This window comes from Balearica regulorum, chromosome 4 (assembly GCF_011004875.1).
Source record: "Balearica regulorum gibbericeps isolate bBalReg1 chromosome 4, bBalReg1.pri, whole genome shotgun sequence".
Lineage (NCBI taxonomy): Eukaryota > Metazoa > Chordata > Aves > Gruiformes > Gruidae > Balearica > Balearica regulorum.
This window is the reverse complement of record NC_046187.1, coordinates 17,722,785-17,793,244: the sequence shown is the minus strand read 5'-3', so window position 1 is coordinate 17,793,244 and position 70,460 is coordinate 17,722,785. Positions and strand designations below refer to the sequence as shown.

The 70,460-nt window shown below is 46.7% G+C and overlaps 2 protein-coding genes across 3 annotated transcripts; one reads left to right on the top strand and one right to left on the bottom strand.

Annotated features, from left to right (window-relative positions):
- Positions 1 to 12,133: 12,133 nt before the first annotated feature.
- NKX6-1 (NK6 homeobox 1) lies at positions 12,134 to 16,432 on the bottom strand. 2 transcript variants are annotated; one of them, XM_075750714.1, is made up of 3 exons: positions 15,240 to 16,432; positions 14,425 to 14,597; positions 12,134 to 13,319 (listed from the first exon to the last, which is right to left on the bottom strand). In XM_075750714.1, exons 1-3 carry the CDS (start codon positions 15,850 to 15,852, stop codon positions 13,068 to 13,070), a joined length of 1,038 nt encoding a protein of 345 aa, XP_075606829.1. In that variant the 5' UTR covers positions 15,853 to 16,432; the 3' UTR covers positions 12,134 to 13,067. The 2 variants fall into 2 exon arrangements, with proteins under 2 accessions (XP_075606829.1, XP_075606830.1); XM_075750715.1 differs by having other exon boundaries at positions 14,425 to 14,526.
- Positions 16,433 to 31,363: 14,931 nt separating this feature from the next.
- CDS1 (CDP-diacylglycerol synthase 1) lies at positions 31,364 to 70,015 on the top strand. Its single transcript, XM_075751290.1, has 13 exons — positions 31,364 to 31,766; positions 40,476 to 40,603; positions 44,263 to 44,359; positions 48,812 to 48,909; positions 52,377 to 52,516; positions 54,057 to 54,115; positions 56,167 to 56,249; positions 57,728 to 57,815; positions 58,821 to 58,889; positions 59,694 to 59,846; positions 66,171 to 66,290; positions 68,295 to 68,398; positions 69,588 to 70,015. Exons 1-13 carry the CDS (start codon positions 31,632 to 31,634, stop codon positions 69,715 to 69,717), a joined length of 1,404 nt encoding a protein of 467 aa, XP_075607405.1. The 5' UTR covers positions 31,364 to 31,631; the 3' UTR covers positions 69,718 to 70,015.
- Positions 70,016 to 70,460: the final 445 nt, after the last annotated feature.

The window sequence follows — 70,460 nt, the reverse complement described above, 5'->3', positions numbered from 1 at the left end:
GACCCATACCTCAAGCTCTTTTGCAGTTTGCAAAGACAAATGGTCCCATGAGCTGTGACCTGCAGGTGTCCCCCGTGTCAGACACGTTCCTGGGGGGGGCAGTGAAGACCTTGCAGGAGCATGTCCCAGCTGCTGAGCACTGGTAGCCCCAGCTGGTGCCAGGCTTTTGGGATGGGCCAGTCACAGGTGTGTGGTGTTGAGGGCAGAAGAGTGTGCAACACCCAGTTCTCAAACTCTCATTCCAGTCTGGATCTCCTGTGTCATTAACATCATGTTGCATACAGGATGACACAATCATCCTCCCCTGATGCAACTTCTCCGTATGCTCTTCTTGCAATGTGTTCTTTTTCATTGCTGTTTTATACAACCCTAGAGTGAAGTACAATAACGTTTCCCATAGCTTCAGGTAACTTTCATTTCAGATCACGTCCCCCACATGGCATCCTAAACCACTTGTTTAATGGAAAAATGGAACTGCCTATGCCCGTTGCATGTAATCCTTTTTGCAAGTAACATGGTTATCACTGCTATTGGTGAGGAAATGGAGCTGTGGTGGTAAAGTGGGTTGGCCAGGATGGCAGAGCAACCCTGCGGCCGCTCTTTCCACTTTTAACAGAGCGCACACACACAAATGCCAGGCAAGGGGAAAAACTCCGCTGAAAACCAGAGAGGTACATTAACAAAGTTCAGTGGTCGGGTCCCAAAGTCACCCAAGCACACTTGCCTTGCTAATCCGCAATTTGTGATTCTGAAGAAAAAGATGACAACGACGGCGGCGAAGAAGGGGGAGTTCACAATTCACAAACCAATTTGTGTTGTTTCTGCAACACTGCAAAAGTGCGACTCATGAATATGCTAATGAAATTGCAATGAGAGTTTTGGCACCGTTTCATCACCTCAACTAGATTAGGGAGCAATCACACTATGGGTTTACATGTCTTTGGGAACTGCTAGGGGTGGGGGGAGGGAAAAACAGATCTGCAATATTTATAATTCAACAAAAATTGCACTGCCTCTACCATAAAATAACAATAATGACTGTGAATTTATAAGAAATGGCTTCTGGGTTAGCCAAAAGGCTCACTGTTAAGACTACTTTCCATGCCACTACATTGGTACCAAGGTCTCCTCCCACAGAGGAGAAGTCTGTGCTCAGAGGTGATGCTGCTGTACTCCCGTGTTGAGTCCCATCCTAGAGCAAGTGAGCAAGAAGCACACACGCAGGAGTGCAGAGGGAGCAGGACCACGGGATGGTCCGGCTCTGCTCATCTTTCTCTTGGATAAGGGAGCAGAAAAACAGCAACTGAGGGAAGGTTTGTATCCCCTTCAGCTGGGGCAGGAGAGAAGCAGCCAGGGAGGGGTGGGGGATAAAATCCAGTGGAGTGGTTTGGATGTTACCTCCTCAAGAAGTTTTTAGGTTAGACTTCTACTGCCCCTGATTTGTGTAGGGTGGTACAAGATCTCTGGATTGTGAGAGATCTGGGAACTTGGCCACTGTGCTTGTTTCAAGAAACAAAATATACCAATAAACAAAAATAACTAATCTCACAGTCTGTGACATGTCCCAAAAGAGAAGCACACACACTTTTAAAGTCTTTTAAGGAGATGTAAGCTATGAGTTTTAGGAAAATAGTCATCTCTCAATAGATGGTCTACATGGAAGAGTACAACTTCTGCCCTGTTATTACTCAGCCTCTTTCAGATCCTGTATGATGCATTCATGTAAAAAAAAAAAACAAACCATAGATAAAGATTAGGCTTCAATATTTGTATTTGGGTTCCACAATTAAATCCAGAAATAATCCCTGCAGATATTGTAATATAGCTCTGACACATCACACGGACATGTAATGTCTGATTAGCAAGCAAAGTAATTATAATCCCATGATTGACCTTGGTAGGAGAAAGAGGAGTCTCAGAAGGAAGCATGGGTATAAAAATAAGCCCTCAGATCAGATCCTCCTCATTTATTCCCATGAATAGTCCCTCCATAAGGAAGTTTTTCCTTGTGCCATTTTGGGTGAAATGGGAAACGCAAAAGTCGCATTTCCACAGCAACCTTCTGGAGTTTTATGCTAGCCTCTACTTAGCCCCTCTTCTTGCTTTTTTTTTATGGAAAGTCATAAATTCTCAATGGAGATGATCCCATAATTAGCTTAACTTTTATTTCTGTGCCATGCATGAGCCAGGTAAAAAAGACTTGGACTTTGGACCACCTTTTTTAAATCTTAGTGCCTGCAGCTGTTGCTGTCATTAGAGAATGTGTAAAATGGGATGGCCCTGTTTTATACCAAATGAGGATTTTGCCCCAGAAATTTCTGCAGTGACATTTTCAGAAGTGAGGGCTAGTTTGAAAGAAACTTCAGAAATGGGGAGGCACAGAACCTGTGGCCACTCATGTAAATTTGCTTTCAGTTTTTAAGGCTATCTATGCGTTGATTTGTTCAGGGTTTTACACATACAGCCTAGTGCTATAATAACAAATGGCATTGCATCAAACGCTGATGTCAGACGGGAAGAGGGGAAAGAAATTCCTCAAAACTGATCTAGAAGAAGATATCAATGGGTGCAAAGGGGTGTAAGGTAACATAATTCATTCTGAGAGTCATTTACCTGTTTGATACCTGGTGGGTACCTGGGACATCTAATAGTATCACCCTTGCTGGTTTATTTACTAACCATCATAGTTATTCTTTTCATTACCTCCACAGTGTAATGGTTATTTTATGAAGGCTCATTAAATTTAATGAGACACCACCAGATTTTATTGCCTTCTAATAAAATGGGTAGGGGGAGCTGTTTTCTTTCTGATTCATGCAGCTCCAGAGTACCTTAAATAGTCAGGTATTCGGCTGGGTTATGAGCAGGGCCCCTGACATTCTTTCTGGTGGCCTCCTTGGGGAATGTCAGCGATTAACAGCTATTCAAATAAAGATGCGTACAGGGATATGCCTAGATAGGTAAAGGTTTATTTTACCTACACGTATATTTTATACACACACACACACATATATATTTATATATTTTGTGTATATATATATATATTATATATATATAAAGACTTGGGTAATTTTCTTCCAATAGAAGATGCAGTTTTGCCGGAATTAGAAAGATACTGTGAGAGTATCTGGTCAGGATCTTGTCAGCCCCAGAGAGAAGACACTTGCCAAGGTCCTCAGCAGATGACCTGACAGAGCAAGGGTAGTTTCTCCTAGCAGAGAATCAGGTTCATGACTGCTCAGCTTATTTATTTATTGCACAATTGTCCATTAAAACTTTATCTTTTTCTTTTTTTTTTTTTTTAAATATGGGAGTTAGTAAGATTTTGGAAAACTTTGTACTGTGAAGAAAATTCTTAAAACCAAGAGAGAAACCAAGTCTTCTATAAGTATCTCCTCAGGAAGTGAGCAAGAAGATGGTCCATACAGTTCCTCTTTCAGCAGGCCATTGCCTAGGAACATCATATCACTAAAAAAATAAATATTGAACTGAGCTTCTTGATAAGCTAAGGCAACTGGGGAGGGAAAGTCCAGCAAAGGTGCGATCTGTGGCTTGAGTCTGAATCACCTGCACTACAGGGAAAGTAGAAAGTGGGGCAAGTGCTTGTTGGAATTAATCCTGATGGAAGTATTGAGGAAGAAGGTGGCTGGCCCAGCAAGGAGCTAACCCTGCTCTACAAAGGGTCTGCACACAGACAGTTGCAGGCTGTGCGGGCAGGCTCGGGGTGAGATCCAATGGGTGGCTGTGGGAGGAGATGGCAAGGAAACAGTGCTGTAGCATGCAGTGGTCGCAGGAGGCCAGCAGCCTATACCGAGAATAATGCTGCTTTAATAAAGCAATACAGGGCAAAACCCAAAAATGTTACAAGACCAATTCTCTCTCTTATTGATGTTCTATGCTGTGGTCTGGAAGCTGTGAGTGTCTGAAATCACAGTATCAAGACACAAAAAAAGAGACAAATAGCTTTGAATTTGGTGATTGTGCTGTAACTTCAGTAGCAGAACACTTAGGAAGTGAAGGCGCTCTGAAAAATGTGTGGTGATGCAGCCTCACTGACTCCCAAGTGAACAGCCCAAGCAAAGGAAACTCTCTCATATAAAATTGGTTGAATTATTCATTATAAATAAATTATCCAATAAATGTAGCCCTTTTGCTGATCATAAATAGCCAACAACCTGATCCTGATTTCAGTAGACATCTTTGGTACCCAGAAGTATGTGAAGAAGAGGCTGTGTTCAGGCTGTTCCTTTTCTGGGTACCTCATTAGGTATTACTGTGTCATTCACACTCCCTGCTGCTAAGCCGAATATAGCTTTAGTGACTGGGTAGTCTGAACTGGGAAGTCACGTTTTCCATTGTTCTGTCCAGCACATCAGCTCTCCAGCTCCCTCTTCTTCACTTTTTTCCCTCCAGTAACTTGTCTAGCACACCGACACCTTCCTGTGTGTCTCTATCAGCCCAGGGATGGCTCACCTGTCCCAGTGACTCCAGTCACGCTCCTATGGCAAGTCAGAGTGGGACATTTAGAGGATGCCCAACACTGGTGGTCTTGGGCAATTGTTCTGGGGGACTGGTAGTATTGGAAATGTAAGTCAGACGATTATCCCTGCCTGTCAGTGATTCATCCAATAACCGTAGTCTAATAATCAATACAAACCCTTATTTCTAGCCTGATGTTATGGCACAATTTTAAATATGGATGTTGAACTGATATGCGTTTTCCTTACAAAACAGATTTTTGCTGGGAAAAATATCTATCTGTCAAACCACATCTTTCCCCTAGAAACCATAATTTGGATTAAATTCTCACCTAGAAAGTTTCTCCAAAGGAGATTGGAATTACACATCTAATTCAGGAAGAGATGAGGGATAAGAGTCAGGTTTAGCTAGAGGCCCAGCATTGAGGGTATTTACCCAAAAAGAAGGGACGTCTGGCCTCTCTGCTCTGCTCTGATGTGGTTACTGACTCAAAGCTGAACAGCTCCATCCAGAGAGAAGTCCACACCAGAGCAACCTACAGCCCACTGGCAAGGGCTTTGCTTGGGAGGAAGAAGGCATAGATAGAGGTCCTTGCTTTTCCTCAGAATGAGTAATCAGGCTTGAACCAGAGTCTCTTATTTCCATGATCTCCTCTATCTGGATTTTTTTTTTTTAAATAAACTCTTCCAAAAAATTTGGATTTGCCCTGGTGCAGCGTGCAAAGTGTTATGAAAGCTCAGTAACACTTGCCAGATCGGAAACCTTTCCATTTGATTCAGTGCTCGTAAGTACAATATTGTGATATTTTTCAAATGAGTCTAGTTGGCTCTGTCAGTTGGTATCTGAATATCATTTCCAGAGAAGCACCTCTCCATCCACAAGTTCTGGTGGCTCCAACAATCATGCCTCTGCCATGCACGTTTGGGCGTCGAGACTGGTGTTCCTCAAAGCGGAGCAGAGCAACCCCAGGCTCTCTGTGGCAGGGACAGGGAAAAGAGTAATGGGAGACCTGAATGCCCAACCTCACAAATGAAAAAAGAATTAAAATGGCCCAAGCACTGCATTTATGCCTTACCGGTGTAAAGCCAGAGGAGCTCCTGTAACTCAATTTGTGGAACTGACAGGAAGATTTCTTCCCTGATATATACGCTATATCCTTATCATAAAGGGAGCAGTTAAGAGGTATATAAAAAAACCTGTCCGTCCTCATTAGAGTAAAGTTGAGTATAGGCTATTCTTGCTTTAATGCAGTGATCTAATTAACCTTTAGCCAGAATTAAAATGACCTTGAATTGGCCTTATGACCTCCAATGCTTAATGTTGTTAACTTTAAACAAGCTTTTTGGGGTGGTCGGGAGCAGCATCTGTTAAAATGGGCAAAAGGTCGAATCCATTTACTTAAATACACCTACTGCATGCATTGCTGGTGGATGTGCTGCCTCCGTTTTTAAAGGGTTTTAGAAGATGTAGCTTTGAAGATAAAGGGCAGGCTATCTGTGAGAAACCGCGTGAGGAGGATGAAAAACTGCTCTGGAGATGTGTTTTCACCCTCTCGTTATACTCTCTCAGCAGTAAGCCTCTCCGGGTTTTCTTTTTAAGTTCCGCTGTGCGCAAAAAGCCACAGTGTGCAAAATAATGCCGCTCGGTGGGCTCTGTACCTGGTGGTACCGGTTTTAGAGGAGGGCGTGCGGCCGGTCGCTGCTCTCACGGCCTCTCACCCAGGGGCGGGAGGTGCCCGTTGTAGCAGCAGTGTCACGTCTTGGGCTGAGCTTTACGTTCCACCGGCGTCCGGAAAATACGTGCTTGTGTGTAAAAACAAGTAGATGCCCAGCTGAATTCCTGGATCACAAGGTCACTGATGGAAACTACTTCAAAAATACACTGTCAGGGCAAAGAATTTCAGAGGCAACTTTAGCTGAAAACAATCTGTTCAGACGCCTCCTCTGATTGATATTAAGGCGCTGGGATGTTCTGTACAGAAGTCGGTTTTGCTCTTAACGTCCGCACGCCGGGCTGCTGCCCTGCGCGGGGGTGTGCGGATGCCCAGCCCGCAGCAGCGGTGCTGCCGCTCCCCCGGCCCCTCGCACGGCGGAGGCTCGGCTCTCCGCGCTGCCCGCAGCCGAGCCGCGCTCCTTCACCAACCCGCAGACCGCAGCGGTTCTGGCTGGGCGCCGCCTCGGCGAGCCCGCCCGTGGGTGCCCCGCCGCGCCCGTGGGTGCCCCGCCGCCTCCGGACACGGGGCTTGCGGCCGTGGCGGGGGGACGTTGTTATCATCACCACTAGCGATATTACTGTGGTTAACCTTGTCTGTGTTGCTGTCGTCGTCGCGGTTCCCGAAGCGTTTTTCGGGGATGCTCCTTCCTCCTGCGCAAAGTCGGACCTTAAATGCCGGCTATTTGTAGTACATTAACATAGTACATTAACATTTGTAATGTGGCGATTATTTTACATAATCGATACCATCAAGTTCCTTTTCTTGGGGACCTTTGTGTTTATTTACATTTATTCCGCACACGTCAGTTTCCATCAGGAGCAAAACCGATTTTCTTGTCCTACATCTGCTCTCGGGATAACCTTAATTCACCGTAAATCTATTTGCGCTCCCGCCGTAGTGAGCCCGGTCTGATGATGCCGCCGTGGTGGGGGAGCGCCCCGGCTCCTCCGTTGCAAAACCGGCCTTGAGCGCAGCGGGGTGGGAGAAAACAGGGCGGCTATGATATTAATTGTTGTTATTAGTATTTATTATTATTTATTTTGCGGCAGTTTCTGTTTATGGCGTGATGCATTTGAGCCCAAACACATTAGGTGCATTATTCATTGGGTACATTTGTCAGAACATGCATGTGTATAAAGAACTAATGATCCATATTAAATTAATGACGCTATAAAAAAGAAAAATACCCCATACATGCAGTTTATGACGGCAACTCCCGACTTTGATAAACCATAGAAAAGACCTAATCAGATGAAGCATTGGACTGTTCCGTCTCCAAAATTACATTTCTCGAAATGTGCTTGTACACAATGTTGGTTTTATTAAAACAAATTAATTCAGTCATTAAGGAATCATACGGCAAGTGTCTCATAAGTCAGGACCTCCAGTGTAACAAATTGATTAAATGACTGTGTAATAGTCTCTTTAAACAAATCTAGTGTAACAAGTTAATAGATCTGCTCAATTACCATGCTGGGGTGATGAGGATGTGGGCAACTCTCTCATTAAATCCGGGATAGCGGGGGGGGGGGGAGGGGGTGTGCGGCGCGGAGGTGCGTGTCGGTGGGGCAGGGCTGCGCTCCCGCGGGGAAGGGGCCGGGGCCGGGGCCGGGCGGGGATGGCTCCGGGCTCCGGGCAGGGCCACCCGCGATCGCGCCGGCGGGCTCCTCCTGACACCCCAGCACCGGGGGCGCGGGAAGAAAATCTATTACCCCGCTGCCATTTTGTTAAGTGTTTGCTCCCCGTTGTGACCCTGCCACTTTATCTGTTGATTTTTATTTTCTGAGTGCATGTTGCCCATATGTTACTCTAATAGTTGCTATAATTCTTGAGCAATAGGACTCGTATTTTACTGAGCTGAATTAAAAAGAATGCACTTTAATAAAAAACCCGAGCAATACACTAATGGCTTGACATTGATGTATTTGCATAAAGATGAATTATATGGGCTCGCTTGACACGACTTTTAATAAATGATCGAGGACGTTATTACAGGGATGCACTTGGGTGTGCGGCAGCGGGTTACTGCCGCAGGGCCAGCGCCCGGCGCTCCGCGCAGCCCGCCGGCCGCGGAAGGCAGCGCGGGCACCGGCCGGCCCCGCGGCGCTGCCTCCGCCGAGCGCCTCCCGCAGCCCGGGGCCGCCGGGCAGGGGTCAAACCCCCGAGGGATGAGGAGCGGTGCGGTGCTGCCTGCCCGCGTCGTTGTGGTATAAATAACTTTGTTCTCATAAATCATGTTTGCCGGAGCGCGGAGCCGCTGCCGGGCGCCCGGCGGGTGCAGATGCGGGTGCGGTGCGGGGTGCCCGCCGCTCCCTCCGGCAGCGCCGCCGCCCGCCTCCCGCTCCCCAGCAGATGTTTGCGTCCCTCCCGGAGACTTGTAACCGCTGTTCGAGACAGCTGGTAAACGCTGCCAGAAACATGTATCTGGAAAATACCTATCGGTGCAGAAGGTAAACGCGGAGCTGCAATTAGGAGGGAGCAGTTCATCTTACTTTTTAATTAGCGTGCAGCGACGCCGGCTCTGAACGCGGGATCACTCTGCAGGCGCCTGTCTCTCTCTCCCAGCGGCCTCGATACGGGAAGGGAACTCGGGGGGGGGGGGGGGGCCGGGTGTGAAAGCCCACCACCCGCATTTAAAACCCCGGGTTCCTCTAGGTTGCGGGACGACTCGTGTCCCGAAGGAAAGGGTGCTGAAGGCGACTGGCACGGATATAACGAATGTCTTGCACAAAACTACATCACGGCGGCAAACAGCGGGAGAGCGGGGGGCGAAAACGGCGTGTGCTTGATATGAGAAGCGTTACAAATTAATATCACTGAGAAGTGATGAACGATAATGGGATTTCAGGAGCTCATAGAATGCGAACACGCGTGAGGGGAAGGATGGGAGAGGTCAGCGCACGCTGAAATGGTCGGGCTGTCCCGACGTGGCTGTCTGTCCGGGCATCCCTCTGGCTGGGGTACAGGCATTGCCTCGCCTGCTGTCTACGCCGGGGGCTCAGTGTGAGAGTTGCTGCCGGGATGAAAGAGCCCGAAGGCCTCGGGGTTATGACAGCGCTGGTGTAGGGGCCTGTCCGGGGCTGGGTGACAGTGGCGTACGGACTAGGACACCCCCACACGCACATGCCCCGTGGCGAGCGGCCACTTCGTTACCCCGCCGGGGGAGAGCTCTTCCTTCCTCCCCCGCGGCCGCTCCTGCCCGCCGGCCGGCCGCGGGCTTCCCCTTGAAACATGCGTCCCCCGGGGCGAAGCCCGGGCTGCCGGCCTCGGGGCTCTGTGGCACGGCGGTGTGAATCCTGCCCGCGTCCATATGTCCCGCATCCATATGCATGTCTTCCACGGGCAGCAGCTGCGGGCCAGGATCAGGGTACGGGCAGTGGGGCTGGCCCCCGGCCCCCTTTTCCCTTCCCGTGCTTCCCCTCTCTCCCTCCCTCCCTCCCTCCCTGCCCGAGGTCCCCCGGTGCCGACGGCTGTGTCAGGGCGCGGAGCGGAGACCTGCGCCTAGTGCGTTTCTCTGGGCAAAAAAAGTTTCCTCCGCCCGCGGTGATGCTCGTTGGGGCTGGAGAGCGACCGCAGCGGATTCCTGTTGCGCAGTAGCTCGGCAAAGCAGCGGCGTTGGAAAAGCAGGGAGGATGCTTTCGGCACCACGGGATTTCATAGCCAGGAATTTGTCCCGCGGTATCTCCTGTGCCCTAGAGAAGGCACATGGCAGGGACTGAGGCAGGGTAAACCCAGCAACAGACGCCTTTAGTTCCCCTGAGCCGGGAAATCCCGTACACGCACACGGAAGGGAGCGGGATTTAAGCTCAAGGGCTCTATCACAGACAGGAAAACCAAAAGCTGTTTGCGAAGGGAGCTGTCGTGACCAGCCGCGGGGATCTCTCACCCCTTAGCCAAGGACCGCCCGCCTCGCTACGCGGCCACGCAGCCAGCACCCGCCGCTCCCCACGCGTGTGCGCGGCCGCTTACTCCCCGGCTGAGATTTCGGCCCGGGCACGAGTGCAGGGCGGCTGCCGGGGAAGGGCTCTGCTGGCCCGCTTGTCTCTATAGATATGGTTGTGCAGTACTTTTTTAATGTCGTTATCCGTGAGTTTATACCGTCACGCAACAAACTCCTGCGTGTTTGAAGGATTGAACTGAAACTGTGGCTGATCTCGGCCGGGCCCCACGCACGGGGGGAGCTTCATGCCTCGTGAAGCCCACTGACATTTTGTCTCCTAATTGTTCGCCGCGATGTCCATGGCAGCGATCCCGAGGTTAGTTATTGGATCTCCTCCTAAAAAGTCCTCTCCCGGAGGAGAGGGAGGCTGCGCGTCTCCCCCGAGCCGGGTTTGGTTTCCAAAACCTGCCCCGAAAAGGGGGGTGGGGGGGAGCAGTGAGCTCATGTGAATAACCTGCTCTTTTCTCCAGCGCCCCAGACAAAACCAGCCTAACCAAGCGATCAGAGCTGGGCTTTTTTCCCTGCGATTCCACTTTGACGGTGCCAACTTCAACTGGTGGCCAGCTGGGTCTCTGTGCAGAAGTAAATTAACTGGAAAGCCTCAGTCGGTGCTGCATTGAACTGGAAAAGGGGACGGGGTGCGCCGGGGCTGGCGATGCTCACGGCAGCCCGGGGGCACACGGGAGGGCGCGGGCCGGGGCCGGGCTCCGCCCGCCGGAGTCGGGAGGGTGCCGATACCCGCCGGGCGGCGGGGGAGCGGGTGCTCTCCGAGCCGGGAGCGGTGGCGGCGGAGCGACCGCCGGCGGAAGGCGCTGCGGACGTGCAGGCGGCCCCAGCCCGGCGGAGACTCCCGGCTGCCGCGGCCCGGCAGGGCTCCGCTGCCACCGGCCGGGCTCAAGCCGGCAGCGGCCGGTCCCCGCCCCGCGATATTTTCATTTCTTTCCCATGGCCCCGGAAAAACCTCGGGGAAAGCGTAACGACGAGGGCCGGCAGGCTCGAATCGGCAATCTGGAAACCGCCCGGCCTTTCTCTTCCTGCCTTTACAACGCGTCGGGAAAGATTCGGGGGGGGTCGGTAGGCGATGGGCAGCCGCCGGCATCCCGGCCCGGGAGAGCCCGGACAGCCGCGCCGAGGCAGCCGCGCAGCGCCGGAGCTCGCTCCCTCCTCCCGGCCCCGGCATTGTCTAAGCCAAAAGCGGAATAATACCCTGTTCCACATTGGGGTTTTTTTGTTGGTTGTGGTTTGTTTGGGTTTTTTTTTTTCCCTCCCGTGTAGAAAATGATTCACAATTTTACGGAAGAATGCTAATTTATTAATTTTTTCCTCCATAATAGCTGGCCCTTTTCTCTCTCATGTCAGCGCTTCTGTTTGCTCTGCTGCAGCCGTGAAAAAAAAAAAGCGATTGTTTCTGGTCTGTTTAGATATGGAAATGATCGTGTCTAGATAATGAGTTTCAATTTAAACCCGTTGTTTCGGTATTGGGTCTAACTTTACTCTAGACCCTTAGCCGGGCTCTTATTTTATTCGCCGTTTTCTTCTCGGAAAGCAGTTTCTTTCCCACAATAACAGTAACACTGCTCTCGATAACAGCTTGCGTAGTCGGCCGCTTAGAAAGTTAACACAGCCTAATTTAGGCTGAGACGAACCGCTCCGGGGGCCGGGCGGAAACTCTGCCCGCCCGCTCACGGAGGGGCCGGCGCGGGCAGGAGCCGCCAGCCTTGTCCCCAGACAAGCCGCAGCTTATTTTATCTGTATTCTTCTTCAACCTCCACAACAAAGTGGACAACTTCCATCGTTTTTAAAAAAAAAAAGAAAAAAAAAAAGAAAAAACCCAAACACCCCCCCCCCCCAAAACCAATACTGAGATTGAACAAAAGATCCTGAAAATTATCTCTTTTTTTTTTTTTTTCCCCTCCTCTTGTACCGTGGTTTCATTATTTAATCTCTGATGAGATCAGGTTATCTGTACCCTTTAGTGAAGGCAGCAGACATCTTTAAACTGGTTTAATTGATTTATCGTTTTTTTTAAACAGAAAGTGCATTACATTTAACTGGTCTTGCAAAGGGCTTTTCTTCTCTTTACAAACCGAATTATTTTTAATATAAATTAATAAATGTTAAGATGCTATATCACGATATATCATCGTTATTAGCTTAAAAAAAAGAAAGCAATTTACATTCTATAGTATTCCGTATGATACAAAAGAAAACACACTTTAAATTCAATTACAGCAACTAAATGAATTTTATATTTTGACTGAAAGTGGTTGTGACAATTCCCACCAGCTACTTTTTCAACACGCGGTTGATTGGAAACGGTGTAAGTGAAAGCAAACTCTGTCCCTTCGCCCTCTCCCCCCTCCCTCTGCACGACGACCGCAACAGAAAGTGTTTCAAAAATACTAATAAATAGCACGCGGGGCCGCTGCAGTTTCGGCCCGAGGGAGGGGCCGGTGGCACCCACGGCGGTTTTTTTTCCTCGGCGGCCCCGCTGCCGCCCGTCTCGGGGCTCCGGCGGTGCCCCCGGTGCCGCCCGGCGGCGGGGAGTGCGGCTCGGCACGGCCCGGGCGGGGGGGGGGCGGCAACCCCAGCCCCCGCTGTACAAAAAAAGAAGGTATTTTACATTTTAAATATTCACAGTAAGGAACGCCTATGGTCGCGGTGACTCACGGTTTATTTACAAACAGCCGGCAACAGGCGGCCGCCGCACCGCCGGGAGCGGGACTAGGGCCGGGGCAGCCCCCGCCGCTCCCCGCCGCCCGCAACCCCACAATAACACGCGGCGCCGGGGGACGGGCGCTCCCGCTGGGGACCCGCTCCGCCGCAGTCCTCTCTGCTCCCCCTCCGGCTTCTCCTCCTCCTCCTCCTCCCGGGCGCGTAGAGTCTAGAAAAATAGATCTGTACATCTCCGAAAGCGGCGGCAGGCGGAGCGGGCTAGGCGGAGGCCTCCCCCTCGGGGGGGTGCAGCAGCATCCCGCCGCCACCCGGCTTGTGTTTCTTCAGCAGCTGCGTGATCTTCTCGTCGTCTGAGTTGGGGTCCAGGGGCTTGTTGTAGTCGTCGTCCTCCTCCTCGTTCTCCGAGGCGCCCTTCAGCCGCTCCGTCTCCGAGTCCTGCTTCTTCTTCGCCGTCGCCATCTCCGCCGCGTGCTTCTTCCGCCACTTGGTCCGTCGGTTCTGGAACCAGACCTGTCCCCGCCGCCACCGTCACCATCACCGGCACCGCCACCCGCGGCCGCTCGCCCCCCGCCGGCGCGGTCGAGCCGGGCCGCCCCCGCCCCGCTGCCCTGCCCTTCCCCGTCCCTAGCGTGCGGTGGTGACTCCCTCTTCGCCAGCGATCAGACAACTTCCCCGCCAACGAAAAGCAGCCGAGCCCCGCGGCGCTGCGCTCCCCGCAGCCGGAGCCACCGGTCCCGGCACGGGTCCTGCCTAAGCGGGTGCGAACAGCTGCCCCCTGCCTTCCTGCCCACGGGGGGAAAACACACGTTTCGGGCTAAATCCTTCCCCGGCCACGCCTGCCCTGCCAGATGTATTTATTCTCTGGCAGGGCGCTGCCAGAGGAGGGGGTTATTTTCATTGTAGAGCCTGCAATAATTTATTCGCGGCCATTGGGACATATTTGCAGTGACAAAGGAGGGTCTCAACATCAGTCCGAAAGCGTGAGAACCGCCGAGAGGCCCCTCGGGCCGAGCCCGCCTCGTCTCCCTGCGCCCGCGGAGCAAACGCCTCCCGCATGTCCCAGAGGGCTCGGCCCGGTCTCCCGACTCCTCACACGTCCGCTTTGCCCACAGCTCAGAGTTTAACGAAAACGGGGAGTTTGGGACGGGACAGAGCGAGCGGGGTGCGCGATCCCTGTCCGACAGCCCGGGGCTGAAGCGGCCAGGGGGTTTTTGTGGGGGGTGCGAGCCAGAGACGCTACGCCCTGAAACCCCCGCCTCCCCCGCGCTTTCCCAGCACGGCGGCCACCCCCGTGGCGTTCGGGCTGAACGCATCGGGCTTCTCAGTCTTGCTCGGGTTTGTTTGGTTTGGGGTTTTGTTTTGTTTTGTTTTTAAATAATGCTTTAAAATATCCTTCTCAGCCCAGCCAGTAAACTAATAAAGGGGGAATTGCTGGTAAGTGCCGGGGAAGCCCTCGCCATGTGCCCGCCGGCTCGGCCGCCCCGGCCTACCGCATCTCCGGCCGCCTGAAACAGACCCGGTTTCCACGGCGTGGCCCTTTTGTTCCCCGGTCCGAGCGGGGCGCTTTGCGCTCCCCCAGCCCCGCACCGCTCCGTGCGTGAGCCGTTCCTCTCACCTTGACTTGGCTCTCCGTCATCCCCAGCGAATAGGCCAGCCGGGCTCGCTCCGGGCCCGCCAGGTATTTCGTCTGCTCGAAAGTCTTTTCCAGGGCGAAAATCTGCTGGCCAGAAAAAGTGGGTCTGGTATGTTTTCTCTTTCCGTCCTTATCCAGCAAAATTGAGCCTTGATCTGGCGTGGGGGGAGAGAAAGGGAAGGCACGGACAGACACGTTAATCTACGGATTTGGGAAAGCGCTTCGCTCTCAAGTGGCCCTGGGGGACGGGAGGGGTTTCTCTCCGCGGGGGGGTCTGTAACAAAACTGCTGCCTGGACAACGCGGCGGCGCCGGCCTCCCGGCTCCCCCTGATTATTTTTCCTTTAAGGATCGAAAATCTGAGCGGGCAAACGATATTGTTTTCTAGAAAAGCTGCAGCCAGTGCAAGCGGGCGGTAACGGAAAGTCCTGCTCGGGGAAAGTTTGTGCGCGCCCCTAAAACCAGCCCCGGCCCCGAGAGTCCCCAGCGGGGACGGTAAAAGCAGGCGGCAGCGCGGCCGCCTTCCCCCGAGAGGGCAACTCTTTTCGCCTGCAATAACCGACATTTTACAGGGTTTCGCGCCGACTGAGGAGGAGGGAGAGAGCAAAGCAAACTTCAGAAACAAAAGAAAGCGAGGACAAGCCGGCCCCTTCGGCCACGGCCCGGCCCGGCAGTGGGGGGCCCGGGAGGATCTCGCCGAGATGCTGGGGCGTGGGGGCTCCCCAGCACCGGGAGCGGACTCCCGGTGGGGCTTCCCGGGCCCGCTCCCCCCGCTGCTCCGCGATGCTCGGTACTCACGGGGGGCGCAGGCGAGGCGGGCGTCCCTCCAGGGCGGGCTCTGCATCACTCCCGGCCAGAAGATGGGCGTCCGGCCGGGCAGCTCGGCCAGCGGCTTGGGGTAGCGCCCGGCGGCCACGGCGGCGGCAGCGGCGGCGGCACCGGGGCTGAAGTAGAGGGCGGGCGGCGGCGGCGGCGGGGGGCTGAGGCTGCCGAAGCGGGGCAGCCCGGCCAGCAGCCCGGCGGGCGCCGCCGAGGAGGCAGAGGGCGAGGCGGAAGCGAGCGCGGCGCCCGGCAGGGGCATGGAGGGCCGGCTGAGGATGTCGTTGATGCCATGCGGGGTGGCGGCCGAGAGCTGCGGCGGGGCCGAGCCCAGCGCCGAGAGCCCGCCCGCGGCGGCGGCGGAGGAGGCGGCGGGCGCCTTGAGGCCGGGGGAGCCGAGCGGCGGCGAGGGCGAGGCGGAGGCGGGTGAGGCGGAGGCGGAGGAGGAGGAGGCGGGCCCGGCGGGCAGGGGGTACGCGGGGTACAGCGGCGCCTTCATCTCGGCCATGCTGTGCAGGGCGGCCAGCGGCGGGCTGCCCAGCAGGAAGGCGCCCTGCCGGGGCGCGCCGTCCATCTGCCCCAGCGCCAGCATCCCCGCGCCGCCGCCGCCGCCGGGCCGGGGCGGGGGGCCTGGCCGGCCCCTAGTGCCGCGGGGCCCCGGCGGCCGGCCCGGGGGTGCCTCCCGCACCGGCGCCACGCATCCAGCCCGCGGGGGCCGCCGCCTCTAGCGGGGAGCTGCGCGCCCGAGCGGCGGCCCCGCCGCCCCGCCGGGCATCAGGGCTGCGCCTCGGCGGCCGCTCCCGAGGAAAAAAAGCGGTGTTGCTGTCGGCGGGTGTATATATACGTGTATATGCGCAGGGTCCGTGCGTATACGCGTATATATCTCCTCTCTGTGTGCCTGCGAGGAGCTGGGAGCTCACAGCGGCGCGGGGGCCGCGCTCGCCGCCCCTGCCTCCTCCCCGGCGCCCCGCATCCCTCCCGGCGCTGTTCCCGCTGGCTGGCTGCCGGCGCGGCTGTCGGGGCTGAAGGCGCGGGCGAGGCTCGGGGCGCACTGCCGCGCCGCCCCGCTCCCTGCCTCCTTTAGCGGGGGCACGGCCGGCAGCGGGCGCGGCGGCGGCGGCGGCGGGCGGGGGCGGGGCGGCGGCCGGCCCTGCCCACCCGCGCCGCGCCCGCCTTGCCGCCAACTTCGGTCTCGCCTTGCTCTCCTTTTCTCTCCTGTGCTTTCCTTCTATTTTCCCCTCTTCTCTCTTCTCCTCTCCTTTTCCCTTTCGTTTTTCCTCTCCTTTTCCCTCACCGTTTTCTCTTTTTTACTTTCTTTTTTTCTTTCTCTTTCTCCTCTTCCTTTTTCCTCTCCCTTTTTCTTACCCTTTTCCCTCTCCCTTTTCCCTTTCCCGTTTTTCTCTCCCTTTTTCCTCTCACTTGTCCCCCTCCCTTTTTCCTTTTCTTTTTCCATTACTTTGCCTTTTCCTTTGCTTTTTCCTTTCTCTTTTCCTTTCACACCCTTTTCCTCTTTCCTCTTTCCTTTTTCCTTTTTCCTTTTTTCTTTTTCCTTTTTCTTTCCTCTTTTTCCTTTCCCCTCTCTCTCATTTTATTTTTCGCTCTCTTTTCCTCTTATTTTTATCCTTTTTCCCTCTCTCTTTATTCACACTCCCTCTTCTTTTCTTTCTTTCCTTCCTTCCTTCCTTCCTTCCTTCCTTCCTTCCTTCCTTCCTTCCTTCCTTCCTTCCTTCCTTCCTTCCTTCCTTCCTTCCTTCCTTCCTTCCTTCCTTCCTTCCTTCCTTCCTTCCTTCCTTCCTCTTCCCCTTTTCCTTTCTCTCTCTCCCTCCCTCCCTCTGTCTCTGTGCCCCGGGAACGACTCCGGGGAGTGGAGCTGCTCGACTCCCCCGCGCCGGGGCTGCCCTGGCGCCTCCCCCGTGCGGCCGCAGCGAGCCGGTGGCGGGCGGCGCGGCCCGACCCGACCCTCCGCGCACGTTTCTGGACCCGCGTGGGTGCTCTCTGTACCCGTTGCACGCCGGAACCGCGTGTTTGTCCCGCTGGGGCCCTGGGCACTGGCCGATGTTGTACACCCGAGGCCCGCGGTAACGAGCCCCCTCGACACTTGTCCCAAGCGCCCCCGGCTGCTCGCCGTTCTTCCCGTCGCCTGGGGCTGGAAGGGAAAAAATGCCATGTGGCCCCTAAAGAGCGTCCCACGGAGACAAGAGCGATGCAAAATCACCCTACACAACTTTTACCCTGTGTTGTCTGTGCCCGAGTGCATGTGCCTGTGGGAACGCTATTTCCTCGAGCGTGAAAAATGGGTTGGTGTGGAATTCCGATTTTTTTTTTTTTTAATTATGGATCTTAGATAAAGCGGAAGCATGTTGATCCTCGACCTATGACGGTGTTTCCTTCTATTTCTAACTATCCCCTGTTGCTCGGAATTGTTTTAGTTTAATTTACAGAGCCGCCAAAAAATACACTTGGAGAAAGGGCGCGTAGAGCAGGATCTTGTCTCGCTGTAACTTTTGCACAGCCACGCAATTGTCGCCTCCGAGAAGCTCGCGTTTAAGTCTCTGGGTTCGATTTTTTTTTTTTTTTCTCCTCCTTGGGTCACTTCTCAAATAGTAAAACAAAAAAAGTCCTTTCCTGCCGATTTCAGTGGAGCCAGCGAGCACTCGGCCACCACAGCTCCGCACTGCCGGCCCCGCAGCCCCAGGCGCGCCTCGCCTCTGCTCCTCGGCCAGAGGACGTGGGGAGGGGGGAGCCTGCCTCTCAAAGTGACCGATTTGCATTTTAATTGGGGGGAGAAAAATTAAACCGGGTTTGGAAGCGTAGAGGCAGACGCGGGGCGGCCCCGCTGTGCGGCCAGCACCCAGGGGAGATGTTTTCTCTCCCGCCTGCAGGGGAGACGGTGCAGGGGCTGAGCTCTGCACCGGTGTGGCTCTTGCGGGGGCGGACAGGGGCTCCCCCCGCCGCCTCCCTCCTCGGAATGCCCCGAGGGAGTTTTGCCAGTGGCGGCCACCGGCAGCGGCGGCAGCTTCAGCCGCGGGTCCGCGCTGGCGGCGGGGGGGAACCGGGGCCTGAGCCCGCAGGGACGGATCCGGCCGCCCTGCGCCTGCTTCTGCAGTGCGGTCCCGCCGGCCCCCGCACCAGCTGCGGGCTGCGGTACCGCTCGGGGCTGCTGCGGGCAGCTGGCGGTGCCAGCGCGGTGCTCAGCCTTTCCCCCGCCCGGCGGCTCGTAGGGCAGCGGCACCGGCTGTTCCATCGCTCCGCGCTTCCTTCCCGGCAAAGCGGGACTTCACCGTCCAGCACCTCTGGGTTTGTTTTCTAGGGAAAGCAAAACAAAACAATCCCTCCCGCACAAATCCCTTCTCCTTCCTTCCTTCCGTAATGAACGGATGGCATCTTTAAAAAGAGCGTTTATTTGGGGGCCGTCTCTTGCAACTTCTTTCCTAAAAATAGCATCACAGGTGAGATGACGCCAACAGGACTGATCCGTGCTTGGGAAATAGTTTGGATTCAAAAGCAGCCGTGAACATTACCTCCTTTCTGTGTCTTTAATAACTGCCACCCAGGCATATTTTAAAATATTGATATTTAGTTCCTTTTCCATACTCAGTTCTTGTTTTTCCTAAGCGCCGCCGCAGGCAGGCAAAGTTACTCAGGCGGCGGCCGGGGGCTGTGCCGTGCCTCTCGGCAGCTGAGCAGCGGGTGGGGGCACCGTGAGCACCCTCGGCAGCGGTGGGAGTAGAAACGATCCCAATAACAAACTTCACTAACGGGGTGAACAAACCGCAGCCTGAAAACGCCGCAGCCAAACTACTCCTTGAGCACACGCGGGTACTGAACGGGTCCGCTGCAGCCGGGGGCTGCTCGTTAATACTCGGCTGCGTTTCACCAATTTCACCAGATCTCATCATAAGCGCTTCACCGCCTTGTTGCAGATAAAGCAACTACCAAGTTAAATAATAAAAAAGAGAGTAGCCGCCGAACCAGCGAGGGGATGCGGGCGGAGAGGAGGAGCGAGCAGCCGGCCTGCGGGACGGGGCAGCGGAGAGCAGGGGGCAAGCAGCACCCGAAGGAGGCAAAGCCGCGGGAGAAGAGCAGCTCCCGTGGAAAACCCGCTGGGCCTCGGGGAGGGAGCCCGCGGAGCCCCCGAAGGGAGGCAGGGGCAGCGGGTGCGGAGAGGTCCCGGACCGCGAGGGACCAAGGGCTGGAGGAGGCGCCGGGCAGGGGGCGGCGGCACAGATGGGCTGAAGTTGCGATGGAGACCCCGGTCAAACAGAGCGGAGACGGAAAAAAGCTATGAATTAAGAGCTATACAGCAGGAGCGTTGTCAGAAAAAAGCTGTAGTTACTCGTTTGCTCGTTTGAGGCGTAGGAAGTACGAGTGCTGCAGCAGCTGCGCCTCTGAAATTCACCTTGGCTGGAGTGGTCCCAGCATATCTGAAAGGAAAAAAAACCCAACCAAACAAAACCCCAAACCATGAGGACACCTAAAATTAAAAGATCCAAAGTGCTTTGGCACAGCAGGGTCAGATATTCTTCAAACTGATGAGACGGGGACCTGAACGGCAGCTTGCTGCACCATGCCACCTGGGGTGTCCAGCTGTGCCTCCAAGGGAGGGTTGGCTCTGCCCTGCCCGGGCTCTTTCAGTCCTCCAGGAGCTGGTACAGATGCCAGGGACCCCACCTCGCCCAGCTTTTCATCGTGACTGGGAAAGGGGTCTGTCTGAACTAAATCAAGTAGTGGCTTTATTTAGCAAATAAAATGCTTTGCCATTACCGTATGTTCTTCATTGCAAGCAAGCACTCGGTTACTTTCTTAAAGTGATGGATAGGTATTTAGACACCTTTTTGTTGTAGCAGCACTGTAAAGCTACTGAATCATTTGTTGCCTACCCTACATGGTGGAAAGGAACTGAGCCAGGAAAGCCTAATGTTCTTCTGGGTGCTAATTCCAACTCTTAATCAAGATCTGATTACCAAAAGGAAGACAGAGCATAAAAATGCTATAAAGATTTAAATTTTTTCTATCTTGTCCATAATTCATGGCGCAAATGTGTGCATTATGGCATTCACTCTAGCAGGAGAATTGTGATGTTGTTGCAAGATTCCCTACAGCAGAGCTCCTGCCAATGATGATGAATAATCTCGGTCCATATGCTAGCTCTATACAGTTCTATAGTACTAGCGTGCTCTCATTCTCTTTCTGCTTCCTCAAAAACACAGAATATCTGAAGAACAGTAAAAGCTAATTAAAAATAGTTAATAGGTTAATCAGATTCGGTCTTATATTTATCTAATGCAGAGCACTGATTCTTTAGTGATGTAGCTTTGAGGCATTACCATGAGCCAAGAAAATGAATCAGACATTTAATGGAGATGTGGAAACGGAAATTTCTTGTAAGACTACAAAATCGCAAGCCAATAATACACTAAAATATAATAAAGTTATCATTAAAATTCCACGCATGAAATGCCATCCTCTGTGTCCTCTCTCGCTAGGCGATAAACCAAGGCAAAGCTGGCCAGATAATTTTTCAGGAGCCAGGCCTTTGGATACATCTCACTCGCTTTTTAGCATTCTTGTCCCAGAGTGTCTGCCTGCAGACTTCTGCTGACAGCCAAAGGCAGAGGCATTACTTCACGGGCGACCCCACTGCGGACCCCCTGGTTTGCTCTTCAGAGTGGGGCCATGAAACGCTGCCAGCGCTAGGTGGGGGGTGTACTGGAGACATCAACCTAGAACTGATACCACTTTGCATTACTTATTTGGTGTGACGGCACCAAAATGGTTTCTGTGGGTAACAGTTTCCCCTTTCCAGCCAGTGGTGGATGCTGTGAGCTCTGCCTTCCCCGGGGGCTTCCACTCACTTCTGATGACATGCTCATGTCACTTTGCTGCTCTAACGCTGTGGTCCCCACATCCTGGCCGAATTTCTGTTTCCATTTACACTGAAGTGTACCCAGAATAACTGGGAATGGAGGCTGAGACTGTAATGAGACTGAGTGAAAACAGGACCTGATTATTGCCTTTTTAAAACAGCTGCAAGGACAAGGAAGATATTGCAAACTGCTGCTTACAGTCACCTCTGTTGCGATTTCAGTATTTCTTTTGCTTTTCTTAAATGAGATGTTCAAGTATTTTCCGTATCCTCGGTAAGGAAAAATATTTTCCTCCTTTCTGGAGCGTTGAAAATATTTGATCCTGGAGCAGTTACTTTTCCTTTTGATTTGTGATCGTTGGTCCAGCCTGACCCCTGCTGGGGAAAAGCCAGGAGGAGAGGATTACAAGTGCAGAGCGTGTCTGTCTGGGATCCACACGTTCACCAGAGACCATTCCTGGTGCAGTCCTGATTCCAAACCCCTCTCCCACCCCAGACCGATGCCCTGCTCAGACTCTGCCCTTTTTGCATGCTCCTCTCTTGGCAGTACAAGCCTTACCTGAAGTTTGTCCAACTTACATCTCCAAAGACTGCCCACCACCTCCATTGTTACGCTGCGGTGTAGAAGCAACATATATCTATTTAATGTGGCCGCAGGGGCCTGCTGCAGGTGCACCTAGCACTCCACTGGCCTCCTGGCTCCGAAGCCCTGCTAACAATAGCTGTATGGCATTACTGATTACCAGGTCTCCATTTATCCTAATTAGTGTGCAACAGATTTCTCAACCTTGCCGTGTTTGCCTATTCCTGTGTGGTGCTACTGAGAGCTGCAGCCAGCACAGATGTGCCCGTGATGTGACATGGCGTTCAGACAACGTATTTCCCTCTAGCCACATGCTCGTGAAGGACTGCAGTCCTTGCGGTAGGGATGGTCCTTCTTTCCCTGGAAATGGGAGCAGCAGTGCTGGGGACTGCTGCTGCCTCTGCTCACTTCAGTCTGCAGCATGGTTCCTTTTGAGTGGCCTGCTCAATTTCCAGGTGGGATTGGGGAAGCCCGTGAAGACTGGATGCACGTGGCTGATCAGACACACGCAAGGAAAATTTTAGAAACCTGCTATTAACAGTCGTGCTGAAATGTACGTGTTGTAGGCCAGATGTGTAACAGGAGGGACAAGGAGCACTGGTGCTCCATCTCCCTCATTTATCTTTGCCTAAGGGTGTGAAGGTGCCAGCCTTCCAAAGTTACTTTCCTTTCCATTGTGCATTGCTGCACAGAAATTTCCCACTGTGCAGTTTATGTGCACCTGACATATGGATAAAGATACCAGTTTAGAGCCAACAGAAGTTCACCCATCATCTCCTGGCCCCGGTCGGGTAGTTGAGCCACCCAAGCACGTGCAGGGCAGTGAGTCCCCACAGCTGCAGTTATTGGGTACGGGTCCAGGCACTACCCTGGCATTCATGTGAGTGCTTTCGTGATGTGAATAACCAGGTATGCTGTAAGGCTAAAACTAACTCTGGCGTTACTTTGGTTTCACATTAACAGCAAAAATATATGGAAATTTAACTGGCATAGCTGGAGCTTTTATATAGTTTCTTTCACTCTATGAGACAAATATATGTACGGTATGCCATTGCTGGCTATTGATCTTTAAGCAGACCCCATGGAAATCATCAGAGAGAGCTTTGCTTAGAAATTGTTGGCACAGGGTGGTCCAGTGTCAGGGAACTGGAAATCATTAAATTGATGATCTAAATGGGGACGAGAGGGAGAAAGTGGCGGCAGTAGCTATCATTATGTGCATATTTTTATGATTTTTAGAAAATCGTATTTCAGCATTTTCCATCACATCAAAGGCTGACAGGGCTGCATTGATTAGCAGATTCAGAGTAAACGATAAGGGAAAATTACCGAGAGCGGTATACTTCGTATCACGACTTTGTTTAAGAAAAGATCTTGCTTGCTTCGTTTCAGTTTCAGCGTAACAACACGTCGAGTGGCATCAGCGGTGTGCGGGGTTGGGACACGGCGGGTCCCGGGAAGCCCCAGGCGGTTCCCCAGGAGCCGGCGGGTTCCCGGCGCTGCAGCCGGTCGCCAGCGCGGTGCTCGCTCCGGCAGCTCCACCTAGCGAGGAGCGCTCGCCCCGGCCAGCGGTCCTGGCCCTTCGCCCACTCGCTGGCGCTGGAAACGACAGCGTTGAGTCCATAGGGCAAAGCAAGTCCTCCCTGTCTTCCCCATCCTCCTCAGTTCTGGTCCCACCAACCCAGGCCCGGGATCTGGCAGAAGCCAGAGTAAGAGTAAGATACCCAGCATTTTTCGCTCTTCTACCTTCAGACGTGTTCTTGATGCTTTGCTAATTTGAAATAATTTCTCCCAGTAGTAGCTTTGGTTAGCTGTCATGGTGGCATGAAGGATGCTGTTCAGAAAGCACCTTCTAGGCATGTTAGTACAGCAGCTGGCTGAAAGTGAGTCTTCTTCTATTGGTGAACAGGGAATTTCTTTAGTTTGCTATTGCATGAAAAAACCTGGATCGAAGAGTGAGCCTGAAGATACAGTTCTGGACTTCTTTCTCTTGTTTTGGCTTTGCACTGCAGGCTTCAGGTAAGCAGGCAGCCATCTGGCACAACAGTAGAAGCAGTAGAAAGCCACTTGCTGTGGTTGTTCTCTATTCCCATTTCGGCTCTTGCTCTTCCAGCAGTACATGATTGAGGACCAGCTAGTTTGGTCAGAGCCCCAGTGGGAGCTAAAAACACTGAGAAGCAGAACTGGTGCCTCTTTTGGGCAACCAGTACTCGATCCTTTTGGTGTTGCAGAACTCTCCTTCACCGTGATCTCAGCACGAGACAGGCAGTCAGCTGAAGGGTTTGGGGGACAGGTAATAGGCTGATTGACCCCAGCTTCCTTGGCCCTTTTAGCACAAAGAGCATGTATCCAGAAGAAGCTGTCTGTTCAGGATCAAGTGCTTTTCCAATAAATCTGACACCTCTAGGTAAAAAAAAGAGACATAAGAAGAATTTGCTGACAGCTGCCCCCATGAGTGCTGGCAGCTTAGGGAGAAGTGAGATCAGGAACAGGAGTGCTACGGCATACGTCCAGAAGTCACTACTCAAGATTTGCTGAGACGCTTTCAACCACAATCCTGAAAACTTAAAAAAGAGAAGAGGCCTTGAATCTCTGTCTTTTGTACCTCATGTTTTCTTGGCTCTTTTTAGGTGAGGGGAAGACATGTCTCTCAACCTGTATCTGGTGTATTTTTATGACTATACCACTGGAAGATAACTCTCAGAGAATTCACCTAAGTGAATATGTAGGAGCATCTTTGTAAAGCACAAGATGTACTTCACTCTGAAGACTACCAGAGCAAAATGGCAGCAAACCAGGACTTTACAGGGCAACCTTTCCAGATCGTGACTGTAATACTTGGCTTAATTGCATCCTGCCGACTGCTTGCCACTTGTAAAATACACTCTCAGTGTGCCATAACGCTCTGCCTGTCCCTTGAGATAAGACAGCAAGATGGTATTGCTGGCAAAACAGAGTGATATTTCATAAACTGCTAAAAATCAATGGTGATATGCCTGTTCATGCCTTAGATGAACTTTTCTTATGAACTGGAAAGTAATAGGGTGGGTAATACTAGAGTTCGATTAAATGAAATGATATAAAACTTCTTGAAAGCAGTATAAAAAGGAGGGGAGCAAATCCAGTGACAGAAAGCAGAGACAAGTGCAAGCTGTGCTCTGTGCACCACAAATCAAGTAAACAGTAAATACTTCACGTTGAAGTGTTACTCTGACCTGAGAACGGGAGAAGATGTTGCTGAAACTGCGGAACAGCTTTTGCCTCAGCGTAAGAAGATGACAGAATACCCACTGATGGGACTGGGGCTTGGCCTCGTATCTGGCATGTCAGGGAGCACATGTCTGTTGCAACAGGATGAAATGGGGATTGTGCAGTAACGCAGTAGTAAAGCCTCTTCCCCGAGAGCGCAGCCATCAGAGAGCTTTGTGGTCCGCTCAGTTACATAGAAAGAACCAGAATGACCTGAGACTGAAGAGGGAAAATAAAGTTTGGGCACAAGCAGAGTCCCCTTGAGATCGTGCAGAAGGGATTATCTCTTGCAGCTGAAGACAGCTGGCTGTTAGATGCAGGCACTTGCGGTGTTAAGGCTGTCGCCAACCATATATATGTTAACACACCTGGTCTCCACCTCCAGTGAAACTGCTTGGGAGTGCACTGGGCACAATAAGTTTGCTTGGCCAAGTTTCTCCTGCCAAGGAGGTTTTGCCAAACAGAGCGGTAGGGGCTGTGTAGGAGGCAATAGGTCTCCTCTTCCTCCCTCCTGCCCTGCCCACTGCAGGCTGTGGGTTCCCAACCTTGTCCTGTGAGGGACTGCAGGCTGTGTGTCCCAGCACACCTTGAGTCTCTGCCAGGCTGGTACCACTCTGAAGGTGCTGGTGACTCCGGCTATAGGGTCACCCAAAGGAACTATTGTGTATCTGGTGAGGCCTTTTTAAAAGCATCTTATAAAACTTTATGAAGAGTGGTTTGCTCTTCAGTCCTGCCAAAACAGCCAGAGAGTAAGCTAATTTCTCCAAAGGCTTTAGATTGAATTAGGTGAGGAACAGCTATTCTGTCGGTGCTACGTTTCATGGGACTCGTCTAGAACGGAGCCAGCTCGTCTTTTCTCCCTGGCAGTCACTTGCATTTTGACAGAGCGGTGCTGTCAGTCCCTTTAAACAATCCAGTGACTACCCCTTCATCCTTAACCAGCTGGACTTGCAAAGGTAAAGTCTCTACCTGGTCATCATCCAGTCTGTTTCCTCATCAGGCTTCCCCCCGCCTTTTTCCATGCTCACACACTCCTTGCAAAAGGTACCCCTGCCAGCAGCAAAGAGTTGCAAGCTGATAAATTATGGTATTCCAAACAGAGGTTTGTATTAAAAGAAAGGATCTGCATAGATAATATAACATACGGTGCATGCGAAATCACACAGGAAGGGTGTGTTGCAGATTCATGGCATGCTCAGACAGCTGCAACAAGTAAGCTCAAGAATTAATTTCACATCTTATATGAAAACAGCAGCAGCTTGCCAAACACCCACCACATATGAACCATTTTTTTGGCAAAAAGCAAGAGCATCCCAGGGATTATGGTAGGAAGGAAGGATCAAGAAGAACTCAGTAGCTGTGCAATACTCAGCCGCTTGGACCAAACACAAGGTGACAGCTGCCTGGGGCAAAGGTTTCTATAGCCAGAACTTTCACAGTGGTCACTAGATTACGTTTCTCAGACTTCAGTGCTTAATTTGGAAATAATAAGGCCACTTTGTTTTGTTGTTTTGTTTTTTCTGGCATACAAGTGGCCTACTTTAATAAAGTTCAAATGTGCAAGTAATAAGCAAATAATTCTCAACCACAACTACCATGGACTATGATGGTTTTTATGCCAGACTAGCAAATGTAAACAGATTACATGACATGTTAACTAAACAGAAAAGAACAATTCAATGCTGTCAGTGGATTTAAATTGCTAAAATATAGATATGTATGCTCTATTCAGGATGTCTTGGCAAAGCATCATTGGCTTTTGACCCATGTTAAACCCAGCAAGACAGTATTAGAGCTCATGCTGTATTCATTTAGAGGGGGAAAAGCAGCCTCTTGATTGACTCATACACTCCTATATTCCAGTGCGGCTTTCCTTTTTTTTTCTTCAGCATCTGAGTCTAGTGCTTAGAGTTGGAGGAGGATTCATCTCAGAATGCACAGGTTGTGTAATAACGAGCTTCTGACCTGGAATTTCAGCTTTGAGTGTATCCCGAGTACCTGGGCTCCAGCGCCCTGCTCCCACGCGCTGTCTCAAGGCAGCGCCAGGCAGTGTTTTGCAGCTCTCGATTTTGTCAGGGGAGCACAGGGTATTAATAGCTCGCCTTGTGCTTTGGAGAACAAACATTCGGCGTGATCTGAGACTGTTCTATCACTGTTCTCTCTGCTTCTTTCTGGCTGGGGTTATCCTCTTTATAATGATCTAGGGATGCAAAAAGATTATAAATTGATTAAATGCAGCACATTACAATATCATTCATAATTAATATTATCTGAGGGGATACTGAGCTGTTGTGAGCACCATTTGGCATTGCTGTCTATGCTGACCAGTAGGTATTGACATTTTCCACTTGTCTTACTTGTTCTGCGCATTAGTAGGAATCCATTTAAAAAACCCAAAAGCTGAAAACAGCTTCTGTTTCTGAGACTGCCAGCAATAGGGCTCCTCAGTGTTACGTCTGCGCATTTTGAGCCGGGTACCTTCTGTTCCTCAGCCTCTGAGCGGACAGGGGATCAGTTTCGTCCATTTGCTTCTGCTGCGGCAGCATTGAAGCAGTCCCGCTCGGCTTCTCTCCTGCACAAGGGGCTTTCTGTTGGTCAGCAGAGACAACAACAACTCCTAGCCGGCTGCCTTTCTCTCGGGAGGCTGTATGCGGCTTATGTAAGTGCTTTAACGCAGGGCTTATATAACTGTTTTAATGTCAGGGCTTTAGTTTTGCATCTGCCTGAGGAGAACTCCCCCTTCTGTACCTAAGTTCGGGCACAACAGCAGAGAAGCAGCTCCCGGCTAAGCAAGCGAGACATATCTGCCTGCTGTGGATGATTGGGCAGGGAGGAGCACGGCCACGGCAGGTCTTAACTTTGGGTACCTGCGTCTTAACTTTGGGTACCTGGGAGAAGTGCAGGGATGTGCTCGTTAGGGGCTTTCCCGTGCTGCAGAAAATGTTGGGCCAGGTTGCCCTCTGGGTTGTTTGCTAAATTCACGTGGGAATACAAGACGACAAAGCCAAGACAGAGCAACTAAATCCTCCGAGGCCTCACACATCAGGTTACTGAACTTCTATACAAGAGGTGATAACATTTGCATGTCAGAAAAGTCAGCGGCTTACACGCTAATACCTTTGTGCGCGGAGAACACGGAGGTTTCTGCCATGCGTGTTGAAACCAGGCAGGGTCACAACATTTGGAGAAGCAATGTTACATTCCAGCCAGGGTAATTACTTGCCCCAAAGGAACCTGAGTAACAGGGTGTCTACTTGGAAAATTCCCATCCAACCAGTCTAACCAGCTGCAACTCAAGAGATGCACTGGGCTTCCAAGACTGCAAGGGACTGCGACTGAGAAGCAGGACAGCCACGCTTCCACGCTCTGCTTGCTCTCTAAGCCCTCTGCCCCGCAGCTCTTCTGGGAGCTCCTTGCCTCTTTCCTCTGGGCTGGAGAGGCTTGAAATGCTTTCCTGTGATACAGCTGTTTCGCTGGCCCTCCTTGCATTTCTGAGCACTTTGTGGGTGAAAAGGGCTGTGGCAGCAGCAGGAGTACCCAGCTGGGAGAGAGAAGGAGTGAAGCTGGGGCTGGGTTCCCGCCTGATCCTGCCAGAGCCTGGTCCTTGTTTTTAATTCCCTCTCTCCTGGTGGCCCTGCCCAGAAGATTGCTCATTCCCTCACCCCACTGTCACCCGTTGTTCATTGCTTGTTCTCTTTCTTATTCCCAAAATGCAGTGACTCATCTTCTTGCACTCGCCTTGCCTCAGCTCATTAATGTTTCAAGTACTTCACCTTTTACTCCTTTGCCATAATCACTACTTTCTTCCATCACACTATTTCCTAAACAAATATTTTTCCTCCAAGCTTTTCCAGGTGAATTCTCTTGCCCTTCACTGTTTAGGTTAAGGATGGAGCAAAGATGTAGGAGAAATGGAGGTTCTTACTCCTCTCCTGGATGGGACGTAAAGATCTGCTTAATGATCTTTATGCAGCTATTGAAGCATTGTCTCTGTCTTGTTGGCCACAGAAGGGCCTTTAATAGCATCTAGTCATTCTCAGTGCTGTATTTGTTAGGCCAGGTTTACCAGGAAGGTCTATAACAAGGCGTGTACTTCAGCTAGACCCAGCTGCTCTGTGGTGGCTGTAGGGCAGTCAATGTCCAGCCCACCCCAGGATACTGACCCACATGTGGGATCTGCACACCGGGGGAAATAGCCTGGATGTCTGTTCCATGCACCACAGCCACCATGGGGGGTAAAGCTCTGGAGACCAGACAAACCACTTCTTATTTTCTCTGCACAGAGAAAATACATTTTTATGCTTTCCTCTAGACAGCTAGTCCCATTGCAGGGCCAACAGAGTAAATGCACATCTTATGCTTGAAGTAAGGGAAACCGTGGTTTCTTCTCAAAGCTTTGCTGGAGAAATGCTTACAAGAGAAAACTCAATAGTAGAAACATACTTAAAGAGCAGCGAGTGGAAAGGACACCTTGTTACCCATTGGGATACACTCTGCACCCAGCTCACCCTATATGGTTTAGGTTTCTTCCCTGCTGGGGAACTGTTTCCCACACTTGCATATTCTGAAGAAGGAGAGCTGAGTTTTGACTCCATTTTCCCCCACAATATTTCACTGATGGAGAAAAACGTTTAAAATTATACTTAGTAAGAGTGAAGCGTTGGAGGATCCAGGCTATATGGCCACAGCGCTTATCTGCAGTGGGCTGCCGCTGTCCCCTTTGTCCATACAGGACACCATAGCAGAAACAGTGCCTCTCTGGCCTGCCTGGTCTCTGGTTTGCCTTCTGCTGGAGCAGCCCTCTCGTAGCACGTCAGGTTTTTGCACATGCTTGAGGATGCCGCAGCCATGCTACCTCCTGACGCTGTCAGCGGTGCATGGGAAAACATTTCGCAGAAACAGCTGTTCTTCCTGAACTCCAGAGGGTCTGCACTTCTCAGCAACGAGATCAGAGTCGGTTTAGCAATGCCATAATCTGTGTCTGCTCACAGTGGCTCACTCTAACTTCCTGAACTGTGGCGTTGTCATGAAAAACATGCCAAACATACCTTTGGAGGGACATAATAACAATGTTGTTTACATAATAAAACTAAATCATGAAATAAAACCAATCAAGCTCATTGAAACCAGTCACCATAGGGATAATGTAAATGACAGCAGATGAGGCTAGACGCTGCTTTGCAAGAGGTGCTAGCCCTGTGTTTGCAGACACAGTAAGCCAGCATGTGGACACCAAGGTGACATTTAGACTGAGTGTCTTTATGGGAATGCTCTGAGGCAGCTGGCTGTTGCCATGGCCAGACTGTCAGTAGCCATGTAAACATGGTGGAGCGGGACAGGCACTGTAGCAGGGCAGCCGGAGGAATTCAACAAGCTTTGGGAAGCAAAGGTAGTGTTTGCTCTCCCGATCACCCGGCAGCAGTACGCTAGAGCTGAGAGGCACTCGGACACAGTCATTTGAACTGGACCAGAGGGCTGGGATGACACCAAATTGTAGCAAGTCTCAGCAGACAAGGGTGATTTCCAGACAGCTGGTGAGGTCGCGGTGTTCAGCAGGGTCTGCTTGTCCCGCTTTGCTGCGTACCCGGGCCTGCCCCCAATGTCTCCCGCACAGGTGCAGCTCCAGTGAAGAGTGCCTGTCCATTGTGTGCCTTTCACACCCACCCTCTGCACAGCTCCTGGGGTGGCCTGTCTAGCAAACGGTGGCTATTTTGGAGCAAGTTGGAGCTGGCAACGTGGATCTGTTCCAGAGCATGTGTAACTGCCCTTGCATTTTTCTTGATTGTGAACTCTTAGGCAGGTGTGTAGCATTGCTGTGCAGGCCGGTGTCGCCATGCTTGGTGGGGCATGTGGCATGGTGGGGCAGGAACGGGCCGGGCACCGAACCTGTGTTTTTAAATGGACAGACAGGCACGGGTATGCCAGAGGAAAGCAAGGCACTCCACAGACAACCAGCGACGCCCATGTGGGCCGCAGCGGCAGTCTCCACGGGTGTCCGCACAGGGCTGGTACCAAGGCTGCGTGGAGACGCCTGCCTCCGTCTCCCTGGGGCTTTCACCGACGGACTGCAGGCACGCAGCATGCCGGGCCCATTCTGACACCCAGGAGAGAACAACCATGAGATCCACGCCCGTGTTGCGGGGGTTTGCGGGGAGGCACGGGAGGGGGCACGCCAGCGGGTGGGCTGCCCGGGCGTGCGCCGCGCTTGTGGGTGCCCACCGTACCAGCCATCCGGCCACTGGCCGACGGGAAGCACCGCCGCGGGCGGGAACCGGGCCGGGAGAACCGCCGGCTGGGCCGGGCCAGGCCGGGCCGGTCACTGCCCCCGCCCGCTACCCGCCGTCGGGCGCGCCCCGCCCCACCCCGCCCCCTGCGCCGGCCGGGGGCGGGGCCAGTGTCGGGGGCGGAGCGCCGGGCGCACCTGGGCGACACCGCCCCGCCCTCTCCGCCCCAGCCGTCGCCGCGGGGACGCGGGCGCTTCTCCGCTCCCGGGCCGGTGGGGTCCGGCCGCGCCCCCGAGCCGTGGTGGCAGCGTCCGCAGCGAAAGCGCCCTTCTCCCCGGGGGGATAGAGCGCCAGGCTCCTCAAAGGAGAAGGAGGAGGAGGCGGAGGCGGCGGCCGGGCTCCGCGGCGCGGCCTCCGCGCCCTCCCCGTCCCGATCGGCCCGGTCCCGCATGCGCCCGCTCGCCGCCGGGTGGGAGTTGGGCTCCCGCGGCGCGATGTCGGTACGGCGGCGGCGGCGGAGGGCGGCCGCCGAGGAGGAGGAGGAGGAGGAGGAGTCGGAGTCGGCGGAGGCGGGTAGCGACAAGGTGAGGGCGCGCGGCCGGGGGCCGTTGGCGGCCGTTGGGGCAGGTGTGGGGGTGAGGGGGGGCGGGGGCCGGGAAGCGGCGCTGCTTCCCCCCACGGCTCGCCGGGCCCTGGCTGCGACGCGCGTGGGGCGCCACGGTGCGCCCCCTGCCTCGGGAAGAAATCCTCCGCGGCCCCTCCCCGTGCCGTAACGCTGCCGTTCATTCTCCGTGGCGGGAGCAGGGAGAGGGGGACGTGCCAAGTCGCCTCAGCGGCCGGTGCGCGGGGGTTAGGGGCCCACGCGTGTCCTGCCCCACTGGCATCCCTTTCTCCCCTGGTTTCTCTCCGGGCCCGCAGCCAAAGCTCAACGCCGCTGACCTGTCAGGCTGCGTGTTGTAGTTCAGCCCTTGCCGAAGTAGCTGGGCCAGGCAAAAAGCGCTCTTCAGCGTGGTTGGGCCAGTGTGGCAGCGCGGAAGCAAGCACGGGATGGTGATCTGCTCCTGGTAAAGGCTTTGTCAGCATTTCCCCAGCAACTGTTTCTGCTTTATGGCCTTTTAAGTGATAGGCATTCACCTCTGGCCCAGAAAGGACTTACAGTATATTTCTGCTAAGGCAAGAGGTTTTGGAAATACTAAGTCTATGCATCAGGTTCATTATAGTGGCAAAACAGCCACAGTGCTGTTCTTTTGTTTGCTGTGGAGTTAAGGCTTATCTCTGCAAAGGCTAAGCACGTCACGGTTGTTAATTGTCTGAATAAAATGAAAGAGATGTTCTCATTTGGGTAACTGGAATTTAGAAAAAAAAAAAAAAGCTTTCTGATTGCTAAATGGAGTTCGCAATACGTGGTGGAGGGCTTCCAAATCAGTGACTATGGAAACCTGCATGGATGTTGAAGTTGCAGGGTGTGCAGTCTGCCTTAGGTGTTGTGGCAAGGAATTGGAAAGTGAAACTCAATAGTCAGGTTTTATTCTGTGCTTTGGTTGCGTGAACTTAAAGCCAATGAACTTGAAAATGTGCAGTACTGTGCTGCATTGAGGGCTGTGGTCAATTAAGGTAACGTTTAGACTATGGCTGTGCAGAGAGTATTTCTCTGTAGATGAGAATTAACTTTTAGGTGTGATTTATTGTAGCAGTGTGCTCAGAAAGCTGTTTTTCTGTGGAGTTGTTCAGGTTTGCTTTGTTTTGTAGGCTAAGCTCATTTCTGAGGTGCGCAGTGAGCTGTCTTCAAAGAATTCTTCCCATTCAAAGCCTCTACTCTCTGGACCTCAAAAGGATGCACCTAAAACTTGCTGATATTATTCTTGGTTTACTTGCATGATTTCCAGAGATGAAAATGCTATTCTTGTCTACTGCGCTTTTACTTTAGCTGCTGGACAGTTTAGTGTTTCATCCAGTTTCAGATGATGTTGACCAGAAAGGATTCTGCTGCTGTGTATGCAGCTAGGATGTTGGTTACAGGAGGTGAATTTCAACATGCGTACGTTTGTGATGACTGCTTAACTGTTAGATATGGAAAGCCCTTTCCACTGCACAGAAGACTTTATGATGGATTATTTGAGGGACCCTCCTTGTTCCCGTTAGAGTTGTTCAAACTACCTGCAATGTGCACAGCACCAGTGATTCTTGCCGTGGCTCACAAGTGCCATTAAGAATTGATTTTTACATATTAAGCTGTCTTTAGTGCCATTGGTAACTGTAAAGATAAACCAGCATTTCATGCTGAGTTTTCTACTGGTGGGTCACAGTTTGGGTCTCTGTTGTGAATACGATCACACAGGTAAAGTCTGCTGTAGGTGACTTGATGGGAAGCATCTGGTCACGTGGATTCACAGATGCCACATTATACGCTTTCTTAGATGGTTATCTTTCTCCTCTACCTCTTGGCTGACCTTTACAACAAGGGGTAGCTTATTGTCCTTTGGCTATTCTGAGATGAACTATTCGGCGTGGTAATTGTGTGTTTCAACCCACAACTTGTTGTTTTGTTCATAACTAGTCAGGATTGCTAGATGATCTTTAAGGTCCCTTCCAACCTAAACCAAACCATCAGATGGTCATGATGCAGTGGGTTTCCACTGCTTACTAGTATGCAGCTCAAAAACATCACCCTCTTCCTCACTTGTAATGAAGGAGAAAACTTGGTTGTTTCCTTTCATACGGTAACTGCTTTGTGCTGCTTCTGCTCTTGTTGACCCAATTAATTCAGACTTCCAGATATGTAAAGATGACATGCTTTAAAGCACCTTGTTTGCCAAAGTAGAGAAGCGCTCTGTGTTTGCTGAAGAACTCCATGAACACTAAATATGTCTGGACGGTTTTATCTTTTATACTTTTAGTCCCATTTTCAGTATGTAACCTGACAGTTTTCATGTTACGCTTACTATGTCCATAGATGCTAATTTTCTACTGAATTTAAGCGAAGCTGGGGGGTTTTTTTTCTCATTTGCATGGATTTTTTTTTTTTTTTTCCACTGACTGGAAACAACTGGTAGCCATTTCTATGTCCATATCATTTCGAATAAAAGTTAACTTTCTTGGTTTTGTATGAAGGAATATGGTATGCCCTTTGTGAAGCTTCTTCCTGAAGTTCCCAAGCTCTGCAAGTCTTGGTGTCTTCACTTACTCGCTAGCTTGTTGAGCTGATGACTTTTTACAGTGTGAAGATGCCTTTGCCCTGCAGGGGGTTGCAATTTCACAAATTTATTGTTTCTTTACGTTGTCCTGTGGCATGCAGGAGTGATTTTTCAGTTGTCCCTTTCTTATTTGCTGCTGCTTGCCCTGGATGCTCTTTTCCTAACAACATCTTGTCAAAGTGCCTTCAAAAATATTCTGTGGCCCGTGAGAGCAAGAGGAACATTTTGGCATTCAAATGCTTAATACGTATAAGTCAGTTAAAGTTTTACAGACTGATTTGTGTGTGTTCATGCTTCTTTAAAAATTCCAGTTGTTTGCATTCTTTACTAAGAAGCAAGTGACAATGCTTTCAAATGCCTAAAAAAAATTAGTGTATCCTGGAAGTAATCACAATTATTCTTCTTTGTGTGCGGAATTGTTGGAGTAGGACGGGGAGGGGGGTGTAATGGAATCATGTTGCATTGCTGGTCGTGGGAACAAGTACTTGTTTGCCTAGGGTCATTGTTAATTATTTGTAACTAAAACAAGCCCGGAATCACTGACCACTGTTTTTTCTACGGTATTGAAAAAGCTGTTTCTGTTCCATGAGACAGCCCTTCTAGGGAATCAATTGCTAGATAAGTTGCTCAGATCTGTGAAGCTGGGTTTGATGCCCAAACCCTCCCAAACATGCTTGGAGACAAATGAAATTCCTGATGGCAGTATGGGTTATGGTTGAACAATGGAGTCTGTTGTGGATCACTTAGTTACTGCACTTGACTTACGTCTTTTGGAATATTCAGAAAATGGATCTGTTTAATTTTCACAGAGAAGTCTGACCTCTATGCTGTCTGCTACAAGTGTGGTAATAATAATAAGAGCTGACTATTGCCAAACCTCTCTTTTGTTGGAAGTGGTAGTGAGTTAGTACTAATGCAGATAGTAAAGGCTCTGTAGGCTTCAGTCTTCGATTCAGTGTGTGCAGCTCTCTTGCTTGTGTTTCTGCATATGTCAGGCTTTAACAGTTCGGAAAAAACAGTTTCATTATTCAGGATCTTCCGACACTTTGATATCTTGATGTCAGAGGAAGGTATCAAGGTACATCTAATTAAATATGCTTGTTGTGGTTTAACCTGGCAGGCAGACACACAGTCTTTCGCTCACTCCCCCACACCAGTGGGATGGGGGAAGAGAATCGGGGAAAAAAAAGGTAAAACTCATGGGTTGAGATAAAGACAGTTTAATATGACAGAAAAGGAAGGTAATAATAGAATATACAAACAAGTGATGCACAGCACAATTGCTCACCACCCGCAGACCACTGATTCCCAGCTAGTTCCTGAGCTGCGGACTAAATCCCCAGCTAGCTCCCCTAGTTATATGCTGAGCGTGACAGCATATGGTATGGAATATCCCTTTGGCCAGTTTGCCCTGGCCGTGTCCCCTCCCAGCTTCTTGTGCACCCTTAGCCTCCTTACTGGTGCGGCAGTATGAGAAACTGAAAAGTCCTTGACTTAGTGTAAACATGGCCTAGCAACGACCAAAACATCAGTGTGTTATCAACATTATTCTCATCCTAAATCTAAACCACAGCACCATACCTGCTACGAGGAAGAAAATTAACTCAATCCCACCTGAAACCAGGACAATGCTGCAATGTGGTCTAACTGAAGTATGGACTTCATTGTAAAACTTGTGAGAGAGATTGCAGAAAGATCAGGAGGAGAAAACTTACTTAAAGTAACACACAGATAAAATGACATAATTAAATTCTTTTGCTTGCTAACTTTTTTCACGTAAGCTGTCTTCATTTTCTCAGTTGCTCTTCATGTAGGTGCTGCATTCCCCAAGAAAAACTTTGGAGTTCCTTATATTGTGTCCTGGAAAAAAACACAAAACATTGCAAGTGCTTTTGTAACTAGAATAATTCTTGTGTGGTTCACTCGGCACGTGTTAATTGTAGTGGAGGGTGCATGGTACAGAACAGCAATTCGGATGCGTATGCCCTTTTAGATGATGAAAGGTTGACGTGTTGGGTTTTTTTTTCTGCATGACACATGGCTGTATTCTGGTAGCTGTTGCGAAGTAGCCAGAAATCCACATAGAAGCTTAATTTGTGGCAAGATGTCACATGTTTTGAACTCCTGTTAGGGAGGTTCAGGCTCTTGACTGAGTTCCTCCTTTGCATGGCCAAGTATTTGTGGTCTTGTACAGGAGACTTAGCTTAAGGATGAAAGTCTTGTTTTTATAACACCAAAATTAAAACAAAACAAAACCCTACAACTAAACAAACCTTTGTCTCGGGGTACTTTGGAAATGACAAAAAACAATGAGCATCATAGTGTGCCAGATGGGTGTATTTATCATGCACCGAGCTGTTTGTAGTGTGTGAAAAACTGTCATGTTTGCCTTCTTCCCTGTACTTGTTAAGCCTGCGTCATCTCAGCCTTGTTGGACTTGCATTCTATGAGCTGATCAGATGGGTTCTTTTGAAGGAACGTGTGTGTTCAAATGAAGAGAAGCAAGGCAACAATGTCATTGCAACATGTATCTGTTGCAGACACTTGGGATGTGAATCAAGGAGATGGGAGTGGCACATGTTCTGCATGTAAAAGACTCTGTCACCTGCAGTTTGAGAACTCTGGAAAAAAAAATGAAAACACCTCAGATAAAACATACAATTTGGAATTGGGGATGAAAGGTGTCTTAGTCACTTGGGACAGTCCAACTTCTGTTGTTTTCAGTTAAGCTTTGAAAATCTTGTAGATACCTGCTCATGGTATGAAACCCATGGCATTTCAGTTATCCCTCGTGGGTCCTTGTTGTTACTGTGTGTTCAGCTTGGTCGAATCCCAGACCTGAAGACCAGGAGAAAGAAGGGCTGCTTGATTTTATACTGAACTCCAAAACTGCTTCTACAAGGTCAAGCTGAAGTAGCAAGACTCTTGATTTTTTTTTTTTTTTTTTTTTTTTTGTGGGCTTTGATAGTGATTAACTTAGTGTTTCCTTCCATAATGATTGCTGTTATTCATGGCTATAAACTGGAATGTTTATAATCAATCATGTTTATAATCAATCATGTTGTTATTCATGGCTATAAACTGGAATGTTTATAATCAATCATGTAAAATAATTAAGAAAACAATTAGCAAGAAAGACTTGTCCCCCAGTGATGGGGTTCTCTAAGCACTTCATGATGCACAAGACAATTAACTAGCTTTTAGTGAACAATTTCCTTTTTGGCTTCTGACTTTGCAAATTAAATGCCTTATTCAGGAAATGGTTGTGGCCATTATAGCAATTAAGTGGAAAATAAAGTATTCAAGGTCATTTCTGAGGTATGTTATGAAGGGAAGTTGAAGATAGTTGGGGGTTTGTCTCACACTGGTTATCGTAGCAATGTAAACCTAAAAAATGACCAACTGCACCAGGTTCTCTGCAACTTGGAGGTTGCACCAGCCAAGCTCCCAGTAATGGCAGTATGAACCACGAGCTACAGAAAAACACATTGGATAAATAGATTCATTCTTCAAGGTGTTCAGATACTCTGAAAAATGCCATGCACATGTGAATTCAGATGTTAGAAATAGCAAATCTAAAACATTGCTTCTAACAAGGTGCATAAGTGTTGTGTGTTAAATATCAGAGGGATAAAACTAAATATGAATTTTTAATTTTATTTTTTTAATGTTTGAACACCAGTTGAGTATGGAAACATTTTATGCAGTGCCACAAGCCCAAAAACGGAACAAAAAAGTTTAGGAGTATTCTTAGTTGTGAGTGCTTAAAAGAGAGAACATCTCTGCCATGTGCAAGCAGGGATTAATATTAAAGACACTAAGTCGTGGTTTTAGGACCAGGATTACTGCCCGTCATCTGCACAGTGAGTAGTGTCTTCTAGAACTGTACAGATAGCTTGCACTCCAGTGCAAGTCACAGTAGTTGGAACATGGCTTCGGGAAAGTCCTGTGATCCCTCCAGTCACATCTATAGTTGTTTTCCTAAGCTATGGTACAGCACTATGAGAAACATCTCTGAATAACAAGGTTGCAATCACAGTAATTTTTTTTTACTTATTTGTGTACTTTTCAGGTGTTCTATAGACTTTTGGAAGTCTGGACCACGGTTACAGTATTTTCTCTTTTTACTTGTATTTATTAGACAGACATTGTCTAGAATTATTATTCAACTGTGGGGTTCCAAGGAATAGGAAAAGCATTGATCATGTTTTTCAAAGAAGTAAATGATGTAAAATCCATTCAAGAATTTAATCTTGGACCTATGTGTGGTACATAAAGTGAATGAGAAAAACACAGGTCTAATACGTTAAAAAAGAGAATTACTCTTCCTGTTGTTACCTGTTTCCCTTGTGCATGTGTGTAGTGCCACCTCACGGTCTCGGTTTCTAAAAAGATAAAAACAAATTAAAAGTGAAAAGGACAGTGTTTTTCCTTCGGACTAGCGTCCCTGCAGAGAGCTCCGTGGACGGTGACCGGGGCCTGGGTAGGGTCGGAGGTGAGAGCCCGCTGCAGCACCCTGGTCAGCTCCCCGCCGCCCGGGGGCCGGGGCCGGACCCCAGCCCCTCCCACAGCCGCTGCTGCGCAGCCTCTGGGGATAGGCTTAGTCCTTGGCTTTGAAAAGCCTTCTCTTTTCCACCTGTGTTGTTTACAGAGGTCAGTCACTGAGGCAGTGGTTACACTGAAGTGTAAATTCCTGGGAAAGGCCAAGGGATTGAGAGGAAAAGGCGAGAGTCTATAAGCAAGGTAACCATGCGATGGCTGGGATTGAAGGCTGCCTTAATTCTGTGGTGTCTTATGGGGGGGGGGTGAGAAGGAGGATATATCTTTGCTGTCTTCCAAACTGCTAAAAATACTCAGAACAAGGGAAGAAAATAATGTTATTAAGGAAAAGTAAGAAAGAAAAGCAGTCACGCTCATGGAAATAGATTAAGGAGGAAGAACCAAGTTCAGCAATGAGAAAGTGGGAGGGAGAGAGAGACTCTGAGAAATAGCAGTATAGCAGTGATGAAAAAAGTTTCAAGCACGGTTACTTCACAGTTCCCAGAGCTGTTAAGATCTGATGAACCTGAGGCAGCAGGGCAAGCTGGAAGCTGTTTGGGATTGTAAGGAGGTGAGGCAAGTCAGGAAGTTCAGATCTCAAGAGAGCCAGACACTGAGCTAGAGACAGCTCTCTGCCTTACTGCTGTGCCAGACCCGAGTGCAGCCTTCTGACTCCCCAGAGTTGTGGTGTTTGTAACATTAGAACGAGTGAAGTAATTCATCAGCACCTTTAGTGTGGGCTTTAACTGAGGGGAAAAATAGTCTTGATGGTCTACTTTGGCCATTGGAGACAATTTGTACATTGTCACCAAAATATGTACTGCCTATTTTGCATTTGGGTTAGACGCACAGTCTGTCTAGATGATGTCTTCCTGAGTGATCGTTAGTGAATACTGAAGAAACAGCTGGAGCGTTGGAGTCATACAATAAATTATTCTGAGTAATACTGTGTCCACAGGACACTTGGTCACTTCACAGTTTGTTTTTGGACCATTCTTTTCAAGTTGGAGGGTTGGAGTCCTACTGTATGTGTGTATGAGACTGTGCCAGCAACCTCTTTTCATTGTACAAAGGGACTGTTTTTTTCATTCGTTCCATTTCCTTTTTTTTTTCTTAATGTGACATTAAACCACCAGAAGACCCTGCTCCTCATTCCATAAAAGGTTACTTTGAGATGTAGGTAAGGGAATGTATTAGGGGGTTGGGGATTTCTGTTAAACTCCTGTGTTCTATGTCAGCTGTAGTATTTCTGGAAACATATATTCTCATGCTTATGTATGTGGGTTGAAAAAGTGCCTAGAATGTGAAGTTTCTTGAGCACAGCAGGTAATGTCACAACATCTGAGTACTGGCCTTCCTATAAACTTTTATCAAGATACATTTGTCTCTTACAACATCTACAGTTTCACTAGTACCTTTTTAGAAGGTAATGTAGACATAATTGGTTCCTAAAGTAATGTTTATGACTCTGAATACTGTATTCTAACATAACTAATAATCTTGCATGTTGTTTTGATTTTCTTTCTCTTTCTCTCTCTCTTTTTTTTTTTTTTGTCATAGGAAGTGGATTTGGAAGAAAGACTTGGTGAGTTGGATCTTAGAAGTGATTCAGATGTTCCTGATATTCCTCCACCAACAGATAGCACTCCAGAAATCCTCAAAAGGGCTTTGTCAGGCTTGTCTGCCAGGTATAGTAAAACAAACAGCTTTCAAATTTAATAGTTGCTGGCTAAAATTCTTACAAATTATGTTGCAGTTTTAATTCTTACAGATTGTACTGCAGTTTTAAATTCCATATGATACACATGAAAATTCAAGAATAATTTTTTACTGGATATAATGATTTATTTATGCTTTGATAATCCCTTCAGTATATTTTTTGCACATACTTGAAGATTGCCCATTGCATGTGTTTCTAAGTAGACTGCTGCAATGTTTGGCTACAGTTTACGTAAACATTTGCCATTGCTTAGTCCGAGCATTGCGATAAAATGTGCTAAAGAACAGTCATTGGGTTTGATATCCAGAATAACTGTTTCTGGGGGTTATAGTAAACTGATTTTTTACATCCAAGATTAAGGAGGGGTAGTATTTGTGTGTAAATGAAAAGGAAAGAAGTGTAAATTCTCTGGGTGAGCTTTGCTAGCTTTTTGTGACAGCATTTCCACTTCTAAATATTTTTTCTTTACAGTTAAATACAACATAGCTTTTCTTTTCATACTTTTCAAAGCAGTGTTTAATTTTTTTTTTCCTGCTGTCTCTTTTTCAAACCTAAGTTTCTGTCTCCAACCCCTGTTCACAGCAGCTTAAGGGTTAGCGAATGCAGGGGGAGCGTATGTGGATAGATAGATGATCGTGAGGACCTGCGTATTCATGGAGGCCAACGAATAAAGTTCCTAGTATAATTTTTTATATAGTCCCTTTACAATACTTGATCAGTTAAACTCTTTTAGAGGTGACAATTCACATTACATTTTTTCACTAACACAGTGAAGGAGCATTTAGGTGTGTGATAGATCAGATACCAAAAACTACCTAGTAAAATCAATGTGTGTATCATATATACCTTATGCTCAGCATAACAAACCAAGCAATATACACTGTGTATTTTAGATGCAACTTAGGTCTTGCAAGAGTGAGAAGGACCTCCAATCCAGACTGCCATTAAAAACTTCCAAGTGCTTGTAAAAAACCTGATCTCCAGTAGGTATCTCCAACAGCAGTGTGAAACTACAGTTTGACTTGCTCCTTTTCTAATCTGTTGTCTGTTTCTGTTGTGATGTCTGGGAGATATAAACAAACGTGTTGTTCTCAGGTTTCAAAAAGCATGTTTCTAAACTGCAGAAACTGTGAGCAGAACGTGATATTCTCTACTGCCATCACACTGCAAGGACTGTCTAGTTCCTGTCACTTTCAGAGTTCTTTTACCATGTTAAATGTTGCGGAAGTCTTAGGTCTCCAAATCATACTTGTTCCAAAGGGCACTTGCATCGTGATACCTCAAAACCTGCAACTAAGAGGCACAGGTGAAACCTTTCCTGTTTCACATGCTTGAAATTGTTTATTGGAGTGTTTGCACAAAGGTGCTTTGAGTGCAAAATTAAATTCTTGGTGCTTCATGAATGCTAGATTCAAAATTACCTGCTAGTTTAGTAACTAGCAGTTCCACCAGAGCTGTTGTCATAATGAGTAACATGAGAGAGTTGCATTGTAACTCTCAGAAATATTTTTTCTCTTTGTATTTAGCCTTTAGAGGATATAGCATCTGTAAATTTCCAGTGGAGAGTTAGGATACAACAAACTTGTCAAGTTGCTTCCTGGATTCTGGAACTTGTTGTCTTACTGAAGCTGTCTTTCCAGTGCTGCGCTTGTCAACACCCTCAAGATACTATGTGATATTTTAACATTATTCCTAAGGGCAGTTGAATTGTTCTACGAGAGTCGTGCTGGCTATAGATGTGTCACTAGGAGCAAGCTGCTACTCTATAGCCCACGCCATAGAGGAACATAAAGCATCTGTTGCGATAAAGCCTGTTGTGCCTTTGTTCTGATACTTAAGGCAAATCCAATTAGTGCCTTTAGCTGCCGTTACCCTGCCAATGAATAACATCCTTGAAAATCAAATTAATATCTTTAAAGTTTACATTAAAACTAGAGTATGATGCAAAACTAACAGTGTCTCTTGAATCAGGTGTATCTCCTGATGCAGCTGTGAAACACAAGACTGATAAAAAGTAAAACATTAGAAAGAATTTCTTTAAGCTATAGTAGGTGTTTTTGTGTTTAGCAGTAACTTGTGATTAGTTGGTTCAGTGTATTTTAGAGGCAAAATTCTTGAGGGGAAAAACACAGGAAAAAAGAGGAGAAAAACTTCCTGAAAAGTAATATGAACAATAAAACACAGACCATTAACAACTCAAAAAATTTTGATGGCAGTGGAGCATGTGATGAGGTTTTTAAAATTATTTTTTAAAATTCACTGGATTCTTGGTTTTTCCTGATACTGGCCTTTGGGCGCAGGGAAGTTGGGAGTAGGGGCTGTGTGGGGAAATAACATTTTGGTTGTTCTAGAAATTACAAAAGACCAGAACCAAACCAGCAAAGACTTCCCAGTTGTTTGTTTGTGTGTTTATTGTTTGTTTGTTTGTTTTTAAAAAAGAACTCTTTTCAAAGAAGGCATTCTGCACCTGGAGTCCTGTGTTCAGTTTTGGGCCCCTCACTACAGGAAACACATTGAGGTGCTGGAGTGTGTCCAAAGAAGGGCAATGAAGCTGGTGAAGGGTCTAGAGCACAAGTCCTGTGAGGAGCGGCTGAGGGAACTGGGGTTGTTTAGCCTGGAGAAAAGGAGGCTGAGGGGAGACCTTATCGCTCTCTACAACTACCTGAAAGGAGGTTGTAGTGAGGTGGGTGTCCATCTCTTTTCCCAAGTAAGGAGCGATAGGATGACAAGAAACATCCTCAAGTTGTGCCCCTCCAAGGGGAGGTTTGTATTGGATATTAGGAAAAATTTCTTCACTGAAAGGGTTATCAATCATTGGAACAGGCTGCCCAGGGAAGTGGTTGAGTCACCATCCCTGGAGGGATTTAAAAGACATGTAGATGTGGCACTTAGGGACATGGTTTAGTGGTTGGTCTTGGCAATGCTATGTTAACGGTTGGACTTGATGATCTTAAGGGTCTTTTCCAAACTAAATGATTCTATGATTTCATGGTAACAGGATTTTCTATTCTGCTTTCCTTAGTTAGCCACAAGCAGCTGCAAAGGTCTACAAAGGCGAAAGAGTACAGATAGTTGAACCCATCACCCTTCATTGTCACATGTTTTCCTGTCCTCGTTCCAGTGTTCACAAGAGCACAGGATTGTTTTCAATAGATAACCATCTACCCGGCAAAATAGCTACTTTGCTGCTATGGAAAGTTTTTTGGGGTTTTTTTGCCTGTTAATCATCAAAGATTCATACGCTTTTTACCTGGCAGCCTTTTTTTCATATGCAAGGCTTTACATGACTGGGCCCGCATCAGTCTTGGTGATTATGTGATGCTTTTTGAGGGTTCTGATGTATTTTCACAGCAGCTTCAATGCAGAATTGATCCATTTAATTACAAATGATGTTTGGGGAGGGGGGAGAATGGGGGAAGAAGAAAGGTGACTAACTTTTATTTCTTGTACTATGTATCCTGTTTAGTTGGACAGTTGGTTGATTCTCTGATTCTTGCTATGTGCTTTATTAAGCATGAAAATTTCTGGAACTCCCATTGTTTCTAATACACTTTAGTTAGCAAAGGAAGGGACATTTATTTTCATTTATAACTGCTTGCTTTTTATTCTTCTTTTCTTTTTTAATAGATGGAAAAATTGGTGGATTCGTGGAATTCTCACTCTAGCTATGATTTCTATGTTTTTTCTGATCATATACATGGGATCATTTATGCTGATGCTTTTGGTAAGTTTGTTTAAATACATTCGGCCATGCAAGTGTTACTTGACCTCTTTGTTCATCATGCCTAAGACAATCGGAAGCAAAATGCACAGGCAGTTCAGAGCAATTTGTCTCTTATTTGTGCAAATGTAAATACTTTTGAAAAACACTGGACAGAGTCAAAACAGGGCCTTGTGGATTAAGGACTACTTATATACTGTAGTTTGGGGTTTTTTGAAGTAGGAATTAGAGTAACTCTGAGAAGTTGAATGATTGTTGCCTTGAAGTTTACTAAACTATTGTCATCCATTTCCTTGTCCAGTTTCCATCACCTAGTGTTACATTCTTTGAGGTTTGTTTTATTAAAAAAAAAAAAATAAAAAAAAATGAAGACACAAGAGTTTAATTTTTACAGCTGAGAAAAGCAGGCAGCTCTGGTCTGCGCTGAAAGGCTTTCCTCAGGCATGTTCCATTAATTCCCTACTTCTCTACAGGGCTGCCTTGTGGCCTTGGGTTTATCTGTAGAATGGAGCTAGATCCCTTTTCAAGGTACAGAGATAAAGTGCATTTTTAAGTCACAAAGTGAAATAATAATAATATTCCTACACCCTGCATACCCAGTCAACCATTACTGCTTCTTTCTATCTTTTTTTATTGCTGGTATTATTGAATAATGGTTTAACTATCTTTCCCAGTCATGGCAAGTAACAGACAGGGATGTAGCTTCCAAAATACTGAAATTAGTACTTGTGGGTAACTGCTTTGATTTTTGACTCTAAGTTTGTTTAACTGTCAAAATGTTCTTTTCCTTTTTTCATGGCCTCCTGTGAAACATCTTTTGGAGTGTATTCATAGAATCATTTAGTTTGGAAAAGACCCTTAAGATCATCAAGTCCAACCGTTAACATAGCATTGCCAAGACCAACCACTAAACCATGTCCCTAAGTGCCACATCTACATGTCTTTTAAATCCCTCCAGGGATGGTGACTCAACCACTTCCCTGGGCAGCCTGTTCCAATGATTGATAACCCTTTCAGTGAAGAAATTTTTCCTAATATCCAATACAAACCTCCCCTTGGAGGGGCACAACTTGAGGATGTTTCTTGTCATCCTATCGCTCCTTACTTGGGAAAAGAGATGGACACCCACCTCACTACAACCTCCTTTCAGGTAGTTGTAGAGAGCGATAAGGTCTCCCCTCAGCCTCCTTTTCTCCAGGCTAAACAACCCCAGTTCCCTCAGCCGCTCCTCACAGGACTTGTGCTCTAGACCCTTCACCAGCTTCATTGCCCTTCTTTGGACACACTCCAGCACCTCAATGTGTTTCCTGTAGTGAGGGACTCTGAACACAGTACTCGAGGTGCAGCCTCACCAGTGCTGAGTACAGGGCGATGATCACTTCCCTAGTCCTGCTGGCCACACTATTTCTGAGACAAGCCAGGATGCTGGTGACCTTCCTGGCCACCTGGGCACACTGCTGGCTCATATTCAGCCGGCTCTCAACCAACACCCCCATGTCCTTTTCCTCCAGGCAGCTTTCCAGCCACTGCTCCCCAAGCCTGTAGTATTGCCTTGGGTTGTTGTGACCCAAGTGCAGGACCCAGCACTGAGCCTGGTTGAACCTCATACAGTTGGCCTCAGCCCATGGATCCAGCCTGTCCAGATCCCTCTGCAGAGCCTTCCTACCCTCAAGCAGATCAACTTGGTGTCATCTGCAAATTTAACTGAGGGTTCACTTGATCTCCTCATCCAGATCATTGGTAAAGATATTAATCAGAAGTGGCCCCAGTACTGAGCCCTGGGGAGCACACCTTGTGACCAGCCGCTAACTGGATGTAACTCCATTCACCACAACTCTTTGGGCCCAGACATTTAGCCAGTTTTTTACCCAGTGAAGAGTATGCCCCTCCAAGTCACAAGCAACCAGCTTCTCCAGGAGAATGCTGCGGGAAATGGTGTCAAAGGCTTTACTACATGTCCAGGTAGACAACATGAACAGCCTTTCCCTCATCCACTAAGCACGTCACCTTGTCACAAAAGGAGATCAGGTTAGTCAAGCAGGACCAGCCTTTCATGAACTCATGCTGACTGGGTCTGATCACCTCATTGTCCTGCACATGCTGCATGATGTCACTCAAGATGATCTGTTCCATAACCTTCCCCGGCACTGAGGTCAGGCTGTAGTTCCCCAGATACTCCTTCTGGCCCTTTTTGTGGATGGGCATCACATTTGCTAACCTGCAGTCAACTGGGACCTCCCTGGTTAGCCAGGGCTGCTGATGAATGATGGGAAGGGGCTTGGTGAGCACTTCTGCCAGCTCCCTCAGCACCCTTGGGTGGATCCCATCCAGCCCCGTACACTTGTGCGTGTCTAAGTGGTGTAGCAGTCGCTAACCATTTCCCCTCGGATTATGGGGCCTTCACTCTGCTCCCTGTCTCCATCTTCAAGCTGAGGGGATTGTGTACCCAGAAAACAAATGGCCTTACTGCTAAAGACGGAGGCAAAGAAGGCATTAAGTACCTCGGCCTTTTCCTCATCCTTTGTCACTATGTTTCTTACTGCATCCAATAAAGGATGGAGATTCTCCTTAGCCCTCCTTTTGTTGCTAATGTATTTATAGAAACATTTATTATTGTCTTTTATGGCAGTAGCCAGATTAAGTTCTAGTTGATCTTTGGCCCTTCTAACTTCCTCCCTGCATAACCTCTCAGCATCCTTGTAGTCCTCCTGAGTTTCCTGCCCCTTCTTCCAAAGGTCGTAAACTCTCCTCTTTTTTCCTGTATTCTCTTGAGAGACTGGAATGCTGTTTCACCAGTGTTATCGTCTTCATTACAGTCTCTACATCTGAATTATTATGGTTTATATTTCCTGGTTTTATGTAAATGACATAACAAACTAGTAATTCATTATTTCATTGGTCGAGGATTTTCTTTTTTCTGTGTGAAGAAACAACAAAAAAAGCCCCTTTGAAGTGCAGGTCATTTTAGAGAGATTTTTTTTTTTTTGCAATCCTTCCTTTAGTTGTCTGTTACATTTGAGAATGTTGAGAATGAACAAAAAGGAACTAGTCAATTTGCAGTGTGATTTGGTATACTCTGAGATTGCGATCATAGGCAAAGCTATCAAAAAATAACTAAAGTTAGTATAGAATTAGAATAGAGGTCTTCCTCTGTTGTACCATAAAGCAAAAACTCTGTCTTCTAGTATAATGAACTCTTCATAAAGTTGACATTTGAGAATACATAAAAAGAAAAATGGAGGGGAAAAACAGTTTTGTTCATGAATTACTTCAGTTCACTGAAATCAAATAACTTACACTTAAACAAGAGTTGTGCTAAAACCAAATCTTAATACTGAGACTGAAAATGCCCAGAGACTTGTAGGAAGGGTAATCCAGTGAAGTCTGGAGTCCTGAGACTGCTCTAAAAAGTTGGGAGGCATGTTTTACGTTTGCCTGCTACTAAGGTAACAGGCACAAACTTCCATGCCTTTGGACCCCAGTGTCCTTTTCCACTGTAAGGTGCAATCCTTTAATGTTGGTCTTGCATATAGCATTTAAATTTCATAACACAGGCCAAACAAAAGAAAGAGCATGAGATAGGGGAGCTTCAAAATTAACTCACTGAGGTGGTATAAGACTGCTTTAATCTGTGCTTACACATTGAGCAAGATAAAATTTATTCATGAATGCAGGTGGTAAGAGAATACTGCAAAACCTAGCATGCTGACATGCGCAGTCGGTGTGGGTAGGTTCTTACTCCTGCCTCTGCACGGGATTACTGATGACCTGTGTTTGGCAATACTTGATACCTGGGCAGGACAATCTGCTTGGTGACTGTGGATTAGACAAAACTGGCAGAGTCCTTTGGAGCCCAAAGACTGACAGGACGTACTGCCAAACTTGCATGGGCAAGTACTGAAGTAGTGAGATCAGCAAAACAAAACGAAGGCTGTGGAGGGTGTGACATTCAGACCTGGGTTAGACGAGCTTTGCTTCCAATCATCAATGCTAATTGCCCTTAATGAGACACTTGCAAGTGGAAGACCTGGGTGTCCAAGTTGTGTTGCACAGCTAGTTTTTTCTATTGGGCCTAGAAAATATTTCTTAAACTAAATATAAAGATAAAACTTAGTCAAAAGAAATAGAAGAGCCTGGTTTACAGGAAGTACTTGTGACCTGCTGCTGCCAAACTGTTTTAATGAAGAAATGTCAGAAGCTTTCCCTTGTTTCACAAACATATTCTTGCAGCTAGCCCATTGTGGGTTTTTTTCAGCGTGCCTAGTGGTTTTGAGGTTTTTTTGGGGGGTCTTAAATGGAGCTTTAGTTTTCCTCAGACTTGCTTTAAAGCTGTCTATTTTCTGTGTGGAATTTGAATTCAGAATAATTTCTCCCCTTAATGCAGGTTGCAGTACTACTTACTGTCTTTAAGAAGCAATTGCAGCATATTTACAGTTTTTATTTTTCTTATTTTAGGTCTTAAGCATCCAAGTGAAGTGTTACCACGAAATCATTACTATAGGTTACAGAGTCTACCACTCGTATGATTTACCATGGTTTAGATCCCTCAGCTGGTGAGTAGCAAGCAAGAACATCAATGAGTAGTGATGTGAAACTTAAGTCTTCATGTTCTTCATATCCTGTCATGGTGGTATGATAGCTTTGTAGGTCATGTGCAGACTTAAAACTTGACATCTGTCTCTAATACAGGATTCTGTAGTTGTCTTCCACCCGTGAACTTGGACAAGTCAGTTTTACTACTTCATTTTTTCTTGTTATAAATATGTATACATGTACAAATATATGTATGCATGCATATATGTTATAAGTCAGAACTGACCTGTGTAAGCTATCTAAAATGTGCATAGCAAAATAATCACCTGATATGTATTACCTGAACTGATTTTTTTGGGGGGGGGGGGCTGTTAACCTTGCACAAGAAATAAGTAGAACAGGTACCTTAAAGGCTCCTCTTCACACACACAGAGAATTAAAATAATAACTTACAAGTTTGAAATCTTTTCCAATCATGCACTTAATTGTGGGACTGCATCAATATAGTGTTGAGGGATCTTCTGAAAGCCAAAAGATGAGATTAATTTTTCTGGCAAATCCTGAATACTTGTGGCAATGTCCAGTCTATATAGGGCTGGATGGAACTGGGGAAATCAACTCTTCTTCTGAGTTCTGGGAGGAAAAATAAAGACTTTTGATTAGGATCAGCACTATGGGAAGGTGTTGGGCACGTGTAGTCTCTAAGGTGCTTAAGGACATGGTTGTTCAGACATGACCGATGTTGTGTTATTTTGGTTTTGTGTTGAGTTTGTTTTTTTAAGGATTTGAAATATCTATGTTATTCCCTGTCTCTTGTCATATTGCTTCTTCACTTCCAGAAGCAACTTCACTGTGTAATGTGATGGATTTCTGCTGTTGGCTCTTCTGTAAATGCTAATCAGTTCCCCTCTGGTCACTCATGGATTATCCAGGGGACTGATCTATTGTCTGCTTTATTCCATGGCTTCTGGATGTACAGCTAGAGCAGACTCATACATGAATGATTGTGCGGTCTTACCAAAATTTTTAGAGGAGGAGATGTGCACTCTACCACTTAGTCCACTTTGGCAGTTGACCACTGTCACTTTTATATATGGAGCTCAAAATGAACTCCTCTGCATTGCAGCACTAGTTAACATCAGAGCTCCTTTCAGTCTAACGTCTTGCCGCTGACACTAAATATTAAGACATTTCAGTGAGATGAGAGAATTCTGTTAGTAGGCTGAACATCAACTATTTGGCTTATTTAGAGATGTGAAGCCTTGCAAAGCGAGCGTTAATATCTGTTGAGGGGAAGAGAACAAGTACAGATCGCTCTGAGACTATCTGGAGATCCAGCTTGAATCACAATTTTTTTTTATCTTCTGTGGCTGACTTTGGTAATAAGCCAAAGAGCATGTTGCCTAGAGATAGTGGTTTTGGATTTGCTATTTATTGTTTTTCATTGAGTGCTGCCTTGGCATTTGAGGATCCCATTGTGGCTTAACTCTAGAAAGCTGAGTAACTGAATTTATATGAAAACCTGTGACAGAATTACTTATGTACTGACTCTTTTGACTGAAAGGAATTTATTTGAAGATCCTTGAAAAACAGATGGCTGAAGGTGATATTTCACCTCAGTTCAACCTTGCGTGTGAGCATACTCCCACAGAATTGCTTTGAAAAAGTTGTAGTAATAGCTGCATTTACTAGTTAGCTGATGGATTAAACCCTGTAAGATTATTGCTCAGTCAAGAAAGTTAAAAGGTAAAGTGCGTGGTGGAGTGGAGAGGAGATGGAGTAGTAACTCCTTCAGACGAGAATCTTCAGGCCAGATGGCAAAAGTGTATTTACACTCAGATCCTCAAGCCCCATGTCAGATTCACGGTCCTGTAACCTCAGAGGATTTGTCATGCAGATACCTTTTTTCCTGTTTGTAAGGCAAAAATCACGAACTACCCGTATTAGGCTACAGGAAAAGAAGATGCAGAATTGTTTGTGTCGATGCAGATGATAGCAGACATTTGTTCTGTACTTTTAGAATATCTGAAAAGGACTTGCATAGGAGTGGAGTATTCAATACTGTAGTTAAAGATGAAATTAATTTTCAAGTGTGGTGGGTTGACCCTGGCTGAGGGCCAGGTGCCCACCAGAGCCGCTCTATCACTCCCCTCTTTCATTAGACAGGGGAGAAAAGGTACAATGAAAAAAAAAAAAAACTTACGGGTCGAGATAAGGACAGGGAGAGATCATTCTCTAATTATCATCACGAGCAAAACAGACCGAACTTAGAGAGGGAATTCATCTTATTTATTACTAAGCAAAACAGAGTAGAGGAATGAGAAATAAAACCAAATCTTAAAAACACCTCCCCCCACCCCTCCCATCTTCCTGGGCTCAACTTCACTCCTGGCTTCAACCTCCGCCCCCCCCAGCGGCACAGGGGGACGGGGAGTGGGGGTTACGGTCAGTTCATCACGCGGTGTTTCTGCCGCTTCTTCATCTTCAGGGGGAGGACTCATTGTTCCCCCGCTCCAGCGTGGGGTCCCTCTCACGGGAGACAGTCCTTCACGACCTTCTCCAACGTGAGTCTCCTCCACGGGGTGCAGACCTTCAGGAGCAAACTGCTCCAGCGTGGGTCCCCCATGGGGTCACAAGTCCTGCCAGCAAACCTGCTCTGCCGTGGGCTCCTCTCTCCACGGATCCACAGGTCCTGCCAGGAGCTTGCTCCAGCGTGGGCTTCCCACGGGGTCACAGCCTCCTTCAGGTGCCTCCACCTGCTCCGGCGTGGGGTCCTCCACGGGCTGCAGGTGGAATCTCTACACCCCCTCATCCTCCCTCCATGGGCTGCAGGGGGACAGCCTGCTTCACCATGGTCTTCACCACGGGCGGCAGGGGAATCTTGCTCCGGCGCCTGGAGCACCTCCTCCCCCTCCTTCTGCACTGACCTTGGTGTCTGCAGATGTTCTTACATCTTCTCACTCCTCTCTCTGGCTGCAAAAGCGCTCTCTAACTGTTTTTTTTCTCTTTCTTAAATATGTTATCACAGAGGCGCTGATTGGCTTGGCCTTGGCCAGCGGCGGGTCCGTCTTGGAGCCGGCTGGCATTGGCTCTATCAGACACAGGGGAAGCTTCTAGCAGCTTCTCACAGAAGCCACCCCTGTAGCCCCCCTGCTACCAAAACCTTGCCACGCAAAACCAACACATGTAGTTAAAGATTAAATTAATTTTCCAACTTTATCCTGCAAAATGTATTTGTTTTCTAGTGTGATTTCTTTAGAAGAAATAAATTACAAAAATTGGCTTGTCAGAGGAGATACTGACCCAGAAGTATAAGACTGGATTTTTACTTGAATTTTATTTTTATTACATGTGTTTTCTACCCTTCTGGTTTTCCTTTTGTGTGGTGCTTTTTATTGTGGTTTTTTGTTTGGTTTGTTTTTAAGAATGACAATATATATTATCTTATTATCTTGTTAAAATAACCACTAGCTGTTGCATGTTGTAGGTACTTTTTGCTGTGTGTGAACTACTTCTTTTATGGAGAGACTGTAGCTGATTACTTCGCTACGTTTGTTCAGAGAAGAGAACAGCTTCAATTCCTAATTCGTTACCACAGGTTTATATCTTTTGCACTCTATTTAACAGGTAAGCGTAGGAAATTGCAAAAATGAAAGAGCTTTATGCTGCATTTGTTTCTGTGCTTATTTCTTTTTTAAAAGAAATTAATTGCTTCCCAGTTTTATGCACTTTCAGTTTCTTTTTCCTCTTGATGTTTGAGGAAATTAGGTATTCAAATGTTCCGTTTTTCCTGTGAAAAGATGATTATAAATTTTGCCTTCACTGAGAAGAAGAAAGCAGCCTAAACAAGTAGATGATCTTGAGAAGGTTGAGCTAAAAGCACTTAGGAGGAGTTGGCATGAATTAGTTTTGATCGCTGAAGAACTGGGGCTCAATACCTGAATACATGAACACTATTTTGGCAGTCTGTGGAGATGACTTGTATGTGTAATTGCTGTGCTGGGTTGATGCTTTATTGTGCAAGTGTTCTGCTAGGTCTACAACGATAAGATTTACCAATATGTTTTAAACTGATTATTCAAAGATGCCTGAGGCTTTATTTTGTCTGAAAGATGTTCAGATGCTTGCCTCATGGATAGATTTTCTTCCCTATCCAAAGAAAGACTTTTTAAGAGCCTCTTCTCTAGGAAGAAGAGACATAAGCTGACAGTCTTGTGGGGTATTGCTTTGTGAACATGTAAATATAGTCCATGGTGTTTTCAGCAATGCAGTTAATATTACTTTAGCCTAAAATTAAATCAATTGAAGACTCAAATTGGCCTAAGGGACAGGAGACTGCTATGCTACAGATACTTGTAAAATATATTAAAAAACATGTTCTTCATGATGAACTGTCAGTCTATCTACTGTTGTGGGTTTTTTTTTTTTTTAAACAGTTAAAAATTCTACTCTGTGCTTAGATCACAAGTTTGAAACCAGCTTTTTCAGCTGGCTTTAGCTTGAGGAAACTAACTTAACTAATGCCTCCGCTGAAGGGTGGTGAGAGGAGAGATGAGACAAACCAGTCATGAGCAAAACCAAGAGGCAGAGTGTAGCAGAGCCCCTTGGCAGCTGTCACATTGGGATCGTGGGGTCACCGAGGGGCTGTCCCCAGGGTTAAGGGTCTTTTGAGGGCCTCTGACCCCTGCTGGCATGGGAAGCTGCCCTCGGGGAGAAGAGGTGCTCTGTTAGCCACCCAGAATGTGTCTTTCAGTCAGTTGGATTCTATAACGCCTGCACTTCACACTTGCATTGCATGCAGCCATAAGCCTGTCTGGGGAAAAGGGGCAAGCTGTTCTCTCTTCTTTCGATTATTTCTGTTTATTATTCAAAACCAGCTTGTTGACCTGTTTTCTGAGTGGTTTTTAAAAGTGATGGTCTCCTCCCCTAAAAATCAATGTCTATGATGGGGCCTTGTAAGTAATGAAATGGATGCTCTTTGCTGATGTTAAATAAATCTTGTGCTCTAATGAAAGTAAGTCTATATTTACACTTAACTGAATACAAGGAAATGCTCTTAGCAGCAGAGGGATTAAAAACGGCTTCAAGGGAAGAGAATTACTGGTATATCGCAGATCAGTGTAATTAAATGTAAGATGGTACAAACTACACTTGCTTTGTTTTACAGGCTTCTGCATGTTTGTTTTGAGTTTAGTGAAGAAACATTATCGTCTGCAGTTTTACATGGTGTGTATTACCCACTTTGCTGTGGTCGCTCACATTATGAATGTCACTAGAAACAGTCATGTCCCTGTGGTCATAAAATAGCTTGGAAGAGGGGTGTGAAAAATGTGCTTAAACTGATAGTAGCATGAAATCAAGTGGTGTTGGGCTGTTCGGTGTTGGGCTGTTTACCTTGCAGCTTAGTATTATTATATCATGGAATGTGGTCTTTCAGTCAATATAAGCTGTCATTGGTGAGGCCTTGTGCATATACAATGTGATACGTTTCCCTTAGTGACAGACTGATAAGAAAGATTCCTGGAGGAAGGGGTGTGCGTCTCCCTCCCAGATCTGCAGCCAAATAGTTCAGCATAGCATGGGGAAGTGGTTCTTGTGACTCAAGTGTTACTTCGTAGAGGCCAGACTGAAGTACTATGAAGGAAACTTGAGCTTAACCCCTATGTGGAAGATTTATTCTGTGACACTTGTATTTGTCCACCTAATAAACAGCGTAGTAGCTAATCAAGAACATGAACCTTTTTCTTATATGTATTTTATAGGTTGAAAACTAATTTTGTAACATCACAGGTTAAAAAACCCACCCAAACCAAATCAAACCCCCAAAACCCCACTGAACCCCCCACTTCTATATAGGAATGTTTAGAAGCAACAGTCAAACAGTAATGCAGTACAACTCCTGTCTTTAAAGAACTTGAGCAGTCAGGGTATTGTGCAACTTTAAAGATTTCCTAAAGCTCTGGGGATGCGGTTAACCCCTCTGTTTCTACAGTGCTTTAGGTAGCACTTTACCATTGAGAATCCCTAATTTTGGACTAGGAGCTGAGCCCTGTATGAGCATGTTAAAAAATCTTTTACTAAAAAATTTACCTTGTTTGTGGGAGAACTTGCCTGACAGGGAGATGCAGTTTTTCTAGGAGAGGTGATTTTTTCTTTTCAGATTAGAAAATGAAAAGTCCCCATCTTCAGATTGACACAAAGTAAATATATTAAGCTTCCATTATATTTTTCCTTTTTGCCCTTCTGGAAAGAAGGCAGAATAAGTGTGGTGTCAGTCATATGACGTGGTGCCCGCCCAGAAAACATTAAGATGTGACTACCTAAGAATTGCAGTAAAACAGAGAGAAGCCATGTATCCACTGTGTGGCAACACAGTGTTTGGCCAGACAAGGAGAGTTCCCATTTGGTTTTAGGTGGTATTCCAATATCACTGTACGAATACTAAAATTTTGCTGCAGAGATGCTTTAATTAACCAGCAGGTAACATTTTCAGAAACCTTTGGTCAGTTCTTGCACCCTCCCTTTCAGCCTTCTTGTGTTTTAACTGGAAGTAGATGCTGGCTGCCGTAGGAAAACACATGTGATAAGAGAATTAAAGAAGTAGGATATCCTGAGTGTTAAATCACCCAGGCATTTAGAGTGCTTAAATTTTGTGTTTCATGGAAAAACTACCAGTTCTTGATTTAAAAGGTTTTGGAAAATAAAATCTATTGTAGAATCTTTATTGGTAAATTGTTTGGAAACCACTTTATTGTTCACTGGTCCTACAGAATAAACATCAAGTACGTACAGTAATATTGAGGAAAATGACTGTTTAAATGACCATGTGCATAAAAATTAACACTTAGTTTTCACTAATCCTGAGAATTTTCATGTTTCATAAGAGGACTGGTATTGTGTTATGAGAGATATCCACATCTGTGTAACATGACTCTTTCACGAGTAGTTCATTGCCATTTTATTGTTACAGTTCTAACATGTCTGTTATATGTATATACAGAATATCACATTGCTTACATTTCTTGGCTGCTTTCATGCTGAAGGTGTACGTCTCATTTAGTGAGATGTTAAACTGCATGTTAAAAATTTCTGGGTGGAGGTAAGTGATGGGAAAACCTGTTAAAGTTTCAGTACTTGCTTCAGAAAGCCAGCTAACTTGTGATATACTGTACGCGCACATCTCTTGCATTATCACTAGAACTGGTCTTTCTGACCAGTGTATCAAGGTGTATGGATCAGTGTTTTCACTAACTGTTGTGTTGTTGCATTGTTAACAGTTCGCATGGACTCATGTCACTTTGCTGATCACTGTAACTCAATCTCATCTTGTCATCCAAAATCTCTTTGAAGGCATGATCTGGTAAGGGGACAGTAATAAACTGATTTGTAACTCTATTGCATTGAAAGGTTGGTTCTTTTGCATAGATCTGGTTAGGAAATAATTGTGGGAACAGTTAAAGCAGCACAAATTAAAGGAGCATTAACGTCTAGTTGGAAGGGGAGTCAGAGGAATTGGGAGCAATGAGGTAAAGGATACAGGAGAGGAAGCAGAAGCCTCTTTAATTACATTGGCAGCCACAAGTATGATAGTTTTGAACAACCACTTCATTTACTTGCAAGGAATAGGATTGCTTGCATGCTTGGTGAAATAGTTTCCATAGCATTTTGCTGAATGGATAAATGTGCAGCAATTCTTTTCCAATTGCTTGGGAGCTTCAGGTTGCTCAGAGCTATTGAAGTTGGACCATTTAATTTGAAAGCCCCAATCTGGCTGCCTTCCCTGTTCAGATAAATTTGGATTACTTAAAATATTTTAAGAGTTCAAATCTTGGATATTCTTGGGTCATCTTAATGTCCCATTTCCAGTGATATATTAAATTCTGATGATGCAGTTAAACTTGATTACTTAAAACCGTTCCTCAAAGAGAGGGAGTGTTTTCCCACCCCCCACTTCTTTAGAGACAGAGTAAATTACAAGTTGAGAAAGAAGGAAGAAGCACATGGAAGATGATTTGTGTTCTTCTAAGGACATAATACTGCATGTTCTCCTTTTTCTTTTCCTGATGTATGTACAACTGGGGACATTATTGCAGACAAGATGTGCTCATAGTTAAAAAGAAAACCAAAAGCCTTTGACAAAGTTTGTATAAACAAATTCTTTTCATAGTGATCATATTCACATGCCAAAAGCTGAACCTAGTTGCCTTCCTTGCCTACTATTTTGTATTTCCATTTGTGCTAGGCAATTTGGCAGATGGTCACAAAATCTGACTTTTAGCTTATTAATACATCTCTGCTTTGAAAAGGGAAAAAAAGAACAGGCTGGAGTAACAAATTCAGATGCTGTCTGCATGCAAAGAACACTTAGAAAGCTAACATAGGCTGCTCCAAACTGACAAGAGGGGAAAAAAAAGGAAAACTTTTTTAAAAAAAAATTTAGGTATCATTAAACTTTACAAGGAATTTGTTTGCTTTGATGTTACCAATAACATTAACATGTTTATATCTATTGATTTTTTCTTAACTGTGGTACCAGTCTTCAAGCCTGATAGGAAAAAGCCAGCCTGTTCGTGTTTTAAGCTCATGCACCAGAAATCATATTTTAACTTGAACTAACATGGATCTGTAATGGTCTTGATTGTCTGAAGACTAAAACCAGTATAACTAAACATGCTGTTCATGGGGGAACTAGGTGAACATGTGACGAAATCCTAAATTTCTTCTAAAGACTGCAGAAAAATTTTCCAGAAAGAAATGCTGCTGTTTCAGTTTGTGTCCTGTGTTTAGGTTAGGGGAGCTTTTCTTTTTCTCCATGAACCTTTTAACGTCTTTCTCTAGGTTTCTGGTTCCGATTTCAAGTGTTATCTGCAATGATATTACTGCTTACATTTTTGGATTCTTCTTTGGCAGAACTCCATTAATTAAGGTATGTACTTAAGCACTTCCTCAGTAACAAGCTTTTACAATTTATAGCATTTTAATGAAAAAAATACTTTCCGCTGTACTGCATGATACACATCTTTGCTAAAAATACAAATTGACTATTCTGTTTCTGAAGATTTGTAAGTGGAAAATAGGATTAATGTGACGGTAATATTGACATTGCAGTATAAAATAGTTCGAGCCTATTGCATCATCATTTATAATTATTTCCTTTTTTGATTTCATAGGCAGGTTTAACTGCATGCTAACTATGCAGAAACTAATTTGAAACAAGCCACTAGTTCATACATACCTATTCCTCATTGGGTCTCATTGATGTAGCACTGAGAGGGGCTCAAGTCTTCCTGTTCTGGTAGAATATGCAAGACCCCACAGAAAGCCATGAATTAGTAGTTTCATGATGTTGCCATGTTAACTTTTGGGTATTTACTTGGTTCTGATATTAAACTGCTCCTAAATTGAAAACTTAATAGAATTTGATGAAGAAAATAGCTTGCTACACTGGTCTCTCTAGGCCTGCAGTTATTTGCTGTATTAGTTTGCCAGTCTCTATGTAAGAAGCTAGTGTCTCCTGAGGAGCATCCCTAGCAGCAGCTGTGTAACACGCAGGCTTCTGTTGCTATCTAAATGTGCACTTGCTAGCAGAGGTCTCCAACAGAGCCATAGTGCACTTGTACAGGTTTCCAAGTCTTCTGCTTGAAGGAGCCTCCAGACGGCAGCAGCAGATGGGAAGGGAGCGCTCCTTTCCCTCAAGCTGCCCAGTAGCACCAACCAAACTGTGGCACTTTCCCTCTTTGCCTGGACATGTCCTAGCCATACTCCTCTACTTATCATGTTCAGTAGCTGCAGCTGCTGACATTCAGTGTTTCACACATTTCTTTGAAAAAACAAGTAGGAGCTTAATTTTCACAAACAAGGTCCAGAAATAGAGTAAAAAAGGGTTCAGTGATGCAACTGATGAGGCTAATGCTATCTCTTTTGTGCCTAGCTGTCTCCCAAGAAGACCTGGGAAGGGTTCATTGGAGGCTTCTTTTCCACAGTTGTATTTGGATTTATTGTAAGTTACCACAGGACTTTCCTTGTATAGATTCAGTCTTCAACTTCCTGTTTTTACTTGAAGTAAAATTACTGACAAATTTGGTCATCTCAAACTGCTGAAATCCTAAGAGTTGCAGAGGGGGATGGTTTGGCTAGAGAATTCTGCCAATTTGTAACTAGCTGAAGAGGCTGGGCAAGGCTTGCACCTTTCAGGAATTGGTTATATTGGCCATTTTTGCTATTACTGTATCTGGAATTGTTCTATTAGTTGCATCCCTATTTTGAAATTTCAGTTTATTGATAGCATTATTTATGCTTTGTAAAGTAGTAGTTTGGTATTATGTACTTTATAATGACATTTTTCCTGAGAAGTAGTTTACACTGTTGATGTGCATAGAAGATAACAGCGTGCAGTAACTTTTCTGATAAGTAATTTATCGCCAAGGTCAGCGGAACATAACTGCCAAACTTGGTAGAAGCAATAGTTCAAATTTTGGTGGTGAAGTGAACTGCAAAGAAATGATGAGTAGCTAATGTTTTGGGATTTTATAATGCAAAAATGTCCAGTAGATAAGAATCTGAGAGATACGAAAAGGAAAACAAGTTGGGAAATCATCACTAAGCACATTGAACGTCCACATTTGTCTGCCTTGTTAAGGCATTCTCCAGCTTAAACAGGCCAATTTTACTCTATTCTGGTTCTCTTTGTTATTAAAAATATTTTCATTTTCCTCAGCTTGCAATGGCAAAGCCATCCATTACAGTATGATTTCTGACTGTAACAACAAATGCATATTTCAGGCGTCCTTGTTTTGCTTTTCAGTTTTCCTATTTTTTGGCTCAACATCAGTACTTTGTCTGCCCCGTGGAATATAACAGTGAAACCAACAGATTTGTGACAGAGTGTGAACCTTCAGAGCTCTTTCAGATGAAGAAGTACTCTGTGCCATCATTGCTTCAGGCTGTGTTGGGATGGGTAAGGAAAAAAACAAGGCTTTGGCTAAAATTGAAATCATACTTCCCAGCTTGGATTGTTTTCTAAACCTTTTAGAAAGGCATAAGAATGCTGGTAAGGCTTGAAGGGTAAGGACTGGATGGATACCATGAGCCCCTCTCTTGCTCAGACAGGGGAGGTGGTCACCCAAGCAGAATTAAAATGCATTGGTGGAGTCACCTGAGGAAACCCACTTGTGTTCTTGTGGCCTGTATTCTCTTTGTGCTAGAAATGGGTGTCACTTAAGCATTTTGCAGGCAAACCTATTTTTGAAGAGCAGCCTTTTACATTTTTGTGGAAAGTGGACAAAGGTTTGTTAGGGCCTGAATTAGCAGCAGGCTTAAGTAATCTTGTAGAACCTCATCTGTTTTCAGCTAGTGTGTAACTGCTGTTAGGATTGGACTCATACTTTCTTCACCACATAGCATCTGGTGTGTTAGTGCCACTACTTCCATGCTGAGTGAAAAAGGAGTACCGGTAATAGTTCCGTGTAATGCAGTTACCAATCCTTTTCCTCACACGCAGCCTGCATACTGTCTTCAGTGAGCTCTTGTATCTTTACCTGTCAGGAAATAGGTCACCAATTATCCTACTATACAAAGCAGTATACAGTATACTATACAAAGACTAAGTCACAGGGTCCAGAGGTACTCCAACAGGAAGAGAATACCAAATAGAAACAAAGCAGTCTGTCATTGTCTTTCCTTTAGGGCAAGGAGGAGGTGACTGGGACAAATGCAGAACAAGAGGGTTCTGCAGCGCTCCCCTCGCCTGTGCAGTGGCTCAGTACAGAGAGTGAGTGCACAGCACTAGGGAAGGCAGTGGGTTTTTACCTGTGGTTACGTGGGCGTAACACTGAAGGAGAAAAGTTGATGTGGTTACAAGAAGAAAGCACAAACTGGAAACTGTAGCAACCAAACCTAAGACTAAAAGTAACTCGTGTCTACACTTGGTACTTAGAAAAGCAAGATTACATCTAGAAGGAGCTCTGATATTTTCATACCAAATGAACGTACTGTTGCTTCAGTGACTGTAGGGTTGATTGCAAATTTAATAAGGATTTTTCTGCACAAAACCATAATGTGGACTGAACAGAGAGACATCTTACTGTGTCTAGCTATATTGTGTATTTTGATAAAGGGCAAGGAGATGGGAACGCCCTGCTCTGTGCCAATCTGAGAGCGACCTATCAGTTAACCATAAAAAGAGATGGTAGTTCCACGTGCACTTCTGGAGTACTTTTGCCAGGCTCTCACAAGCATTTTGAGGAGACAATTAGTTTTAGCACTCTTTCTGTAAAGTCAAATTGAATCTACTTCTTTGGGCAACAGCCTGTTTTTGGTTTTCCCTCTGGTACTCAATTCCTGATGTTCTCTCTCAGAAATATGACCAGATGTAATGTTTGGAAGACATTTTTCTTTTTGTCAAAAGACATCAAGCCTTGTGTTCTCCCAACCAAATTGACTTAATTCCAACTCATAAACTTTTCTGCTTGACCAACTGAATAGTTTAGCCTAAAGGTGCCTTAAGATAACTGCACAAAGTCAGTAAGTTAACTGGTGTTGCCCAGCTGTGATGCAAATCAGAAATACAAGATACAGGAGTTTTCAGGTACAGATGGTGTTTATCGAGACTTGCCAGATGAGGTGTGCTCTGCTCTCAGGGATGAGGCCAGCATAATGTTCCCTCAAAGGCTGGAGCTTCTACCGTTAACTTGAAAGGGCTCAAAGTTAAGTTACCAAAAAAAAAAAAAAATCCCACAAAAAAAACCCCCAACCCTAAATCCCCCAAAACCAGAAAGCCCAAACAAACCAAAGAACCCCAATCAAAAAACCTATCAAACCTATCAACCGACAACCCACCCCCCTTTTCTCTAATCTGTGTCAGGAAGGAAAACAAGTACCTGTTGCCAATGAAGTCTGTCTTATCTGTAAGAAGTTGAATGGAACAAAACAGATTTCAAGTCTGTGAACATGCTGAGGGGAACAATATCTGTTTAAATGCAAACCAAGAAGTATTAATGGGGGTAAACTTTCCATCTCCCATTATTGCCATATGTACACAAACGTGACAGTATGGTGGACTAGTGCAAAATTCATATCTATCTTGTGAGAGCACTTGAAAGAAGTGACAGTGAATTGCACGAATGTGACAAGTTTGTGGAGAGCATTGGACCACTTAGTAGAGCAATACTAGGAATTTGTGGAAAGCTCCTTTGTTTACAGGAAATGGAGCTGGAAATCCAGAGCCAGGAAAGACTAGAGATTCCTGTTGTACATTATGGAATTAGCAGTTACTTTCCTTATGATCAGCTAAGGGATTGGCTGAAAACTACACCGTGTACTCTGTACAACAGGTATGAGGCTCTGGCTGTGGAAAGCCAGTCAATGGATGATGGTCCATCTGCAACAGAGGTGTTGCCAAGGTCAGAGAGGCTGACCTCCCCGTATCACGACCACCTCCACGAGGAAGAAACGATGGGTTATAGTTGTAGGCAACTCCCTTCTGAGGGGAACAGAGGGACCAATATGCCAGACAGACCCTGCTTTTAGGGAAGTCTGCTGCCTGCCTGGGTTAAGGACATTACTGGGAAATTTCCTAGCCTGGTACGGCCCTTGGACTATTACCCATTACTACTCTTCCCTGTGGGTGGCAGTGGAGCTGCAATGCATAGTCCAAGAGTGATCAAAAGAGACTTCGGGGCCTTGGGATGGTTCATGAGGGAATCTGGTGCACAGGTTATTTTTTCCTCTCTCCTTCCAGTTGCAGGCAGCGACATTTTGAGAAACAGACTGACTCAGTCTATCAATACATAGCTCCATGGCTGGTGTTACCACCACAATTTTGGGGTTTTTTTTATAATGGGATGGCCTACATGGTACCAGGCTTGCTGGCATCAGATGAGATTCACCTTTCTCCAAGGGGGAAGAGAGTCTTTGCCCAGGAACTTGTGGGGCTCATGGACAGCTTTAAACTAGACTGTTTGAAGGGGGAGGGGGATAATATCAGGCTTGCCCATGACAAGCTGTGGGATGACACACCAAGATCAGAGGGATGGCATGCCACCAAGGGCCCTCAGCCTGTTGCTCAGAGATGTGCCGGATGCACTGCAGCACACTTGAAGTCTCTACAGAGATGAGCCAGGGGCTCCTGAGGTAATAGAAGCCAACAGGGAAACACCAGTGAAATACCTCAAAGGAATTCCAGCCACTCCAGCCAGTCAGTCAGCTTCATCAGGGGCCCAGCTTAAATGCCTCCATGGAAACGTACATAGCATGGGGAGTAAACAAGAAGAGTTAGAGACGTGCACACACCTGCAGGGTGCCATCACAGAGACGTGGTGGGATGGGTCCTGTGACTGGACTGTTGGAATGGAAGGGTACAGGCTCTTTAGGAAGGACAAGCAGGGGAGATGAGGAGGGGGTGTTGCCCTCTATGTCATTGACCAGCTGGAGTGCATGGAGATCCACCTGGGGATGGATGAGGAGCTGACTGAGAGCTTATGGCTCAGGATTAAAGGGAGAGGAGGGACAGGGGACATTATAGTGGGGGTCTGCTACAGGCCACCTGACCAGGGAGACCAAGTGGATGGGGTCCTCTACAGACAGATAGGAGCAGCCTCACATTCACAAGCCCTGGTCCTCATGGGGGACTTCAATCACCCTGATATCTGCTGGAGGCACAACACAGCAGGGCACAAGCAATCCAGGAAGTTCCTGGAATGTATCAGTGATAACTTTCTCCTCCAAGTGATAGAGGAGCCAGCAAGGAGAGGTGCCATGCAGGACCTTGTTCTCACCAACAAGGAGAGGCTCATGTGGAATGTGAAGCTCAAGAGCAGCCTTGGCCGCAGTGACCGTGAAATAGTGGAGTTCAAGATCCTCAGGGCAGTGAGGAGAATGCACAGCAAGCTCACTATCCTGGACTTCAGGAGAGCAGACTTTGGCCTCTTCAGGGATCTGCTTGGTAGAATACCATGGGACAAAGCCCTGGCGGGAAGAGGGGCCCAAGCAAGCTGGTTAGTCCTCAAGGGTCACCTCCTCCAAGCTCAGGAGCGATGCATCCCAGCAAAGAGGAAGTCAGACAAAAACACCAAGAGGCCTCCATGGATGAACAAGGAGCTCCTGGGCAAAGTCAAACACAAAAAGGGAGCCTACAGAGGGTGGAGGCAAGGGCAGGCAGCCTGGGAGGAATACAGAGAACCTGTCTGAGCAGCCAGGGATCAGGTTAGGAAAGCCAAAGCCCTGGTAGAATTAAATCTGGCCAGGGATGTTAAGGACAACAAGAAAAGCTTCTATAGGTATGTTAGTGATAAAAGGAAGTCTAGGGAAAATGTGGGTCCCCTCTGGAATGAAACAGGTGACCTGGTTACCCAGGATATGGAGAAGGCTGAGGTACTCAATGACTTCTTTGCCTCAGTCTTCACTGGCAAATCCTTGAGCCACACTGCCCAGGTCACAGAAGGCAAAGGCAGGGACTGGGAGAATGCAGAACCACCCCCTGTAGGAGAAGATGAGGTTTGAGACCATCTAAGGAACTTGAAGGTGTACAAGTCCGTGGGACCTGATGAGATGCATCCGCAGGTCTTGAGGGAACTGGCGGATGAAGTGGCCAGGCCACTGTCCATCATATTTAAGAAGTCCTGGCAGTCCGGCGAAGTTCCCACTGACTGGAAAAGGGGAAACATAACCCCCCACTTTTAAGAAGAGAAAAAAGGAAGACCCAGGGAACTACAAGCTGGTCAGTCTCACCTCTGTGCCTGGAAAGATCATGGAGCAGATGCTCCTGGAGACTGTGCTCAGGCACATGGAGAATAAGGAGGTGATTGGTGACAGCCAGCATGGCTTCATTAAGGGCAAATCGTGCCTGACAAATGTGGTGGCCTTCTGTGATGGGGTTACAGTGTGGGTGGATATGGGAAGAGCAACTGATGTCATCTACCTGGACTTGTGCAAGGCATTTGACAGTGTCCTGCACGATATCCTTGTCTCTAACTTGGAGAGACATGGATTCGATGGATGGACCACTCTGTGGATAAGGAAGTGGCGGGATGGTCACGCTCAAAAAGAGTTGCGGTCAACAGCTCAACGTCCAAGTGGAGAACAGTGATGAGTGGCGTTCCTCAGGGGTCAGTACTGGGACCGGCACTGTTTAACTTCTTTGTCAGTGATATGGACAGTGGGATCTAGTGTACCCTCAGCACATTTGCCAAAAACACCAAGTCGTGTGATGTGGTTGACACGCTGGAGGGAAGGGATGCCATCCAGATGGACCTTGACAGGCTGGAGAGGTGGGCCCGTGTGAACCGCATGAAGTTCAACAAGACCAAGTGCAAGGTCCTGCACATGGGTCAGGGCAATCCCAAGCACAACTACAGGCTGGGCAGAGAATGGATGGAGAGCAGCCCTGAGGAGAAGGACTTGGGGGTGTTGGTGGATGAAAAGCTCAACATGAGCTGGCAATGTGTGCTTGCAGCCCAGAAAGTCAACCATGTCCTGGGCTTCATCAAAAGCGTGACCAAGAGGTCAAGGGAAGTGATTCAGTCCCTTTGCTCTTGTGAGACCCCACCAGGAGTACTGCATCCAGCTCTCGGGGCCCCAGTACAAGACAGACATGGACCTATTGGAGCGAGTCCAGAGGAGGGCCATGAAGATGATCAGAGGGTTGGAGCACCTCTCCTGTGAACGCAGCCTGAGAGAGTTGGGGTTGTTCAGCCTGGAGAAGGGAAGGCTCTGGGGACACCTTCTAGCAGCCTTCCAGTACCTGAAGGGGCCTACAGAAAATCTGGAGAGCGACTGTTTACAAGGGCATGGAGTGATAGTATGGGGGTAATGGCCTTAAACTGGAAGAGGGTGGATTTAGACTAGATATCAGGAAGAAATTCTTCATTATGAGGGTAGTGAGACACTTGTGGATGCCCCATCCCTGGAAGTGTTCAAAGCCAGGTTGGATGGGGCTCTGGGCAACCTGGTCTAGTAGAGGGTGTCCCTGCCCACGTCGGGGGGGGGGGGTTGGAACTAGATGATCTTTGAGGTCCCTTTCACCCCAAACTATTCTATGATTTTATGTTTTGTTAAAGTTTGCGGTTGCTACAGCAGTAAATACTTCATCCTGTTCCCATGACCAGACCTTTCAGCAGCTTTCTACAGCGTGTCTACTTTTCCTTTCTTTACAGTATTACTTTGTGTTAGGAAAACTGGAGCTTTGTAGAAATTCGTTCTGTGATAGACCCATTTTAAAATATTTAAGCTTAAAATGCCTACAGTCGAAGACATTGAAATATATTGCTAATTATTTTTCTTGTAGGAAACAGTGAATATGTACCCATTTCAGATGCACAGCATTGCACTGTCAACATTTGCCTCATTAATTGGGCCATTTGGAGGATTCTTTGCCAGCGGATTTAAAAGAGCTTTCAAAATTAAGGTGTGTAATGACTCCTGTAAGCTGGTTTTGGTTTGATTTTCTCTGTGAATTAGATAAATTGATGGGTTGGCTTTGTTTATTTTTAATTGTTCATTGTAGTACCTAGTGTTTCTACTAGCGTGCAATGATGTTTGAGCCGTTTTTAGCATCAGTACTTAGTTTTGCAAGATAAATGTATGTGTTATTCTTAAAACTTTGCATAATCAACATGTGACTTTAGTGTTGGAAATCTAAGAGTAATTTGGGTTCATATTTTGGTTGATAATTACTCTTCCAAGTCATGTTGCAGAAAGTGCTTTAGACAAGCAAGATGTGAGATACTTTACGTGACATGAAAGGCAATCTGTAGATGCCTAAGGAGCACGGACAGTGGTTTACCCTTCAGATTGTGGCTGGCTGTGTTTTACCAATAGTATTTGTGTCGTACACAGATGCTGACGTGCCAGGTTCACCAAAGCATGAGATGTCTGGCTGCCTTTGCCAATACAGTGCCGCCTTGTAACAAGAGTGTGTATTGGCAAATGATGTGACGTGCTAACCTCTGTTTATTGCAAGGTGTGCGCTGTCGTTTGTGGCAGTGTTGTCCCTGGCTGGTATTAAGTGGCAGCAGGAGTGTGGGAAGAGGGCAGCCCCAAATTTTCTCCCGACCTTCTTTATGTCTTGGTAGGATTGCTGTAATTCTTATCCTGTTGCTTGTTGTTGTTGTTGTTCTTCCCTGTGTCCACCAGTTTTGGCATGTGCTTTGCACAGAAGCATATAAACCTCTCTCTTTGTGCTGAACTCCCGTACATGTGCTTGTACTTACCCCTCTTTCTTATGCCGGTCCGAGCAGCTTGTCCGGCACTTTGCTAGCTACAGCCTCATGTGCTGTCATGCCTGTATGTCCAGGTCACAAAAGACTGTTTGTGTGAAGAAGGGCTTTTGGCAGAAAAAAGTGCTTCTGAAAAGCAGAACTTATTCTTAAAGTAGAATATTAAAAAGTAGATTTAAATTTTTTTTTAATACTTCTGGGCCCCAAGGTGGTGACAAAAGTACTGTCAGGAGCAGGGACATTGTGGAATTGTTACTGAACGCAGCATGTAGGTTAGGTTAGACACTCCATGCGTGCCCTGCGCTGGAGGGCTGGAGTGGCACTGGCACAGGACTGGTTTAACTTGCTGGCAGTCACCCCACATAACTAAGGTCAGAGTTTTCACCCAGCAAGCACACAAATGAGCATGGATGACAAAAAGGATATATTAGGGTAGTTTGACTGATGAAGATAAGTTTGACTGTTCCACAGACAAAATCAGGTAACGCAAAGGTAGTGTATCAACCTCTTTTTGCATCAGAAATATTTTTTTAAGTAGTGATAACGTTTTCACTACAGGGTTTTTTGATTCTGTTAAATACACTTATATTGTATGCACACATTATGGTTTTTAACTATGGTTACCAAGAACCCAGTGAAAAAGAAAATGGCAGGTGAACGAGCAGTACAGCTTGTAAAGCCAGTGTTAGACAGTGGAAAGAGTCCTCAGTTACTGTTTCTCTTGTAGCAAATATATATTCCTTGGTAACAAGTGCTTCAGCAGCAGCTTCTAGTAGAGGATAAAGCAATACAAGTATTAAAGAGGAGAACTAGATTCTGCAGAGGCAAGAAATGACAGCCATTAGCTTAAGAGGCTTGCTACAAAATGATGTATAGGCACACATACACAGTGTACTGGCAAACGTGCCCCTGACCTACCGCTGTCCTCTTGTGTGATACTGTGGACAAGTTGCTTCATCTCTTCTTTTTCTTCTCACCCTTTGACTCACCTTTGCAGTTAAAAACTCCTTTAGCAAAGGAGGCTCTTGCTAACTTTTGGCTCAGTGCAGTGAAACTGTAACTTAATTGCAGCCTTAATGTGCTGCTGTCAAGTGAGACATCGTTAGTGTGCTTCATCAGAATTGATGATGATGATTTTCTTCTTTCTTTTTTTTTTTTTTTTTCTTCCCCTCCCCATCCTTCACACCCAAAAGGATTTTGCAGACACAATCCCTGGGCATGGTGGAATAATGGATCGCTTTGATTGTCAGTACTTGATGGCCACTTTTGTTCATGTGTATATCACCAGTTTCATAAGGTATGGGCTTTTTACAATATTAACTACTTAAGCTTGCATAGGAGCTGTACCATAGTTACTTCATACAAGTTATGTTCCACACTGTTACCATAGCGGAGATTGTACATTTCTAAATCTGATTTATGCAATGATTTCAAATACAGAACTATTAAGAAAACATATGTCACTGCCTAGGATTTGTGTCAGGTTCAAGCTATTGCCATAATGTTTCTGTGACTGCTGTTAAAGGTAACCTGTGCACCCTAAATACCAGAAAGTGTTGTGTAGCGGCCTCTTAGAAGTTTTACTAGACTTTACTGATTACAGGGAGGTACGAGGATGGGCTTTGGGCAGGAGGGTTGCTGCAGCATCAGCTTTCCCTGTGTGGCTCCTGAAGAGCCTGTAGGTTGCAAGACTGCAGTTCTTATTATAAGTTTATTTCTCAGTCGCTTGACTTGGGATTTTCTGTTTAAGATGAAAACACTATGGGTAAAGAGAGGAGACAACATCTTAAAAATACTGCTCATCTTCCCCGAACCACACCAGCTTTCAAGAAGCAATCGTGGGAATGACAATTGTCTTACAGTTAGTCATTTTAGTTCCTGGGGCTGGGGGGGATCAAGGGGCTGTAGGTGTCCAAACTGATACATGTCCTTAGTTTTGTAAATGCACATCACTAAATAATTATTAGGTGCCTAATCTGCATCAGATTCTTTGCCTTGTATCCCATCCATCTTAGAAGTAGACTGTAAACAAGTGACGAGTTAAAAATGAGGCTGTTATTTTAAAAAGCTTGATTTAATTTGCGGTTTTCTTTACCAACTTGGCCAACTTCCCATTTAGTTCAATAGTACACAGCTTATCTGGCAACAGATAGGAAACTAAAAAAGATCTGTTGATGAAAACTGTTCATTACAGAGATTAAGGATGAATCAGTGAATCTTATTTGTCATAAGCCTTCTTAATATCCCCATTCGACAGCAAATACAAGAAATGCTTTTTAGTTTCTCTTCAGATTGAGCTAAGGAGTAGGCTTTGCCAGTAACGCTCACCTATGCACCCTGAGGAGATAGACTGGGAGAAATCCATAACTTGTTGTCCCTAAAAAAGGGAAGGCATTGTTTGTGCAGCAAGTGGAAAATGGAAAGCTGTTGAAAAGTTTCTTTAGAGCTGCTGCTCACAAAATTTTTTTTTCTTTTCTTATTGACAGGGGTCCAAATCCCAGCAAATTACTGAAACAGCTGTTGATACTTCAGCCTGAGCAACAACTAAGTGTGTATAAAACCTTGAAATCTCACCTCGTCGAAAAAGGGATCCTGCAGCCATCTCTGAGAGGGTAGTTTGTCAAAACAGAGGACTAGAAGAAACCTCCACAGCCTGTGGAAAAGCATTGCAAATGTGCACATAGATAATAATGAAAGGAAGAGCAGTTTGTGGTCTGGAAGAGGTGAATGTTTCCTGAAATTAATGTGAATGCCATGGCTTCCTATTAGGACATAGAAGACCTCTTACTCCTAAAATAATTAAAATGCTTGCAAAGTAACAGTGCACTTGCTGTTTATTTTAGTTCCTGAAGTGGGTGGCAGCAGCCTCCTTCAGCACCCAGCCTGACAGGCTTTGTATTTATATAAAAAAAAATTAAAATTCACCTTTAGTTTTTAATGAGTTATTTAATATTGTATTTCTTAGCAATACTTTTTTGGTCTCCAGTGGTTACTGAAGAGTAAACAGGTGAGACAGGTGATCACTGTTATGTAGCCCAGTGCCAAAAATACTTGTTAGCCCAGTCAAAGAGGTACTTACAGCCTGCTGTATCAAACTACCGGTACTTACTAAACTGCTATGAAGGTTAAACTTAGCTCTGTTTTCAATAAAACAGATTTCTTACTAAACTATTTCATTCAAGAGAAAAGTACCTTAACTGAAGTATAGCTGGGCTGTTTGGGTTGTGTTGGAGCTGGTTTTTTGTTGATGTTGCGGATTATAAACAAGCATCTATATCCAAGAGTAGAGATTACCTGAGAAAATGGGATTCTGCAACCCAGTAAACAGATTAGGAAGAATCTGGAGTTTAAGCCCTTGG

Excerpts from the sequence above, each read along its gene's own strand:
- NKX6-1 (XM_075750714.1), bottom strand. The coding sequence starts at position 15,852 with ATGCTGGCGCTGGGGCAGATGGACGGCGCGCCCCGGCAGGGCGCCTTC. Across the intron at positions 14,598-15,239 it reads CCGCCTCGCCTGCGCCCCCC|ATCAAGGCTCAATTTTGCTG; the intron begins GTGAGTACCGAG and ends CCCCCACGCCAG. Across the intron at positions 13,320-14,424 it reads TGACGGAGAGCCAAGTCAAG|GTCTGGTTCCAGAACCGACG; the intron begins GTGAGAGGAACG and ends CGGCGGGGACAG.
- CDS1 (XM_075751290.1), top strand. The coding sequence starts at position 31,632 with ATGCGCCCGCTCGCCGCCGGGTGGGAGTTGGGCTCCCGCGGCGCGATG. Across the intron at positions 56,250-57,727 it reads CTCTTTGAAGGCATGATCTG|GTTTCTGGTTCCGATTTCAA; the intron begins GTAAGGGGACAG and ends GTCTTTCTCTAG. Across the intron at positions 57,816-58,820 it reads GCAGAACTCCATTAATTAAG|CTGTCTCCCAAGAAGACCTG; the intron begins GTATGTACTTAA and ends TTTTGTGCCTAG.